The sequence below is a fragment of the Argiope bruennichi genome, chromosome 10 (genome assembly GCF_947563725.1).
Source record: "Argiope bruennichi chromosome 10, qqArgBrue1.1, whole genome shotgun sequence".
NCBI classification, from domain to species: domain Eukaryota; kingdom Metazoa; phylum Arthropoda; class Arachnida; order Araneae; family Araneidae; genus Argiope; species Argiope bruennichi.
This window is the reverse complement of record NC_079160.1, coordinates 13857239-13929327: the sequence shown is the minus strand read 5'-3', so window position 1 is coordinate 13929327 and position 72089 is coordinate 13857239. Positions and strand designations below refer to the sequence as shown.

Below are 72089 nucleotides of genomic sequence, written 5' to 3'. Positions count from 1 at the left end.
TTCGTTCAGGTGCCTTTTGATGAGTTACAAATAGTTGTTGAAATTTTTCTGGAGTTAGTTTAAAACGTTTCAGAAGTAAGTCTTTAACATGTTCGTAAGAGTTAGCTTTGTCATTAGGCTCTCTCGCTACGATGTGAGAAACTTCCGTCGGTAATAAACCTACCAGCCCGATTCTCTTGATTAATATTCAATCTCTGTGCTTGACGTTCAACTAATTTTAGATAAAGACTGTTGTCTTCTTTCAAGTCGAACGGATGTAGAAATTTGATACTTCTTTGATGAGAAATTTAGTATCACTTGCTTCGGATGTACCAGCACCTAATTTAGATTGCATTTGAATCTTTAACTTTTCCAACTCAAGTTCATCTTTGCGTTTGCGTTCAGCGAGTTCGTCCTGCCGTTTTTGTTCCTCTAACCTCAATTGTTCGAGGCGCAGTTTTTCTTCTCTTCCTTCTTTATTCAATTTTTCTTCTTGCTGTTTCTCCCTGGCTTTGCGATCTTCAACAATCGTTGCATGCAGGTTTTGGGTTAGGTTTTCGTCGCATTTTTCACTACCAGTAATTAGGTCTTTGAGTATGATGATGGTCATAGATTGATCGGTTTTTAAATTTAGTTCTGTGGCTAAGACGAATGAATCTTCACATCAACCTTTGCCGAGATAGGCCATTTTAAAATTGAAATTTAATTTTAGTTAATAACTAAGGGAATTAACGAAATTGTCACGCGTTCAGACAATAACAATGATGTCACTATAGTATGGCAAATTTCGTTTTCATTTACCGAAATTCTCAAGATAGAATCATATTGCACCAAAAATGCACTAAATATACAATGAAATACTCAAATTTTATTCATTTAGAAATATTTTTGACCAGTAACGTGTAAAGACAACGGTGCGAGCTAAAATACGTAATACTTAATTTGAAATACTCAATTATTAATTTCAACTGAAAAAAAAGCACTTATAAAAACATTTGATATATCAGTTGTCTCATTTCGTTGTAATAAATGCAAAAAGAATTTGAAAGAAAAAAAATAAACAATGTATAATCTTGTTTTAAACACTGATTAAATTTGTTAAAATAAGAAAAATAATTTAATCATTCAAAGTTCTGTATATAAAATCCCAAATAATTAGATTAATATAGAAGTTAATTATTTTGAGAAAGAACACATTTTTTTATTACACCATTAAAAGCAAGCACATGTAAAATCTTTGATCAGCAAATTCTAAAAATGAACACACGTTTGAATGGAAGGCATAATAATTCCGTCAAAACATATTCTCATAATATTGCCCCACAGCTGCAGGAAAAATGTAAAAACAGATCAGTGATCGAGAAATTATTTTGCGAAACCTTTTAAACTTAATCTAAATACTTTGAGCTTCGACCCACTTTTGTTTGGACTAAATCGCTTGAGAGCAACAAATAAATGAATTCTTAACTAGCTAAGAGGCGTCAGCGAAGGTCGGTGACGCAACAGAAACAAAACTGCAAAGCTTTGCAGATTTGGTGAGTGCCAACCGAGAAACATATAGAATATGATAAATCAATTCGTTTTTAAATGAAAATATACAAATAAAACAACTTGAATATTACGTTCGATTTCCTTAATATTTAAAAGATATACTTGCAGAGCATTTTGATAGTTGCGATTATCTATACACAAACAGAAAAATAGTATTTCGAAAAATATAAGCTCGCATGATACTTTCAAAATATGAATGCATGATGATTTAAAAATATGAATTATTTCTTTTACTCAGCTAAAAACAATTTTATAAACAACAAGACTGCGGCTCTGAAATTCTTCTGAAGTCTTTCTTCTAGATATTTCTTTTAATGAAAACAACAAAAACACAATACCTGATATAACGATCTCTCACTGGTGTTGTTGGAAACGTTTTAAGATGTTTTAGTTATTAATTCCCCTTGGAGATCGACGTTCCGACGGAGACACTGCTGATCGCCGCTGTTGAAAGAAGAACTTCTGAAGTATATTGGATATATAACACTGGAGACGAAACTAATGGACTCTCTGGAAGGATTGAACGACGAGATTCCACTTGAACAGGAATGCATAGTTATTGTTAGTATTGAGAGGCAAGCCGCGCGTTTGCATTTCAGTCAGCTTTTTTTTTATTTTAGGCATTAATCCAAAAAAAAGGGAGGGGGGGGGGGTAGGAATTTAAATTAATCAGACTAATTTTTAATTCCATAAATTTCAAAGAAGATTTTAAATGAATCCCGGGCGATCCCCCAATTATTTATATGGGAGTGATAAAGAAAAATAAAAATTCAAACAAACACACCGGAGATTCCTAAAAGCTCCACTTTTTCAACAAATTTCCCAATTATTTTTTAACCCTCCGATTGACTTCGCAAAAAGCTCACCATAATGTTTTATTCGGCGTATTTTTATTCGTCTGTACGAGGCTAAATTTACTTTTAATATGTAAACTAGTTGAAATTTCTATTCATTTTTTTCTTTCTCGTAAACGAAGTAGGTAAAGGCGAAGTATTGAAATATTGAAAAATGTTGACGTTGAGATTTTGATGAATCTGCGCACTCCAGACTTGCCTGAATCCGAAAATTATTACGTCTGTAACGAACAATAACTGGCGAAATTCCATGTGGAGCCTGTAAATCACGACTTCAGACTTCTCCCTAGGTTCCAACGAATTCCGTGAAATGGAAGTCTCTTTTCCTGGTCTCCTAAGCTACCATCATGCTAACTCAGAAACGGAACGAGCTGTAGAGATGAAATTTGTTTCATAATCAGAATTTTAAAATGGTGTCTGGGAAAAGTCATCGAACGCTTATTTTCCTAAGTCAATTCACGTGGATGTGAATTCGGTGGGTCAACACTCTGCCTGAACATGATTCGATGCTCAGTCTTGATTGTAAACTTGTCAAGGGAAGAATGCTCCCTCCAGTGAGAAGTCGCATATTTGTGTATAGAAAGAGTGAATCAACATTTAGATTGCACATCATAGGAAATGGAAATCATATTAAAAATCGGGTGTCTCTGTTTTCAAATCTTTCGAAACTCGGTGGCAGTCGTTGTATCGGAGACTCGAAATCCTACTGTATCAATCCTACTGCATGCTGAGCTGGTGCAGATAAGGGGACAGAGGACTTTGGAGTAAGCAAAAATGAAACAATCTTTTTTTATTGTTTCATCACCAAAACACATTTTATATTCAAACAAAATGGTATTGGGAAACGAATTATTCAATAAAATGAATGTTTGAATTAAAGAAAAAAGTACATTTTAATGATTCTTCTTAAAATATTACTTTAATTAGATTAAAATATCTTTGAAATATTCCAAGTGTCTTAATTTTTGAGGAAATTAAATAAATTGATAATAAATATTTCAGTTAAACATTAAAAGAAAATAGCGCATGCATTTTCATGTTTCCATTCATTCAGATACTTAATAATCAATTTCAGTTCAGAGAAACATACAATTCTTATGAAAATGTAATGCGCATGCATAAAAGTATTTCTGTAAAATTAACATTTTATTGTAATTACAAAATCATACATAGTTTTATCCCAAATAAATTTATATAGGATAAAAAGGAAAAAATAACCGACAAAATTACAAATGAAGTTGCCTGGAATATTTTGAAATTTTTAGAATAATATATATTTTTTAATTTTAAAAAATAATACATTTCATTTTAAAGAGTTTTTAAAAATATTTGACAAAGTTTATATTTTAATACATATGCATGAAAAATTCATTAACTCCAAAAGAAAAATTCTCCTTAAGAGTCCCCCATCCCTTTAAATTCGTTCCAGTCGGGTAATCTCCCGCTGTTTGCGAAAGCTTGAGGAAGTGTGAACAGATCAGTATTAAAAAAAAAGATCCTTGCTATGAAATAATCATCTTGCAATTGCGAAGTAGAATTTCAATTAGACTAAACAGATATGCTCGAGCGTAAACTTTGTTATCAACGAATTTCAATGAAGACATTAATAGTCATTAGGAAAAGGAATTATAATCTTTGTACTGAAAAAAAAAGTATGGAAGCAACAAAAATGAAATTAAAGTATCAATATTGGCGAATATTTCGATAACTTTTATTTCATAGCAAAGCTTGATAATTAGAATTTCGGCGCCAAATGATCGAAGGCAGACGATATGAGAAAAGCAGCTGCCTTTTTTTTAGACTAAAAAAACAACTTGTTTTGATAAACCCGCGTTACTGCAGATGGAATTTCTGTGTTTTTACATCTGGCGCTCTATGGAAACGATTGAAAAATAGAGAAATCGTGAGCACTCTTAATGATTAATACTTCTCTCTTTCTCGAAGTAAATTTGACAAAAAAGTGAAATAAATTTGTTAAAGAAGTGAAATTTCATTCTGGGTGTTAATTAATAAGAGAGTTTGGTAAATTTTTATTGCAGGCTTTCCAGTTGTTTTAATTCTATTTGCTTCACCTACACTTAACTGGTGACTGAATCAATTAAATCAAAAACGTCTAATAACAATCCTTATTTTTTGAATGTTTGATTCTGGACGTAGCAAGTTTAATATTACAATATGTCAGTAGCAGATTTCTGATTAGACAGACAGCTACTTAGGACTGCTGTGCTATAAGATATGTATTATACTATAAAAACATCTCTTTAATCAAAACGAACAGGCTGGTCGATTAAGATACGTTTTTAATCTAGTTGCCAATTAAAATTGTGAAGGATAAAAACTCTGTGAATTATAAAATATAAGGATATTAACACTTTTTCAAGTGCAATTCCTGTTTCACTAATATCACTTCATTATTTCATAAAAAATTTTTTATGCGTACTAAAAAATGTTGCTTACAAATGCAAAACAATAATCTCGTAATCATAAGTCTTAATAAATAAAATATGCATTTTCACCAATTTATTAAAATAAAAAAAATTAACCTAATATAAATAATGAGCATATTGTTAATTTAAATATGCGTGAAATATGAAACCAAATTAACCAATTTGTATAAAGTGGCCCTCATAATACATACTGTCTAGAATTCAAACATTTCTAAATGCGCCAATGTTATAATTGAAATGCGTCCAAAACAGGAGGTTCCCGAACTGTGCGACTCCAGTCAGTTTTTGAATGCATGCGTCTTTCCACAATTTACAGAAATGTGATGCAGGCTTAAAATCTTCATCAAGTCACATATTAGAGATATTTTTTTGTTCTTCCCTTCATAAAAATTTCTTTTTGATCAAATTCGGAATGAACATGTGCTATTTTTCTCAAGGAAAAATCTGATCATGGTTCAAAATTACGAGGTCCTCACCAAAATAGCTCTAGCGTTGCTTTAAAACGGGACGCTAATGTGAGTAAAACTAAAACTAAAATTCACGATGCAGAATATTTAGTAAAATCTCAAATTTAACTTTTGTGTAATGGTTATTAACGTTAAAGTGATGTTATATCAGTCTTTTGTATCGCTAATTTATTTCAATCAGTTTTGATTTTGAGTAGTTTTTTTTTTAAATTGAAACAAATGGATTATTTGTGATTATGCATTTTCACGAAAAAACAGACAGGCTGTTTGTGCCTCAAAAATCTTATACTCATTCTTTAAGTATGCTCTTGCAAATATATTTTCAATGTAAAACTATTTGTTATTCTGCATGGAATGTTCTGAAAATTTGCGCAGTTACTTTCGGACTGTTAAAATCATATTAACGCTTCAATGTCTCGTTCGCAATTCATTTGAAAGAAACAGTTGTAAGTTGTAAAATGTAAAGAATTCGAGCGAAAACATTTTGAATCAAAGCTAAAGACGACCATTTCAGATGTTTGAATCCTTATTTCTGATTCAAATAAAATGATCCGATTCATGACCTTTTCTTTAAAAAAATGAGCTTATATTGAGAAATTCTAAGAGAAATAACAAGCTAAATCAAAATTTGAAAAATTAACATCTGAAGAATTCTCATAGTCGACATGTGCATTTTTTTTATAAATGACTAACAGATTCTGATTATAAGGTTAAAGGTCATTTGGTAAAATGGTTTGTTGTATCCAAAGGTAACTGGTAAGGTAGCAACGGTAGCATCCAAAACTGGGTTCGAATTCTAGAAAAAGCTCGGGGTTTTATAAATTCTGCTGTCACCTCTCATGGTCTTTAGGTGAATGTAACGTGTAGTGATAGTCTCTTTGTATAAAGATTTCTTTTATTTTCTTTGTCTTTGTAAATTGATTTACTTCATCAGTTTTTACTTAGGAAAAACACAAGTATTTAACAACTAACCATAGTTTAGGTTTGCGTAAGAAACCTGTAAAAAAGGCTCAGGTTTTTGCTTAAACAGCTCGCAGTTCATAAAAATACTATTTTACTGTCGATTTTTCCATTCACTTCCAAATGTGCTAGATTTCTGAAATCTTGTGCTATTATTGCTTCCTGAAGACTACGGACTGCTTTAATAATTTTACAGCCCTTAACTCTCAAATATACTAATTTAATTAAAATTGCATCAGAATCATCGCCATATTAAAATTAATTTGAGAAATATTAATTTTTAGATTCCCTAATATTTCCAACAATGAATTATGAAATATATTGAATAATAAAAAATAGAAAATTATAACAGCAGAAAGATTTTATGCATCGAGCGATTTTATGCATTAATTTAATAAAAAGTGGGAAATATTGTTTCAGCAATATTGCAAAACGATTAAGACAGAATTTAATCATATGATATTCTTTGAAAATCAAGTTGAAATATATTACAAATACAATTAAAATTAAAATCTACTTTTAGGTTTTCTATCAAAATCTCACACTTTTATGGTTTTGTTTAAACATCTATTTAATTTATATTTTGATAAAAAAATGAAAAAATTAAGAATATTATTATGAGATGAGAATTAAAAAGAACTAATTCTTATAAATGGAATGTCATTAATTTAAATGGATATATCCATTATTCTAAAGTATTTTTTTCACGGTTATATAGAACAGGTATGTAAAGAAAGACGATATTGCAATTGTAACCTAATCTAGTTCGATTATCATTAGATAAAGTTTAGATCCCTTGCATCTTTTTTTATAGCTATAATAAAATTCCAAGCTTTTAATTATAATTAAAACACACTTTTAATACTAGTTGCAGTTTCGCCAATTTTCTTTCGGAAGAAATTATTAATGACCCAACGAATAAAAATGTATGATATTTTTACTGTTTTCGGAACTTGCTCTTTTTATTAGAAAGTTTATAAAATTTATAATTTTATTTCGAATATATTAATCTAAAAAATCTGTTTTAATGTTAATTGCTTTTTAAATATCTGAATTGTTTTAAATATATATAAAAATAACTTAGAGTGCAATCGCTTGAAACAGAGAAATTTTAAATATTTTTTTTATATAAAATATTTTTTTTTACAAATTTTTAAAAAATGGAATAGGGATTAAATCGTAAGACATTATTGTATTCTACAATGTAATATTTTATTGATTTTTAAATATTTACTAATTGCGTATGAATTTATAATCTTAAATTTTTCGAAGTAGATAATTTTTGACTTCAGACAGACGAATCAGTTTAACTTTGCAATCAATATTATCAGCAGTTATCCAGCTTAAACATGAATTCTGGGATAAGGGCTGGGACATCACTGGGAACACCTGGTAAAAGAAATAAAATATCTTGAATCAGGATAGAAAAGAAACAACCCGACTAATATTAAGTAATTCTCATAGGAAATATGAAATTTAGGATTGACCAATCCTGTTCCTTTTAACAAATCGAAATTCTGCAACTTGACAGAAAGAGTGGACTGCGAAATTATAACCCTTCAAAATACAGGCCTGAAAATCTAATTTTACGTTCTCATCGTATTTCGATGCAATATCCAGATTAAATTCTCTTACACTTTTTTAAGGACACTGAGGTACCGATTCCATTAAATGATACTGAATTGAAAATGATACTGAAAGCTCAAATCATAATTTTAGGGGAACAGTGCTTTAGAATAAGAAATTCTACAAAGGATAGGCTTGTGATTCTGAATTGCAAAAGGATTCAAATGTCGATATGGATCGAAATGACGGCTATAGAAAGCAGAAAATGCTGCAGTTATGGATTGAGGGATTCGAATCGTGGCACCCAGTAAAAAGGCTTCGTTTCTATGTAGTAGTAGCGATTTCTTTTGTCGTGTTTTTCATATTTTGGATGCAAATTTGCATATGAGTGAGAGAGAACGATGTCTGAAATTACAAAACGGAAGTTCTGCTTCAAATTGCTTGCTTGTCAAAAAAATGCTCAAAACAAAAATTTTTCTCTTCCGAAAAAAAAAAAATTCTTTTGAACACTTAAATACACTCACTTTAAAAGTCACAATTTATCTAGAAAATGTTGACCTTTACACGTTTAAACAATTTAGAATAAAATCACGAAAATTCTAAAGTATCACTTTATTTTCCTTTTAAAGTTATTGGCTTTAGCGGATTCAAATACTTTTTATTCAAGAACTCGATTTTTTCAAACGTTGGAGAATCATCATAAACAATTTTGTCGGCTCAACTATTTCAAGTTTCACGATCGACTTTTCGAAATAGTGCATAAATCAGCCAAAAATTCTGTTTTCTGCCCGAAATTGTTCAGCTCCTAACTTCTGACACATCAGTTGAAGAGCGAAGATTAATTTGGCTAGCATTTTGCTGTGATTGAAAAAAGTTGTAATCTTTTTATTAGCTAATTACTTCTTTTGATCGTATTCAAAACAAGGGGGTTTCACTAAACTACATTACGGCATTCTGGCATGGTTATAGCAGGGTTAGCACTCCGAGCTCTAAATCCATCGGTCCGAGTACAAATTTCGGCCGGTTCTCCAATGTTGAGTTGCACATCTATGGGCTGTACAGTTGACTTCGGGATGAGATTTAATATAAGGATGCCATTAGGATGTTCATTATAAAAATATTAAAGCGCAATAGTCAAACAATTTTTAAAAAATAAACTGCAAACTTTTGTCTTAGCTTACATACTATCAAATCGTAGCCAACGCTGAGCAGCAGATTAGTACGGTAGTCGCCAAGAGGTCTGGATCACCGATGAATTAAAAATAATTGTTTTTTTGCAAAATTATTTGTAATTCGTTAACTTCCCTTTTTATGCAAAAACAAATATTTATTCTCCCAAAATTTAAATTTTAGATTTTAAGTAGGAAAATAATAAATATGATTGTGTATTTTTCAAAATTATTTAAATTAACAATTCAGTGGCTAACCAGCATTGTAGTCGAAGTAATCGCTTAGAAATCGGGAAGTCAGGATTCGACCTCGGATATTTTTTAATTTCCATTTATTAATTTATAAATACATCTAATTTAAGTTACTCGTTTTTTGTACAAAAATAAATGTTCATTGAACTAATACTTTAATGATAAAAACAGTTTAATTTTTAACCGGTAAAACAATTATAAATGCAGTTTTAAAGCTGATAATTTAAATTACTGTAGCCATTTTAAAATCGTTAAAAGTTGTAATTGTTGGATTCTATGAGTCAGAAATTATTTACTGTTCAACCGTGCACTATGTCTACGAAATGAAAGAAAGCAGCTGAAAATGTATTAAATATTTATTTTAGCAAACGTTTTTTACTTTGATAATCGAAAGGAAGAGGTAAAAAGCAGTTGTTAAGCTATTGAATTGATTGACAGATGATCTCAAATGTTGATGATTGTGCAGTTCCATCTAAGACTATGAAAACAAAGCCTTTTCCAAACATATTCTTATCGCCATGTGATCATAGCCAAGGCGATAAAAATTAAATAAAGATGCCCCTACTTATTTTAGGTTTACTCTAACCGTACAAAAAGTTTATAGTGTGAATATTCTTTCAATTGCGAATCGGCGTTTGCTCGTTTCAGCTATTGCTATATTGCTTTGTGCTCTATTGTGCTTAATGCTATTTTTGAATCAATTTGAATTCAATCAGTTCTGAAAATTTGTAAAGGTAAGTGGACTTTAATCTCTCTTCATTCACAAAATAAGTTTTATCAAAATGTAAAATTAGCTATCCATGCTCAATATTTATAACTGAATGATAGTTTTGTAGATTTTTGTTACTTGTCTCTTCGTAATTCAGAACAAGTATGTTTAGCTAAAAGGTTTTTAACTGATTCGAACTTACAATTTTAAGTAGTTCATTTTTTTCATGTTAATGTAATATTTGAAATGTTGTATTCTGTCGATTTCCGGTTTTTATATGATGATGCATGTTGCCAGTTGATTAAAAGGATTTTTTGCATTTTTTAGCATAGTGCGGAATCGTAGATTTATAATTTTTGTGGATATAACAAACAGCACTTTGATTCATATTTATCGGTATTGCCGTTTAATCGGTTACGCGTTTCGATTTCAAACAGTAATTCCAGTCAAATCAATGCGGTACATCCCTCCGGTCAACATGCTCTCCGATTTCTTGTAAATTCGTGCCCTTTCTTGCAAAATAATTTCCCTTTGTTCATATCTAATGGCATATTAAAAAGCTCCTCTGACCTCTGTTTAATGCGAGATCGACACGCGTTTTTGAACTAAAAACAATAAAGCACCGAGAAACTGCACGAAATGAATATTGGTTACGATATATACGAATGTTAACTAATTTAGTATTTCTTGTATTGATGTTTTTAAAAAATGAATTGGGTTCTTGAGACTATTGCTATTTGCATATCCGTTTTAAATATTTGTTGATATTTGTGTCTTTTTGCTGATTAGAATCTTTTATTTTAAAAACAACAAGGTGTCTAGTATTAATTTTGCTTACGATTGTTTGAATTTTTCTCCTTAATGTATTAAAAAAAATCCATTTAGTATATAAGCATATATTAGTATATATTAGTATTTCAGTATTCTTAGTATTTTTTATTGTTCATTGTTTATTTCAGTGCTAATATATATTTAATATAGAAAAGCTTCCGATTATTTGAAAGTAATTTAAACTTCACTATGCCAAGAAATTTAGGGCATTTTATTTTATCTGTATCAGTCGATGAATAACATTTCCAAATGCGCGATTTGGTCCCCGAAAAGTAATTGTATATTTGCCACAATAATTCACTTTTAAATTATACCATCGAAAGAATTAAAATTCCAGTTTCTTCTTCCTAACTCTTCCTTATTTGTATTCAGCGTCAACTGTGACGCAACTTTGTTTATACTCTCAATGAGTCTCCACATTCAATATTTATTTTGTTGACTGTTTAAATGGAAGTTTACAGATAGCTCTTCCTCCAAGCTATTTGCTTATTCCATTCCTACTTTCATTAGATTAACATTTGCAGTAGATAGGGTAATTAAATGCAATAAGTTTTAGATTTATTGAATTTAGATTGAGGTATTCCTCAATTTAGATGTATTAAATTATTCATTGCTCATTTCATTACTTCAAATAATAATTAAATTGTAAAAGTGACAAAACATAATAAACAAGCCAGCGAGCTTAATTTAATTTCACATTAAATATAGATATATTTAATCGGGATTAATCCTAACTTATATAACTAGTTACGACATTTCAGTGGATTTATTTATATTTTGTGAAGATTTCCCTTTAAAATGAACTTTGGAGAACTTTTGTCTCTTTTATTTCCACGAGCATTTTTTGGTGGTAATTAATGTATGTCGTGCAATAAATCTCATTAAAATTACAGTTCTTTTGGCATCTAGTTTCCGTTTTACGTGAGCGCGAATAATTAGTCTTGCGAAGCTTGCATTTGATTCCAAAAAGTTTATGGATACCTGAAATCCTTATGTTTGCTCATATGGTTATCGCGCTTTATTCTTTCAACTATTTAGCATTTTTCTTTTGTTAACTATTTAGCATTTTTTCCCTTGTATTTGGCAATGCCTTTTTGTTGGTCACCATTTGCTTCAATTCGATTTTAATTGTAAGTCAGAAGTTACTGATTTTTTTTAAAATTTACCATTTGGAATCCATTCTAATCATTCTTGATATCTATTAATATTATTTTATGTAATGATTCTGCTGTATTTTTATTAACTCGTGTATTTTTTAGGGAAAATTTGCTCGTTTTATTGTTCATGCAGTCGTATTTGGTTTTACTTCTCGGTGTTTCGCAGCATCATTTGATGATGTTCAGCTTTTTTGGTTCCAAGTTTGTGCCGTGTCGGATTTATTTCCGTCAGAGGATCATTTAATTGTTCCCATTCGATTCTAATGATTAGTTTTCGTGAACATTAAGAAGAGAGAATATTCTATTGCAAAGAAAAATATTTATATATATATTTTTAATATGTTATTATATATTTATATTTAACGTATGCTACAATTTTTTAAAATTTTATTTTTAAGCAATTTGTCGATGTGCATGAAATTTTCTAATTTAATATTCATTAATTTATCCGTGACAATAAATTCTAACAGGATAATAAGCCACCTAGATGAGCATATATTCTATTAGTAAAATAATGATTTCTTTAATAGTTTTTGTTCACAGATAGTTGGATTAATCTTTAAAATCCATACAACATTACACAGATAAATGGAATTTATAGTATCCGGGCCGGTATAACTATACGAGATCTGTAACTACGTAACATCCTAAAATTATTTAAATCATTTGAAACTTGAGTAACAATTGCATATTGTGGATCGAATCATGTGAGGGTGAAGTTTGTGTTTGCTTACAAAAAAGTCGTATAATGGTTATTACAATATATTAAAATGTTTTCACTATTCAAAATATTCATACCTTTGGGAACATTTCAAAATTCATCGGGGGAACAAAGAGAAGGTGTGAATGAAAATCTTCAGACGAGAGAGCTTTTAAAATCGACTTGAGATCGGAACTGAGCCGGGTTCGAAGCCTAAGTTCAAAGTCTCCTTCCATCAAAGTTCCGCCAATGATAAGCTCATAATTATATTTATAATATTAATTCTTCACCAAGTGTTTTCCAGCGTATCATATGATATCGGAGTAGCTTTTAAATAATGTAATCTGTTTTCTATTGAAAATCGGAGAGGTGGTGGGGTCTGGTGGCAATGAAAACGGATTTATAACTCTATCCTAACTTATTTCTACATTTAAAAACGAATGAACCAGTCGCCCAGTCCCAACCACTGGTCTAATTTTGAAATTTTGTTCCATGCACATGATCTCTAGATACGTCTTTAAGTGTTGTTTGCCTTTTTCCACCCGTCTATTTTGAGAAAAACTTTTAAAAAAAACTCTATTCTGTAATACATATTCTATGAGGAAATCTTGCGACAGAGGTCGCCAGTCAAACCCACTGAAACGATTCCGATAATTTAAATTTCATGACTTCTAAATAAATATCAGTGGCGCTTGGCTTTCTCCACCTCGTTTCATAGGGAAATATATATTAAATTAAAAACTGCGGCAGAGTTTACCAGCTCCAATCATCAACTGATACGTACTCTCTATTTTGAGAAATGCAAAATTTTATTCTGATGAAATCCTAGAATCATAAAATGGGGACTAAATTTCATTGCTAACTTGACAGTTTCGGTACTATGAATATGGCTAACCAAACAGTATGTTTTTTCATTACTGTGCAATCTTGTATTATTGCACAAATATATTTGTGCATATAAGATGCGCTTCATTAAAGTTATTTAAAATCACTGAATAACTTTTAGTAATACTAGCCACCTTCAAGCAAATTTATGGTATTTATATAGTCATTCTGACCAATTTTGATAAGGTAATGCTATCAAAGCAAAAGAGAAACACCTATTTAAATTTGTATAATAATGATAAAGCATTTTAATTGCTTTGCTTATACGTTCGAAGTAGCAAAATTAGTTCGTAAAAAGTAAGAGAAAAAAAGCGAAATCCGACCAGTTGTTGCGTTTGGAACCTAAGTAGCCTAGTAAGGTATTTATTTTGTCATCGCTTTCAAAATTAAAGCTGTAGGAGCACCTAGAAAATTGTGATCCTGGATCTAGGAGACAAGAGTTTTCGTACGAGATCAAAAATGACGAAATTGGTAAATCGGATATTTTATTTAATGACTATGACTGGATACTCAGTCCTAGTTATTTCAATCCGCGTAAAAAAATGTACCGTGATGTTTTTAATATTTTCGTAAGAATAGAAGGTGTTTCAGAGCAGATTACACTGAAGACGTATTTACATGTCTAACTTCGGTAAGAAATAAAAATTGGTGAAATCTGTTTCAGTGATGATGCCTTGAGGAGTGTCTCTTTAATTTGCCTCATTGTTTTTATTATATAAATGGTGGCCGAATGGCAGATCCCTGAAGGAAAGCTAATATATATGAAAGTCTGTTAATTTGAACCTTATACCATTCCCCATCCCCCTACAAATTCGAATGAAATTTAGCACACTTGCTCCTTGGCACTTAAAAGTATTACCGATCTATTAAACATTTCTACAATTCTCTAAAGAAAATGGTAATTGAAAGATTATATACTTTTTCTCTTTGATTTCTGAACAAATCTCCAAACAAATATTTTCGCGCAATCCTAAAATTCAAAAAAATTACCTTACAATGACAAATTTCTTGTGGTGCTATAATTCTCTGAATTTTGATCATTTTTTTCTTTCTAAATTTTAAAATGATTTTTATCAATTCCATTTTTTTTCCGAAATATTTACCTATTTCACTATTTAATTACTATATCATTGGCATGCTTTCTTAATGGTAGTATTAAGTTGCTCTCTATTGATATTGTTACTTGTAATACATAAAGGTGAAACATTTAATTGTTGCAGTTTCTTTAATTATCCGACCTAATTTTGCCATATTGTTTTTTACTGTCCTGAGTTCACGAAATACAATTTTATTTTGCTTGATAATTTTTATTGCATTATATATTATGTGCAAAATGGCTAAATTATAATTATTATTTATCCCAAAATTATAATGCATTTAATTATTATTTATTAGATTAAGTGCTCTTAAATTCATAATAAACATTTTCTAGAAAATATGCACGTTGAAACATTTAATAAATATACAAGAATAAAAAAAAGTTATTTGCACAATTCATTATATTTTGATACAGATTTCAGAAATTAGACATGTATTGTTTTTTAAAAATATTTATCGAAAAATAGGAGTAGCTACCTGCATCCACATAAAAGAGAGAAAAAAAAAAAAAACGTTCAAAAATTACTATTAGGTTTTTAGATGTAAAGGTTATAAATTAACCTTTACATCTAAGAAACTTCGTCAATCGTTTGGGCAATGAATTTGTATATTTCTTCAGTAAAAGTTATTTCCACTTTATGATGATCATTCTTTTTAGCATGTCTTTCGGACATTGTCATTGCATTCCAGTAAGTTGACAAGTATTCAATAGAATTTAAAAAAGACAATTTTAGAGGTGAATGCGATTGATTTTATATGAAATATAGTAGCCAGAGCTTCAAATTGGGAGCAGTGTGTTTAGAATCACTGCCCTGCAAAATAAATAAATAAAAAAAAAACACCTCCAGATTTAAACGCTGTAATCTCTATTTTTAAATTCTTTTAAAATGTTATATGCGATTTAATGTGGAATCTATAAAAATGAAACAACCTACGCACTGGCTGGTCCTCTCGAAAACCGTTACTTTCCCCTTTAGATCCATGCATAAGATTCTGCCCCTCAAAAGCTGCACCCTTTTTTCTCCACATCAGCTTTTGCCCTTTGATGCCAGAACTTGCCTCCTGTCAGAAAAAAAGGAACTTTGCCCGTAAATGCGGAGTCGCAACAATATGCTAATTTGCAAAATCTAAACGCTTTTGTTTATTGACAGATGATGTATGTGGCTTTGCATGAGTTTCGCGGCCAGGATTAGAGATCTCTTTCGAATAATGTTTTCATAAGGAATTTTTCAAATCTTCTTATTCCTTGTAATTTGGGATGCAGTAATTATAGAGCTTAGACGTACGGACTTAATGATGTATACCGTTTCGAGGGCAGCCGGCTTAGATGAGTGTCCATGACGTGCATTTAAGATAGCAGATTTCTAATTATTATAATTTATAATTCTTTAGATACAAGAATAATCTCGCCGATTTTCCAAACAGTTTTCCTCTTATTATTTAGTTTTTTTAAATATTTATAAAATATTTCGTTCCTCAAGAGTTATGTATTTTACTTTATCCATTATTATTATCTATTTTCGGTTTTAATTCAATTTATTTTCCAGAATGCCCGAAATAACAATATATCACATTTACTAACTTATTTAATACTAGCCGTCTTTGGCGACCAGCCGGTTCGCCTAAAATTTTCTATTGAGTATTTTATGTTACTTGGTCTCTTAATAGCTTTATCTTCAAAGTATTTATAAACTTCAGGCTTTGATAGTTATATAATTCAGTCATACTATTGTGTAGGCTTTACTATTGTGTAGGTCATTAGCAAACTTCATGGCGTGAGTGACAGGTGTTGCTTATCGTAGACTTTTGATTTCTAAGAGCATTTTTCTTTCAGTGCTTAGGAAGAGATTGACAATAACATCGATTGAAAATGCGAAAATGTGATTGTTTTTTTTTTTTAGAGGTTTTTCGATTATTTTATAAAACACTACATGTTAGGAATAAGTAATTATCATGTTTATTTTGATACTAGTCTAGTTTTTATAAATTGAAAGTCCTCGTCTAATATTTTTTTCATTGCAATATGATTCGCAAATTATTTTATTCCGCGGTACTGTGAAATTATTTCTCCAAATTACGTACAAGTGATTTAATTTTTAAAAAAAAACTCTTTCAGTGCATTGCCAGTTTATTTTAATATTTTAAAATGCGTATTTAAAACATTAATTACGATAAGTAACACTACGTTTATAACTTTGTTTCTTCAGTATTCAAAAAAATTGTGTAATTAGGGAATTTTATGCGATGTTTCACTTTCAAATATATCGATTTTCAGCATTTATCTGCATGATTAAAATTTTATAATTAAATATATTTTACAATATTTAATTGGCAAAGCTAATTGGCCAGTTATTCAGTAATGCTGAAATAACTGGTCGATGCGCCTTACGACTGTAACAAATAAAAATAATTGTCAAAATATTTCTTTATAATATTCATGATACAAATTTGGCCTGGAAAATTGACTCAAATAATTCAGATTATTTAGACTCATAATTAACCTTTTGCAACTGGAATTTTTTGAATACCTTCAAATCAAGTTCCTACAGAATATTAAGTACTGTTTTAAAATAAATTACATTTTTCGAAAAATCTCAGTTTTAAGTTTTTCGGTTTAGAATCAAAGCTCTTACTATTTTGCAATCGGATAACGACAAACCGTGAGGTAAACGAATCATTAAAAAGAAAAATCTGAATTTAAAAGCTTTGCAAATACAGTTGCATTGATCTTTTTTACTTATTCCTTTTACATTATTTATTACTTTTGGTGATGAACACATGTGTTACGTCGAGGTTACTAGCCAATATAAAATTTTTAATTAAATGTTTTCTTCAGCAAAACATCTTGAAATTTCAAATTTTGATAGTCATATAATTCATACTATTGCAGACTCATTGTACCATTCTGTATTGCAGATTTTTTGAATTTTCTGTCAGCTCCTTGACAGTAAATCCTTAATTTAAAACGGGAGTGAATAAACTTCATTTAATGCAAAACCTGTTTTGTTGAAACCAATCAGGCTTATTAAATTTCTAAATACAGGGAATAGAATCATTCAGCAATAAAGTTTTATGTATATACTGAATATTTCTTTTTAATTTTTGAAATGACTCGGATGATTTCTCATATCTCTTATTCAATAAAAATTTAAAAAATTCCTTCTTATTCTGTAAAAATTTTGAAAGTTATGATATAATACACTTCAAAATCTCATTTTATTTTTAATTTAATTTTCAGAAGTTAAAAAAAAGAAATATTCTCTATAGTACACATTTTCATCTCTTCCACTAAGATATATATGGAAGCTCTAATAGACGTCCCGCACAAACATTCGTCTAAGTTAATAATAGAGATAGACGAGTGTGTGTGTCATTATTTGTCTGTTTGTATTGGTGCTCTTCAGACCAGATAATTTGAAATAGAATTACCAAAATCTGCACCTACATACTTTGGACAGTGGGAATCATTTCTTTAAAATTTTAATTAACCCTTTCAAGGGACAAGGGAAGTATGCTCATCACCAAATTCAACAATTTTTGAATAAAGTTATGTAAGTTGGCATAAATTCTTACGAATTTTTCAATAAGGCAGAAACGTAGAGGTTTCAATTGTTTATCTCAAATAAAATGAAGTGTCTTGATTTATTTCTTAGTTATTAATTGGCAAATTTAATTAATAAATCAGATTAAATTGATCTAATAAGTTGAATGAATTACTTTTCCTAGGCCAATCTTAATTTTAAAAACATTTTACTACAACATGACTAGGAAAAAAAGGCCCTTTAAAGGGTTAATAAAAATTATTAAAATTTTAAAGTTCATTCGAAAACATCACAGTAAAAAAATAATTTGTACATTAATTGTGAATTCGATTTTTTTTTATCAATGATGCAAAATTTTGTGTCATGTAATTTTCCCACTTTTAATTAAATTAAAAATATTTTAGCATATTTTAAATAATATATTTTATTTTTGAATTGAAACTAAACGTTTTCATTGTTATCCTTATATTTCATTCCGGCTTTTTACCCATAGATGATGATTTATTTAAAAGGTTAAAAAGATCTAAGCTAAAAGCAAAGGGGGTAAAAATTTCTTTACTGAAATACAAATAAACCATGTGGCTGAAGAGAATGCTCCATAATTAGCATTTCAATAAATAAGACACTAAAAGTTCAAGATCTTAATTTTACCTCAAAGAATGAATTTTCTTGGTGATACATTCAAATTTATATATGACACATTGTATAAATTTTATTGGAATAATTTCGGATTTTATCGCTGATAAATGGTAAGATTTTAAGTAATTTTTAATTAAGAGAAGTTCTAATTAAAATTTTGAAAATTTCATCTCGAGGTGCAAGCGACCTTCATGTCTGACACCCTTGTTCAAACTAGTTCGGTTTTTAAAAAATGAAAATGTGAGGCTAAAGGTTATTAAGAATAAAGAATTTCAAATTACTTGGAAGTGGGAGTTTCCGAATTTTTTTTACTCTCGTGATCAAAAATAAAATAAAACAAAGATCATATCCCGTCTTGTTTGTTAAAATCACCTCCAGTGAACTCGAACTGACCAAACAGGAGAAGAAAATAGTCTAAATGAAAGTTGTACGCATTAAAAATTTTTTAAATGCTAACATATAAGATAAAATTAGATCAAGGAGTTAAAATAACGACAACAACTTTAATTCTCACATTTAACGCACACATTCACTCACTTTCAAGCGGATTAAAATTCGTGGATTAAATTACTCAGCATTACAAGGAAAAATGTCAATATAAACCAGTTTCACATTAACAGAATCGTGCGATGTATATATAAGATTGTATAGTGAAATAAAATTAATATTTCGATACAAAAAATAGAACCTATAAAAACTGCGCTTATATTAACTTTGAAAATATCATTAAAAAAAAGAGGAAAATTATAAAAACAATGAAACTTATAATATCTCTATAATGCTTACATTTTTGTTCGAATTCGTCAAGGAGTGTGAAATTCTATAAGGTTTAAAGAATGAAACAAATATTCAATTTTCATATATAGATTATTACGTTATAAAATTAAGGATTTAATGTAACGAATGCTAATCTTTCCGAAAAATCGCACTTTAATATATTCGTTCTATATATCTCCCAGTTTTTAAATGCACTTATTAATGAATATTAAAAAAAAATTATTTCATTAAAAGTTAAAAAGTTTCGTTCGTTAAGTAAATTCTGTAAATAAGTTTAGTGTCTTATTTACAAAAATAAGTTGCATAAGCAATGTCAATTCTAAAATCCTTAAATGAAAGCACGCTATAAAAAAGAAACTTGACAAATTTTAATTTTATATTTTTTTATTTATTTTTTAGATTAACTATTTTCTTATACTAGAAAGCTTTAAAATCTTATGGATCAAATTATTAATAATAATACGTATATGCATTCATTAAAGGTATATATTTTCATACGTTCAATTTTATTCTCGTTATTTAGAACTCATTTTGGATACGTAATTATTATCAAAATCTCAAAAGTAACGGCTCAGAACGTAAGCGAGACTTTAAAATGCTTAAAAGGGCTCTAGCAGGAAGACGTCAATCATATCTTCCACTGAAAACGATTGACTTTTCCTTATCTCACATTCCCTTCTCATTATCTCACAGCTTGAGATTGGGGGAAGGAAAAAACTGGAACCCTTAAAAATACGGGCAGTGACAGTTTTAAGGGAGTTTTTGTTTCCGTCTATAGACGGGTCCGCCCTTTTCGGACATTCACCATCATGAGAGGTGCCTCATATGTGCCATACTTTTGTTTATCTCAAGTGTTAGACGGGTAGACAAAACTGAAAAATTTTGCATAATGCCTTGGACGGTCAACAAAAGGTTGGAAGTTTTGATTTGTGAACAAAATTTTCATTGAATCTGGCAAGAAAGTTCCAAGAATGGTGATAAAGACAGGTGAAATTGAAAAAAAAAAATTAATTTTGTTTTTAAAATAGACGCATTTTAGTAATTTCTATATCATTTTTTACTTAGTTCTTCTACTAAATTTCTTCAAGTGGTACTTTGGTAGGCATATCAAATAAAAGAAAACGAGACATTATGTTCTCTCATATTGCGTCCATTGTAACAGGTACATATATTTATGGCTCTTTCCAAGTTTAACTGTTTTGTAGCACAAACCGGATCTTGTGTCGTAGAAATCATTTGTCCAAGCCGGGTAAATTTTGTATTTGAAATACATGAGTGTCGGTTAATTTTTTCCTTAATATATTCTTGCAGTGGAAAAAGATTCATTTGGCAAATATTAAACTTAGCCTCAAGATTAGATATGATAATATTTCCTAGAATTATTTTTGACCGAATCTTAGAACAAGTTCGTTTGTGGGTTTAATACTTTTAAAATTTTTTAATAACTTGTGGATGCATGTTAAATTTATCAGTGACTGAATTTAATGAAAGTAAATCATAATCAAGATCCTTTACAGTTATAATTCTGTGGTTGAAAAAAAAGTTGATATATCTAAATTTGAAAAAAAAAAAAAAAAAGGATAGATCTTACATGTTTCTTTAAAAAATAAATAGGAAACAATCCAGAAGTAAAAAGAAAAACAGCAATAATACCTTTTGCAACATCACGTGAAATAATATTGATCAAAATTTCTTATTATAATTTGTCATTATGTTCTCTATAGAGAGTAGCAAGATGAATGATTCTGAATAAAATTATAATGTTTCGCAAAATAAAATTTTGTGATACACTAAACTCAAAAACCATTCATTCCACAATATTCTAAGATTATTTGAAGGATTACAAAAGAAAATTATCTTTTCAACAGTTTTATCTTTTGCACACCTTTTGTTTACATTTTGATTATAGGTGTTAAAAATAAAAATCTCAGCAATATTTTAAAAACTCCTTAAGACTTTCTTCAGATCTTGCTTTATCAATCAAAGTTTAAAGACAATTTTATTGAAAACTTTCAACAGCTTTTTTCTACTATTAAACAGCCAATAAGGTTTGATTTGGTTTTCTTTGTCTGTTTAATAGCAGAAATGAACTGTTGAAAGTTTTCAATAAAGGTGTCTTAAAAGTTTGATTTCGTTTTTCTTTGGCGTAAGCATCCAACTTGGCAAAATTACGCCACTACTACTGTATGGTGAGCATCATTTAAGCCTTTGCAATTCTCATATTCAAAATATTTTTCAATTTTAAGAAAATGCCATGAAAAAAAAATCAGATGGACTTTCTAACTTTAATTAACAAAACAATCCAACATAAGCGTTAAGAAATCGACGTGATTATTAGAAGTTAAAATAAGTTATAATTTTTAAATCATAAAAAGATGCGAAAAAGGCTCAAATGTGAAAGATGCGAAATAAAGATCGCTGTTGTGTCTTACGCTTAAGGTGGGTTCACACGAGGCCAGCAGTTGCGCGAAATTGTTGTCTCTCTGCTGTTGTCCCTGCATTGTTTCTGTGTGAACAGTTGAGACAACGTCGATGGGACAATGGCTAATTATTGTCCCAACGGGACAACCATTTGCCATTGTCCCATCGCAGTCACGTGATTTTCCTGAAGTAGGCGTGACCTTCTATTGCGCGCAATAGTTGGCTTCGTGTGAACCCACCTTTAGAATTTTGGCGTCAAATGATGAGAAAGTGGACGATATTAAATAGCCAGAATCACCTTTTTTTTTTAGGTTTACTTTAAATTTATAAAAGTAGCTTGTTTCCAAATATCTCGTCATTACATTCTGTGCGTTATTGCTTGAGAGTTTTATGCTTATGCTATTTAGGGATTTATTTTGATTACTATATAAAAATGTAAGTATTATTAAATATCTGTTTTCCCATAGATAATAAATAAATTCATTAAAGAAATACATTAGCTTTTCATGCTCGATTTTTTTTTTAATTAGTGAAAGACAATTTTGTAAAATTTATCGCATCTTCTTCGATTCTTTTAATTCTGTGGATTTTACTTAAATTGTATTGGTGATTTATTTCCTTTCTATAAATCTAATATAAACATTTAAAAAATTAGTCCTATTGTCGGATAAAAGTGATATTATTCTAAATGTTAATTTTTAACACACTCTCATGTATATCAAAAATTGCCTACATTTTTGCTTATGATTGCTAATTGCCTTTCAAATATCCCGAAATCATATGAATTGATAGCAACAACGTATGAAGTACAAATTCTGATTTTTCAGTAAAGTCGTAAATTTTTGATTAACACAATGATTACTTTCGTATGCCGTGAAAATCAATGCGATGCATATTATGGTAAATCTTTCTCCGTTCATTTTAAACCAGTTTTGATTTTATGGAGCGTTTTCTAATGTTTTATTATAATGTTGATTATTGTATTGTATTGTTTTGTTGCTTCTTGTATTTATTGTAATGTTTTATATCATATGTTTTGAAGTGAGAGCGGTGTAACATAATCGAAAGATTAAGTCACAAAAAACAAAACCTAAAACTTTCAAATTATCTTTGTTCATGTAAAATATTTACAATTCAAAGATTTCTGATATTCGTTATTCATTTTTTCAACGTCTCCTGCTCTGAAAATTTAACGCAGCTGTTGGGACAATTAAAATGTCTTAATATTTAAATTTTAATGTGTTTAAATTCAATTGTCTATGAAAGATTACAACAGGATTTAAACGAACCCATTTTTGAATTCAGCCTGTAGAAATCAATCTCGGAATTTCTATTCTTGGTTTCTGATTCAATGAAAGTGCTCCGGTTCTTTCCCGTTTATATTTATAAGACATCAATTCGGGTTAAGAAATTTCCTGCAAAAAGGATGAGATAATTTAAGCATAAATTAAATAGAAAATCCCTAGGTTCGACTTTACAATATGTAGCATAGGATAATCCTTTTAATGATTAATGCTGGATAATTTATGAGGATTCCTTCGAATAGCTTTGTGAATTTCGGATTTCATTACTGTGTAGGCGATGTATGCAGACTTGTGCTTATTGGATTACTTAACACAACCATTTGGAGAATACCGAACTGATTCCTCCTGGTTCAGTCCTATTTCAAAGGATTTAATTGTGTCTTTTGTAGAAAGTATATACAGTTGCTTCTTGATTATTAATTTTCTGAAAAGAGGGTAATTGTATGCGCATTGCAGCTGATCGAAAATCAAAATACTTAGTCTCAGCGCGCAGAAATTTGCACCCATGATAGCATTGAGACATTTGAAACCAGGGTTTTGAATCTAAGGATTATTTATGGTTAAGAGGGGAGAAAATCAGCAATTGATTGCAAAGACGACAAAGAAAAATAAGTTAAAAAAAATGGTTAATTCGAAATTTAATTAAGATTCTTTAATTCGATCATTTTTCTTTCTTTCAATTATTAATAACCATAATGCGAGTCGTTGTCAATAACTCAGATTAATGACTCGATTCCGGATCAAATTTTTATTAATTATTAATGTTAGTAAGTTAAAATATAGCAATTAAAATTTTAATAATAGTTATATTTTTTATTACTAGCTTATTAATTCTGTATCATTTATTAAAACTATCAAAAATTAAAGATATTTTTTCTGTTATTTTTACTTTAAAAATTATTTTCCACATTTTTAGATCTAGTTTTTCATAATTTGAATTTCTGAAAAACCGATAATTTTTTGTGGTTGTGTTAGCTTCGAATGAACCAAGTTCCTTTACATTTAACGAGCTCACTGCCTTGATGGATGTCTGATTCGGTAGTGATTAGATATTAGTTCTCCTGATCACTATCTAGTAAAATTCTTACTTATTTGCTTTTTTAATTGTAGCAGAGAAGAAAATAATTAGATATCATGTATGAATAGCTGGTAATTCACGTGCTGAGAAACGTGTTAAAACAAGGAGTTTTAAACAAAACATAGGTTTGTTCTACTCGAAGCACATTCTACATTAATTGAGAACTTTTGATGTCACGTGAATGGGAAACACGTAATCAACATGTTTAAACCAAAGTGAGAAAACGTTCTCATGTTGTTAAAGTGTCAATCTTTGTTTTGGATGAACCCTCTGCACTCTGAAAAGTAGTTAGTTACTGTGCACTTAATGCAAGAACCTGTTTATTGTTCCAAAAAGTAAATTATTATACAATTGTTTTAAGTTGAATTTCCCCGAAAAATGAATCTACGCCTTTTCACCATTCTGTAGGCATTTTTAACAATCAAAATAGAAAAAATAAAGCTTCAAAATGATATACCGTCTTGAATGGTGCCTGAAAGGAGTCATCAGAGTTCTAAGGGTTAATATATGAACATGCAGGCATTATGCAAGATTGGCCACTAAACTTTGAGCTTCCAAATATGTTGGGGGCTATGTGTGTCAAGTGGTAAAATTTTAGGTTCTGGCCAGAAGGTTCGAATTTTGAATACTGATTCTATAAAAGATTCATCACATAATATTATGGGTACGGTGTACGTTTATCTTGTATCATGGATCAAGTGCCCTCCCACTGGTATGGAGAGGATTCTCAGAAGGAGAGTCATGGTTCAAAATGACATGGTCTGTCCCCAAGCAATTCTTGTGTTGCTACTTTAACTTGACTAAACTCCAGAACTGTTGAAAGCTTTTTAATAACGGGTAAAAATTTTATTCCGATATTTAATAAAATTCTCGGTCAAAGCTGAAGAATAAATTTTACGTTAGGTCCTTTAAAAATTTTTTTTTAATTAAAAATATCTTTGATATGAAAAGCAATATTTACCTATATTGAAATATCAGATATTTAGTTCTGATGATGACTGCTCTTGTTTTGAATTAAAATCAGAGAAAATATACGTATTGTTACTGCTTGAGTCTTTACATTTTCTTCACGCAAAGAAATGATCAATGTGGAGGGCTTCCACTATCTACAAGGACACGGTGGTCTGATGGTAATATCGCAGCTTCGGAACCGGAGGGCTTCAACCTCGAGACACGATTCCACAGAAGAACTGTCGTGCAAGCGGGTCTGGTGCACGTTAAATCCTTCGGGACCAAACGTCCTCCCGCTGGTGCGATGTGGAAATTTAGAGAGGGAAGGTGCCAGCTTGGACGTCGATCTCGTCATCTGACCGAGGTTCGAATATCTAGGTCCGTCCTAAAATAGCTCTAGCTTTGCTTTAAAAACGTGATACAACTAAACTGTACTTATTGCTTTGGCCGAGATCCGATTGGGGGAAGTTCAAACTCGATTGGAATGAGCGTTTTCGAAAGTGCCTTCAATTTTTTAACTAAGCAAGATGAAAAATTTTACTCGGTTTTTAATCAAAAAATGAATTTTTTTTTCTTCTGACAATTTATCATTAGTCTGAATGCAGGTACTTCTGCATCTAACTGCAGTAATGCATAAAATTGATTATCCTTTTAATGCTTTCAAATATCATATTTCTTAACAAATTTATACTGGAAACTAGATTAAAAATATTTTTATTAAATCAAATTGTTTCAGTGCTAATTTCTACTTGACGTTAGGAATATTTAAAATTGATTCAAAGGAAAATCTATAAAACTGAATGTTTACATTGCTTTAAAATCGCAGTGCGAAGGAATTTTCCCAAACAAATAATTGCAAGATTTGAAATAATGGATTAGAGATCAAAAAGTCAGTTCTGTAGCCCTCCTGTAATGATGTTTATTTTTGTTGCTTACTAATCGCATACGTGTTTATCGTTTGCGCGTAAATTCATCAAAGTAAAAGTTCTCCTTTCATTAAACATCAATGATGCTAACTTTGTTTGAAATTAGATTTTTGGAATCATTTTCTTAATGTACTAAAACATATACGCTAGAATAATTTTAATGCAACACCTTTTGTGAAATCGATGTTCAGCAGTTCTGATTTCTTCTTCCCTCTTGAATTCCTTTTTTTTTGGAATATAATTAAAAAATTAATTTCTTTTTAACCAAATTGTTACAGAAGCAAAGCCAGAAACTAATCAAGTCGCCTTTTGTAATAAAATCTGTCATGCCGCAAATTTTGAATTAGGAGGTTGATAGTAATAATGTTCTATGATTTGGATGGGAACAGTTGACTACCGATGAGTTTGTGGAATGACGTAAGAAATTAGACTGAATTAGGCCGTCTTTTTGGTTTTTTAAAGTGCTGAAAATCTTAGTGCCGAAACCTAATTTTATGTGTATTCGTTGAAATACCGTAACAATCGTTTGGATACTATTTGATTTATTATAGTTTTGTTTCCTACCTTTCATTTGCTGCTTTGAAATAAATATTGCATTATAGGAAAAGGTCAAATAAAAAATACTCTTCTGAATATTACCAATGAAGGAAATGCCTTAAGAACTTGATATGTCGACACTTGCTAATATCTAATGTGTATATTTGACTGTACGGAAAATTTGAACAATACATTCTTTTGGAACTTTTTCGAATGTTTAATAGAGAATAAGAACATGAATGTTTTTTTTTTGAGCTAAAATATAAAGAAAAAAAATCCTGTTTTTTAATTTTTAATTTAATTTTAATTTCTATTAGACCCCTTCACTGAGCATATATAATATATAAAATCCTCAAAATAAAATGGGAAAACCAATAACGCTACCCTCCCCAGCTTTTGTATCTATTTTGCCAATTTTAATTTAATATGAAATTAAGAATGAATGAATAAACTTTTGTGAATAAGAAGTAATCAAGATTCTTATAAAGGTCGTGCGAAATCATATGAAATGAATTATGGCTTTCTCTCAACCATCGTTAGATTCCGAATTTCAAAGACATTCTTTCAATATTCATTCTCTACGCTGCAGAAATCTAGAGAGCTCTACAGTCATAACGACTCAATAAAATATCTAATGCCTGGATTTCAATTTTCATTTGATATGAAATTTCTTGATTCCTACGTAAGGGATCAAAAGTCATTTGGGCTCTCCATTCCCATTTTCGAAAGATATTTCAAATACAACTTACAGTTCCCCGATTTCAACTATCGGGCGATTTCGACGGTTTTACTTCACACATCCATTTTCAATTTTGCCACTTTTCTCTTCCATTTTCGTCGCCAATTGTTTCGATTGCTCTCAAAACTAGGAAGTGGTGGAAGGCAGATCTTGATAACATGTCTAAGAGGCATGAGCTGTCATACAAAATAAAATTTGAAACAGGCCATAGTGGCTGGCAAATTCAGGCGCATTATTTCACCATAGAACATGTGTAGTTAAGTTATCGTTTTTTTCCTCGATTGTTTCCAGAATTGACGGGTGATGGAAAATAAAGGACGTTTGACATCTAGATTTCATGAACTATTGTATGGAACAAAAATTGCCAAAAAGAATTAGTGGTTGTGTCTGTGTGTTCGGTTCAATTGTTTTCCATATTTTAAATATAGATTTTTTTTTAACTCAATTTTTCTAAAATTACCTAGGAGATGGAATTTCACTTATGGAATAAAAATTTCATTAAATTATTCGGTTTAGAGTTTAGAAAATTCTCTGGAAATACAATGTATTGTCATGAAAATAAATGGAAATACTGAATGTTAAAACTCTAGCACAGCAGGGATCAGAAATATCGGTTACACAATTTCGCTTTTGCAAATCATCCAAGTTAAACAATTGTATCACTTCATTTTAATATAAATTTTCTACCAATATGAGTGAATCCCCAAATAAAATTATTTTTAAAATTTAAAAGTTCCCGAAATTTTCAGTAAAAACAAAACTCTTAAAAAAATTGAATTACAGCTGTTATTTATAATGTTTAATGCTTTCTTTCCCTTTTTAGATGGACCCAAACACTCCTTCAGGATCTTCGAAAAGTAAGTAATTGGTTCATATTTGTTAATTTTTGTGCAAGTTTTGGGAATTTGTCATTTATTAGAACTATTCACTACGGCTCACTTTAATGACTTCTAAAATAAACGTTTGCATTCCGCCGTGGTTGTGACGAGTTTGACTGACCAGATTCTTTGGTCCGGATCTTGATTATAATCGAGATGAATTATTTGCGAATGAGAACAGAGCGGAAGTTTGATGACGGGGTGAAGTAATTATCATGCGGCATTACTCATTCATTAAATAAATTTTATAAGCATCATCTAACTTCTTCGCTAAACGATATCCCAATGCAGCGGCTGCCAACCTTTTTTTGGCTGTGTAGAGCGCTGGTATACAATAAATAAATAAATTAAGGACCACTAACTAAAGATACAAGAAAAATACTTCAAACGCATACGTAAATATGCCATTTCATTTTTTCTGGCCTTTTAAAATGTTTTAACCACTAGTTTCACATGCGAATTGCGCGCTCTTATTTTCCCCTGCTCTCCACGTACTAACACCGAAAATACTTTCTGTGTAAAATTTCATTGTATAGTTATATAATTTTAGAAAACTTTCACATGCATTTTGAATGCTTTTTATCTCCTGTTGGGTTGGAAACACGTACATAATACGATTCTGAATGGATGTGTGCCAACGATTGCGGAACTTTTTAATTAAAATCATTGTTAGGCGCTAATCGTTGCGACATTTCGTATGTTGCCCATTTTCTGTTGCTAAGTTTCTTTGTTTTTCTATTGTTATGATTTCTCTTTCTTTCTTTTATACAATCTTTTCATCAAGATTATTTAAAATGTTTCTCAAGCATACCTTACTTGTAAAACCCTTTGGATTTGTGACGGAGGGGTGGGGAGGTCATAACTTACAACGTCAAGTTGATTTTAAGTATGGTAATTGGTTTTCATTAGGAATTGCTTAAAAATTATTATAAAGACGATTATTTCTACTTTATGTTATAATTTTATATTTCTTAATATATATATATTTTTTAATTTATAGATGGAAATGGAGGAAAAAAATCTCCCAGGAAGGAAAAAACTAAAAAGGTATGACGATCTGCTATTGTTTCTGCTTTCTAAGAAGCGATGTATTAAAACTGCCCCATTTTTCTGTATCCTTTATTTTGCTTGGAGTAGATTTGAATGAAGAATGAGGGCAGGTTGTTTTAGCATTAAGCTCCCCTCCTCAATCTTGTTTGCATAATAATAAAAAAAAAGGCACTAAAAAAGAGTAATAGCAATTTGTTTGGTTGCTTATGGCTACCGTGTCATTTTTGAAGTGGACGTCATTAAAAAGGAGATCTCACAATTTGTATATCCTGTTCCATTAGCCAGGTGAACTCGGAGAAGGTCACACTCCTCTGTCTGGGCGAATTTCGATGTATATGTTGAATTTTGACTTTCTTCTATAAGAAGTATAGAGACGCATCGTAATCATGGAAAAGATTCGTTATCCTGATTTGAATTCAACCATGAAAAATAAAGAAGACTCATTAAATCTGTTATTTTACTCCTGGCTTCTTTATTACTTTCTCATACAAAATATTGTGATTGTCAAAAAATTCGCGCTGGAATTTTTGACAGATCTCCGTTTTTTGAACCTCTTTGAATTCGAAGTATATATTTTTGGAAAATGTCTATGATGAAAATAAAAAAACATCTTGAGCACGGCGATCGAAATTTCGTGTATGGTCTTTGCACCAAATTTGTAGATTTATATTAACTTTTGAGCAAACTCTATTCTAAGTAAATCTGTTTACCTGTCTATCCGAATATAAGTTAAAGTAACTGCAGAATGAAGAGACCTAGATGGATAAAATTCAGTAAAAAGGTTTAACATGTATAATGTAAACACCTATTAAATCTCGAGCCAAATTCAGCAAGGATTTGAACAACTGTTGATATGTACTTTCAGAAGTATTTAAAAGCGATATCTCAAGAACGCAATCAATTAAATATATCAAATTTTGTATTTGATATATTTAATTGGGGATTTTGATAATATATTGGTGAATATATATATTGTGAGTGTATTGGGGATTTTTGCGACTGCAATGGTGGTTCAGAGTCAAATTTCGATTTCAATAGGTTGGGAGAAAAAAAAAGCGCACCACAAACACAAATTCGTATTTACCTATATTCAGTGATTAATATGTACAAAAGTCTACCGCTCCCCCTGGTAGACTTTTGTATATATTGATCTCCGCATATAGCTGAAGTGAAATATATAATTTTAAAGTTATTTCGCTTTTTTAAAAACAGACATCTTTGATCCTTTAATTGCGATTTTGATTCCAAAGAAGGACAAAGCCGGCTTTCAATTCTTTGGAAGAAACCATGCCTTCCTTTTCTAGATGTTGATTTAAGCGGTTTCTTACCAAGCCTTCAAGGAATGAAGTCGGTCATATCCCAGGCGTAAGGTCTCAGGCCGGAGAGCTTCAGGTACGAGACCCGATTTCCGAATAACCGTCGTGTAAGTGGATTTGATGCACGTTAAATCCATGCTGGCCAAACATCTCCCCCCCCCGCTGGAAAAAAATTATCTTTTTTTATATTACTACACTGTGGGAAAATTCCTATTTGGCGAGATATACAGGGGAGAAAAATTAATATAATTGGTTTATATCTTTAGCTTTCGCATGAGAAGTCACAAGAAATGACAAAGAAGGAATACAGTACGCTCACGAGTATCCGGTTCGCGTTGTCCAGCTTCCTTACAATCCGGCCAAGTTTTCTTCTATCGTAATTAAAGGAGACAGGCCTTGGCAATGATGACAAGGCATTGGTTTTCTGCTCCGAGTGAGTAGTATCGAGTCTGTGAGCATCTGTTACGATCCTCCTACATGTTCCTGATTATAACTGTATAGTATGTACAGTATTCGTAAATTGTCCTTGGGATATATTGAATGTTTCTTAAGTGTTTCACAGTGAAGATCACAGAATTTAGGTTAAAATGTGTACAATTTATTTTTTAATTTACTTTTTCTGCAATAAATTTTTGAAGCATGCTGTGCTTTATATAAACATATATAAACTACCAGTACAGAACCTTATATTGAAATTTGAAATGTTACCTCCAACTGCTTCTATGATTCACCAGGCAACGTTCAAATTTTACGTGACTTGAGACAAATGGAGTGCTTAATGAGAAAATGGTTCGTAACAGTGAATTTTGGTATAAAAACTTTGTCTTCAGGGATTCGTGGGCAAAGAACTATCCGCCTTTTTTGTTATCCGATCGACCCTTCAGCCACATTAAGTCGGATACTCGAGTCTACTGTATTTTTCATTTATACGATTTTTAAATTTCTCTCGTCTGTTTGATATTTTACTATTATGTTATTAGCTATTAAGTACTTGGCTTGAATCAAAAAGTATTCTCTTAAAATCTGACTATAACCTGCAATTCCACATTTCTCTGCAAATCACACAATAAAAAATACCCGAAATTATTTGAAAAAGGAATTTTTACTTCCTAATCATTTACCTAATTTTCCTGAAATGTCAGGTTGATAATTTGCAATAACTTGATGCACATGCAAAAAAGATTAGGTTTTCAAAAAATGTCTATTTTTTTTAACAAGTTATGAATCTGAGCTCTGAAACTAAAATATCATTTAACAGAGAATAGAAGAAATACAGAAACTAATAAATTATCTTTAAAAAACGCTTCTATCGGTGAAACTTTCTTTTGTGTTCAAATTTCTTTCACGGCATTTTGCAATTTCAAAACACCAGATGGTAGTCCGAATGCTTTAGGGATTACCGAGTCATTAAAGATTGAACCGTGTGTGCCGTCAAAAACACGCAGCAAGAATGAAATGCATCTTCTCACGATTTTAGTTATCATTAAGTAGCTAAAAGGTATTGAATTGAAGAATTGGTTATTCGGGTTCCGGCCAAATGGTCACATTTTGAGTTGTTAAAAATAGCAAGCTAAATACTCGGCACTAAAAAGAAATAAAACTTCTTTAAAATTGGCCGAAATATTTTTAAATATTTAAAATCCTGTAATATTTCAGAGACAAAGGCTTGTGTTTAAGGACAATGAAACAAATCCTTACCTTTCTAAAAATTTACAAAAAAAAAAAAAAAAAAAAAAAAATGTAAATAAATACAATGCATCATTTGCCTATGCTGGGAATATCCCAATACTGGACAACAAAGAAACGCATTTCAGAAAATGTGACGCATGTCTAACTTGGCACCAAATAGATTTGAAAGTGAACAATTAGAAGATTCAGATTGAATCACTTGGAATATTCCGATTAAAAGAAATGCTGAACTATTTTAATCTTTCAGTAGGATTTTATTTTTGGTTCTCCAAGTAAATATAAAATATAATTTTATCTAAATTGTTGTTCGATCCGTAAATTTGTGTTCTGGCATCAAATTATTGCAATTCGTCAAATGGATCATGTGTGAAAATTATGATTAAGAAATAAAAATTCCTTATTTAAGTAATTTACTCATTTTGTTATATACTTTGCAGAGAATTGGAAATGGCATATTTGAAAAATAAACATTATTTCTTTAATGAATTGGAGTTTTTAACAACCAATGCTACAGTGAAAAATAATTTTAAAAATCAAACAACAACAGTGGGTATTTGCGACATTTAAGGCAATTTCCTTTTTTTCTCGTTGCATTTTTGAATAATTAGCGACTTAAAAAAATAATTCTTTTAGGGGAAAGAGGCAACCTGATGCGTGTGCATTTTCATTCTGTATACGCATGTACATTAATTTTGTATATAATATGGCAGCCAGGAATGAAGGAAGTATTCTTGTATGGAGCTTCCCGACTCGCTTCGTTTGGTTTGCTTTCACAATGCGCGAACTTCATATAAGAGTCTGTAACAGGTGCAAAAACTCGCGGGATATTTCATGGTATCTTTGTATTAACTGGAAACGAAATATCAAAGACAATTTAGTACATATTGCAGCACGAAGCGAAGCGTTAAAATACAGTCTTTAAAATATGCTTTTGCATAAAATGCACACTTGATATTTAGTTAGCAAATAACTTTCTCCATCCTCTTAATAAAGGATTTTTTTATTTATAATCTGTATCTACAGTAGGATGGGACGAAAATGGCCTTAATTTTTAGATTTTAGTTTAATAGCGCGAAAAAGTTGCCTTTTCTGTTCAAAAACAATTTTTTTTTAAAATTCCGTTGCAATATTCCATTATCTTGAGGTGCCCCTAAGAGCTTGAAATTTGAAAAGAAATTGAAAAATGGTACTTTTTAAAAAGAATCTTTAAATTTCTTTTCTTATATTTTAGTTTGATAATAGTGGAGGAAAGTTAGTTTTTAGGTTCCAAAGAATTTAAAAATATTCTGGGTAGAATTCAACAATAACTTAAGGTGCCGCAAAGAGCTTTAAATTTGTAAAAATTTTGAGAAAATATTTTTTTTGAACTTTTCGTACGTATGTTACAAAAGATGGTTTTAAATACATATATAAACATTACAATTAAAAATTATTAATTACAAAATACAAAATTAATAAAAACCACACAATTTTAATTATGTATTCATAATGATTACAAATGTTATAGCTGCAAATGTTTGTTTCTGCTTCATTTCCACATTAAATTGTTTTTTAAATTAATTTTCGGCATATTCTTCATGGTCAACTTTCGCTCATACGCACCCTTCCCTTAAGATTGAACCACAGATATTCTGAGCCAAATCGGCCATCAGTTTTGCAGCTCTTTCCATTGCTTGCATGTGACAAGGAAGCCGAGGAAAGTCGAAAACCCGAGTCCCTTGTATTATTTGATCCAGCCTCAGATGTCTTCTTTATAAAGTCTTTGAGAGAGTCATGGGAAACCTCTTTTAGCAAGGGTGGTTCAGTTACGTCATGTTCAAGCCATGAGTACAAGTCGATGTATTCTCTTTCAACGGGAATAGAAGTTCTCTACCATATGTTTTATCATTGGAACTAAAGTGTCACATAATTCGCTTACAGAAAGATCCTTCTCTGAAGCAATTTTGAGGTTATGTCTAATATAGCAGTAGCACTACATTTGTAAGTACTGAGTTCTACTTCAGGCAAATCACTAAATTTTCTAAAATCGGAACACTCCCATATTTGTTTTGTCTTCACCAATTTAGACTGAGCCATTTTTACTGGCAGCAAAACACACAAGCGCGTAACAAATCATTACCTTAATCAGCAACGCAGTAGACGGAGCGGAGATGCCAAATCAACTAAACTCGGCAAAGTTACTGATTTGAAACCAGCTCTCTCCTTGTAATTGGACAAAGACAAATCTCGCGTATTAACTCAATAACATCCGTTACAGCGACGACTTAGTGCTTTGCCAGTGCAATAGTAAAAGTGTTTTTATACATTTATTCATAATCAAGGCACACAGAAATCCTTAAAAAGTTGCACAAAGTGTGTTTTTATGAAATTATAACGTCCTAGTGGCACCTCAAGATGTACTCCAATATTTTTTATAATTTTCATTTATTTTATCTATGCCAAAAGACAACTTTTTCGGTCTATTAAAAATCAAAAACTGATTTTTTTTATTGCACCTAATTTACATTACTCTATAACACGAGTTCTTAAAATGGATTTAGTTTTTGCCATGAAGCTCAGATGTCGTTCTCGTCATCTGTCTGCGGTTCAAAATTACGAGGTTCGTCCCAAAATAGCCCCAGTGTTTCTTTACAACGGGATGTTAATATAACCAAAAAACCAAAAAAAAAAAAAAAAGCACCTCTTTTCCCAGCAGTATTCAGCTCGTTGTGGCACAGGAAAAATATTGAAAGAGTAGTTTAGTATAAAGAGCTCTATATTGTTATCATGGCCAGGAAACAGTCCTGATCTCAGTCCTTTATTGAGAACTTATGGCACAGTTTGAAAACTCTTGTACGAATCCATCCATCAAATAAAAGAGAACTAATTGCATCTATATTTGTTTCCTGGCATCATGTAATAACAAAGGAAAAGCTTAGGTCTCGTCAGCTCAAAGAAGCATCAGTGTGAAGCTGTAATAAAAATTAAGGATACCCTACTAAGTACTGATAACTCACTGCATTCATCAGCGACTAGTGTATCTCGATAATTATTGCCATTCCACTTTTTTCTATTGCAAATATTTGAATTCTATTTTTGTATTGAAATCAGTGTTAAATTGTCTTTAAAATTATATACAAAACTTTGCATTTTGTGAAACGCAACATTTTATATAAGCATAAAAAAAAATTAAAAAAACATAAACATTTTTAATTGTGTCAACAATTTTGGCCACCACTGTATTTGTATTCCCCTCTTTTCCCCACCTTCATTATAAGGTTTGGAGGAAATATCTCAGATTCGAGGACAGAGGATTGATTGGAGAAATGGTTCTATCGAGATCCACTATTTATATGAGCATGGTGAGTGCTAAATTTTACTCTTTAGTATGGAGCGGGCGTCTGGTTTGCCGCCTCAAGTGTTACCCTCATTATCTGCCCATGATTTCAACTGGTCAAGTTCGCCCTGAATCAGCCCTCATTTTGCTTCAAATGGGAATGCTCATACAGATGATTCATGAAAAAAAGTTTCTTAATAACTAAATATTTTTCAATGTAATTTTTTAGGGAAAACTTTTGTTAAGTATTTGACCAATAAAATTAATTTGAGGGTATGGGGTGTCCTATTTTTCTAAAATATTAACTCTAAAATACATTAATATGAGGAAATTTAGTATTATCGGAATAGAAAACGGTGGGATATGTACATTCTACGCGTATAAAACGATTACCAAAGGTGTTTTACTAAGCTTCTCGGATCTGATCCTTTATATAACAATTAAGATAAACCAATTTGCTATTGCCAGAAATGCATTTAATTTTACAGTTAGACTAATATTTTCTTAAATTTCATTGCAAACGCACGATATTCTTCAATCTATTTATTTTTAATAGATATTCGATTTCATTCTTCGCTTCTTATAAATGGTTTTTTTAGGTTTGTGTGAATCTGTTGTTAGGCTAATGTAGACTGTTGCAATCATATCCTAAATAACTCTGTTAAACATTCCGTTTCAGTTCCTTAAAAAGGGTACAGGCAAACTGGCCTACAAAGCCAGTGGAGCAACAAGACCATCTGCTCCACCTATTAGTTTCGAGCCACATCGAACAACTGCCAGACCTGTGGAGGAGCTTCCACCAGTTATGGAAGGTACGTTATTGTCCATATTCTCAAATTTTGTTGAAATTCACCATAAATCATGTTTCAAAATGGAGTAATTCAATATGTTTCTCCATCTAGGTCCTTCCTTGAAGGCTATATTCCATTTTGAAGAAGGTAGGTTCTATTAGTCTATTACTTGAAAGTCAGATTATAATGCCTCTTCGATCTTTAAAATGTATAGTGAAACAGTACAATACAATTTCCTATAATAGGATTCTTATTGACAGGAATACGAAAGTAATTTCCTACTTGAAACTAAAATCTCAAAATATTAAATCCATAGAAAAACTATTAATAAGGAATTCTTCAATATCCTTTTGTGAAACGACCTTCAAAGTTAAGGGACGGCTACGATGGCCTGGTGGTAAGGTTTGGGCTTCGGAACCTCAGTTTTTTTCGGGTTTGAGACCGAAAACCAAGATTCCACCGAAGAACCGTCGAATAAGCAGGTCTGGTGCATATTAAATCTGTCGGTCCTGAACGACTTCTTACTGGTGTGACGTGAATTTCGGAGAGGGGTCTGCCAGTTAAGGTGGCATCCTCGTCATCTTACTGCTGTTCAAAATTACAAGGTCCATCCCAAAATAGCCTTAGTGTTGCATTAAAATGGGATGTTGATATAATTAAACTAAATTGTGAAATTACATTCAAATACCACCATATCTGCATCAAGAATGTTCGCTTATTCATTCCAGCTTCCCAGGTTAGCCATAATTCCATTTCCAACCCCAAAGTAGTCAGTAGAAATTAACGATTTAGGAACGAACTCCAAGCTCTTTCTGCGTCATTCGTTGTTAACTATTATACATTGAATCGTTAAAAAAAAATGCTTCATATATTACTGTATCCAAGAATAGTTTATGGGCCCATTAATTTTTTATTCAGGGCAAAATATTTTGCTGCCTTCGACATATTATTGGTATGTCCTTTTCCTACAGGTGCATCTACATACATTTCGTCTACAAACAGAATCAACCTCAATAGCGAGATTTTGAAATGTCCTAACCGTTCGCTCCATGTCGTGGTATCTCTTATATGATTGTATGCACATCGTGGAGACCCTTCTCCTAATTAGTTATTTAATAGATTGGAGTTGGTCCCATTAATAAGAAACAAAGAGTATTAAATGATTTCGGCCTTGATATTATTAGTTTTTAGGTCTGCCAGTCACTGAATTGCACGCCTCAAAATATTCCAAACATAAAATTTTGAGGATATTCAATTTGTCAGATGTTATGTTCTTCCTTTAACCCTCTCCTGGGCCCTCTTCCTGGGCCCTCTTGTAAGTCTAATTATTACTGTAATTTTCCTTTGCTAAACTATTAAATAAATGACAGTAAAATAATTCTTTTTCTCATTACAGACTCACAACCTGGTCCCTCAAACGTGGTAAGTACTTTTAATCACTTTATATGTTTTGAAACCATTGCAGACTTTTTTTTTCCAAACTTTAGGGCATTCGTGTTTGGTTGATTACAGTGTATGGTAGTGACTTATTTGTTCATTTAATTTTAACCCATTAACCGCTGGTGTTGTGTTGACGCAGCGGTCAATATAAATAAATATAAAAAAATAACGATTAAACAAACTTTTGAATGCATTAGTTTTATGTTAAAGAATAGTTCTACTAATAAATCAGTGAAAAAATTGACTTAAATAAATTATTTTACACCTAATATCGATGTTTGACTTTAAGCAATTTTTTTGTTCAAATTTCCAAACTCCTTTTTTCTTAGAAAAAATAAAAATTAAAAACAAATTGGGGTTTGGTTATGAAATACATTGGCCAAGGACACTTCTTGGCAGTACATTCCACAAAGCAGGTGTTTTTGTGGCTCAGGAGGGGACAGTAAAAACAGGTATTGCGTTCGCGCAACGTCAGCGGAAAGGGGGTAGACTGTTATTCTTCTTGAAATATTTCATTTCAGTACTGTGCGTCTTATTGGTAGCAACTTTTTTATCCTCTGTAGTTTAAAATACGTAGAACCAGATATCTTACGGTAGATGAAGCTTTGGAAAAAATTTTCAAACGAAATTCCGATGACGAAGATGCAGATGAGACCTATATTATTGTAATACCTCCAGAAACAGCAGATGCTAGTGATGAAGAAGGCAATGAAAATATTTTAAATAACGATAATGAAATTTTACCTAGAGATACTGAAGGGGAAGTTGAAGTTCATGTAAAGAAGTTAGATCCTCCCAAAAGTTCTGCTAAAAAACAAAACCGGAAAAAGGAAGAATTACGATGGACAAGAAAGGAACCAATTGATTGGCCTCAACCAAAAGAAATGAAGAAAAACTGCAATTAATCATATCAAACAAATCACAGAAGATAAAACTAGTGCAGATATTTTCTATCTTTTTTTTTTCAGTATGAAGAAAACAAAAAGATACTTGTTGTTCGGTGGAACGGCAACTGTTGTGACAACAGGGTCAACGTTTGGAAAAATTGAACGACTAAAAAATGTTTCTCGATACTCTAAAAATCAGAAGAAAATATTAGTAGCCCAACTTCACTGCATTTAGCAATATAATCAGAAAATAGATGATGTAGATTTGTGACAATTTTGTTTCCAATTACAGAATTAGGGTCTGTGGCAAAAGTTGGGGTCCCATCCAGACACTTTTTATTTTAAGATTGAATACTTGAATCTTTGCTATCAATATTTTTGTGGATAGTCTTGACTACTTTCCCAACTCTTCCAGTTCTTGGCTTCTTTTAATGAAGAAAAAATTATTTAAATGTCAGGCAGAAGTTAAAAGAATACGAAAGTCATTTTTTCGTCCTTCTACTGTAACTCTTTATGTCGAAGTATTTTCTTCGTAAACCGCAACATTTCTTGAATTTTTTCAAACACCATTTTATCACATTGCTGGTTTAATAATTTGTCTTCTGCAAGCAAATTTATGTGTATATAGTGAAATGACAATCTATTTAAACCTAGAAATTTTTCTCTTTCAGCCGGCATCTCCCGAATTCAGACCTCCCACACCAGAACAAAGACAATCTCCACAAATAATTGACTCTCCACCCCAGGAACCCTCTGCAAGCTGTAAGTGAGAAATTTGGTTTTCTTTTTCACATTTTTTAAGACAAGCTTGATCTGCCAAGTAATTGGAGATCTAATAATATGTAGGCTACCGAAGACATTTTTATTGCAATGTTGACTTATTTTTTTACTTTTTTTCCCCAAGTACTGTTAGGGAAAGTGTAGCATCTGTTTAATACAATACAGAATGCTGAAATCTTTGCAGGGCATTGTTTTCCTTCGGAAATTAGAAATAACGATTGAAAGTTTAAATTCAATAGTTATAAATGTTCGTTGTAAGCCCCTTCAAAAATGCAAACGATATCAAGATGCGGTGTAGAGGAGGCAAACATTGTTGGGGTTCAGTTCCCATAAAATAGTATAATAATTTCATATTATCATTATATATATCACAAACATTTCATATAATCAAATACATACCTTTGCTCCATACTAGACATGGGACCGCGGTGGCCTGGTGGTTAGGTCTCGGCTTCTAAATTAGAATGTTTCAGGTTCCGAACCCGATCCCACTAAAGAACCGTCGTGTAAGCTTGTCTGGTGCATGCTAAATCAGTCGGGGTTAAACGTCCTCCCAGTGATGTGGTGTGGGAGTTTGGAGAGAGGGGTAACGGCTCGGATGTCCTCGTCATCTGATTGCAGTTCAAAATTGACACTGCCGTCACAAAATAGCCTTAGTGTGATTTGAAAAGTGGGACGTTAATATTAATAACTCACACTAGACATTGAGAAAAAACCGTGGGATGAGTTACCGCACCGCTCCGATATCCTTCGCATTTCTGAGGGAAGGGGGGAGATCACATTGAACACTTTTGACTTGGTTGAATTTAAACTATCAACCGTTAGTTTTAATTACCGATGAACAGCGAAGCTGTACTTTATATTCTTTTAATAGACCGGCAGAATTGGGATATTAATTTATAAACACCCTGCAGTATTGTTTCCGAAGTCTTCCGAAGAATCAAAATCTTGTACAAAATTTTTTTAAGGGAATCGAAATGGAATATTGAGTAAATATTTACGCAGCTGTTATTCTGGTTTGTCTGAAAGAAGAAATATGACTAAATCAAATAATGCATTTCTTGCAAATTCTTAAGATATCTTGAAACTTTTTCGCAACGATTTAATCAAAATTCTAAAGAATAAAACGAGAATGTTACTTTTATCTGAAGACAATTTAGCCACGGCACATAAAACGGAACTTTTTGAAACCATTATTTTACTCATGGCTTGTTTATTACTTTCTCGTATACGAAGTGTGACGCGAATGTATATAAACGTCAAAGATATTCAAACTCAAGATTTTTACGAATCTCCAAGTTTTAACCCCCCCCCCCCGTCCGCCTGTAGATTTGTCTGTGACAAAGATAACTTAGAAAATGCGTTGAGATAAATTGATGAATTTGTACGGAATTTACACCAAATTTATTGAATTTGTATGAAATTTTGTTGGAAGTGCGCTTAGAGGATTTCTGTCTCCCATTTGTTCGAATGCAAGTTAACACGATATACGCAAAGCGGAGACAGCTAGATAGTTAAAATTAGGTACATATATTGACCATCTATAGTTCAGCAACCTATCAAATTTTCAGCCAAATCCAAGGAGTTGACTGTTCGTCTCGGAACTTGGCTGTAAATGCGAAGACTCAACCACATCGAATTTGGTACGGGATTCTGTGACTACAAGTGCAGTGTTGGGAAATTTTTAATTTCATTCGGTTTGGACAAACGCGTCGAAAACACAAATTCGAATTTCGGATTCTATAGAGCGCATGGCAGGAATTAATTGCCAAAAAAACTCTTCGAGGATTACACGATAGATTCAGTAAAAATACTAAATGTAAGCCAAATTTTAATCTTTCGTAATTATTGTACACTATTTCTATGCAAAGTGTTATCTGGGATAACACCTGTATTGGAGAGTATGCGAGAAAGTTTTCTTGATCCCACTCTCACCAGCTATACTGTTATGAAAGTTTTAACTTGTGTATCAAGCAGTAAGTGTCTATGCAATTGCATGTACGTTACGGTAAAATGCCCTTTGGTCTGTACACCATGAATACACTGTGTAATATATACGATACAGCTTCGCCCTTTAGATAACGATTTGGTTTGGCATCACCCTAGTGGGCGAAAACAATTATTAGCATATTTCTTGCGAAAGTACCACTGGATGGCAATCTTGCTTTCAGCATTCCGACTGCATTGACTCAAAACTAATTTTATATAAAATGAATCGCATACCGATGAGATTAGTATGTTAATCTCGGCTTAAGCCATACTCAATTTTATTGTTCCATTCTGTAGTATTGAAAGCTGTTTGGGAATATTTCATGGTTATTTTTCAAGGGATTTCTACTGCTATTTATGGAAGTTGCGAGGCATTAAACACAATTTATTGGGTGCCGACTGATATTTTTGAATAACGATTTTGTTCACATTGATTTAAATTTCTCATTTGAAAATTTTAAGAGTTCTAAAAAATTTATTTCTTCTTTCCACAGGGGCGACCATTGCTTCCTTGCGAGAGGTATGTAGCAGTTTCATATACTTCCTTTAATAAAACTTGAAGCATTTTCTGAAAGCCTGTCTTTGCTTTTCGGCATACCACAATATAAACAATAATATTACGTAAATAATAAGCAAAGTTTCATTTATTTGAATTCAGAAAAAAAAAAGCTTATTACTCTACTCATTGAAATGAAAGTAATTCGAAAGAAATGTTTAACTGATACTTGTAATTGACATCTCTACTATAAAATCATTATTTAGCGTCATTTAACGGACGTTTATAGTAATTTAAAACGGTATTGATTCGTTTAGTTCATTTTGAAGTATCCAAAAATTTATCTGAACTGTTAAGTCAGTTCAGTTAAATCGAAATTCATATATGTAATAATATTTCAAAATCTAATTTCAATTCTTATTGTCAACATTTTATCTTAATTTAGCTCGCATTAAATTCTAAAATGTTCTTATTCCCTGATCCAATTCCACCTTTATTTATTTAATTCAACACGAGTTCTAAAATTGCTAAAGTCAACAAGTTCGCATACTCTGAATCAAGGGATAAAAAAACTGTCAAGCCAAGCGAATTCTTTTTAAAAGACACCTGTATTTCCTTATCCTAAATCAACACGTGTAAAGAAATCCCTATCAGAATCTCATAGTATAAATATCGGGGAAAATATTTTCTTTCTCTCTTTACGCTCATCTGCTCTTGCATCGCTTGTGAAGGGACGCCATTCCGTTAGTGCTTCTTGTATTTAAATTATGCCTCCGGGTATGGAATATTGCGAAGTTTAAAAAGTGAAAGTATCTTTGTCTTTACGGCCTCTGCTTAAAAAATTATGCGCGCGCTCACACACACACACACACACACACACACACACACACACACACACACACACACACACACACACACACACACACACACACACACACACACACACACACACACACACACACACACACACACACACACACACACACACACACACACACACACACACACACACACACGGTGGGAGTAGGGTGTATATGTTCGACTTTCACGAAAATGCAAATATCTTATCCCCAACGTTAAAGCACTATAGGGACAAGAAGTACCATCCATTATCGAGTATTCAGTGCCATTAGCATCTTTCATATAACTTTGTTCCAGGTTCCATAAATCTCTGAATAGATATAAATAGTCAGATTTCTTTCAAATTTGTTGTCATCATGCAAAGAATTATAAACAAAACAGGCTGCAGCTAACCAAACACAAATAGTTTGATAAATAACAGATAGCAGGGAAATATCTGCAATTTATGAAATTATGGCACGATTTAGACATTTTATATCTAAGCTGCGTCTTAATGGTGGCTTAAAAATTTTCTGTAGACCTTTCAATTCAACTAAAAAAAACGTTTTTTTCTATTTTAGGAGATTACAATGTATCGCCAAGAAATAAAATTCTGGCGAGAGAAATATGAAGAGTCACAAAACCACATAACTCGACTAAAGGTATGACATTTTATTTGGCGTTTTATCATTACTTTTCATTAAAAAATTGTTTGCAGTTATTTTTTGTGGCCTCAAATATTTTTATTTTATCTCTGTGAAAAGCTTATAATGATTAAAATAGCAAATAATTAAGATGAATTGAATGATTAACACAGCAAATTCCTGAATTGTGGATGGAATTTATTATACGATGTTATGTGCACTTGTATAACTGATGTCGGGAATGTTAATCATGAGACCTTATTTTTTTTGTTTTGATAGATGCCTATAGCATGAAAACGTGTTATCCATGTTTTAAAACAACTTAATTTCTATTTCAGGGTAACGTTTTCATGAGGGAAAAGCGCCAAATTTTCTGAGCTTAATGAATATTTGATTTGCAGAATAACGGGAATTTCTTAAACATAATACCAATTAAATCATTTCTTAAGAGTTTAGCACATTAGTGAAATTTCCTCCTGACAACAAATAAGATCAAGCCTTTTCTTTTCGCAACCGCATTTTTTCCGGCTGAAATGGGTAAAGAGAATTTTTCCACTTATCAGAATGTTCACTCTTTGAAGCTGAACTTGGATAAGACAGGAGTGGAAGATGAGGTACCACTTCACCTGATTTAAAGATCCGCAATAGACACGAAACGATTCGTATGGAGTAGGAATTCTCAATTTACAAAGATTTTGTGGCAGATTTTTTGCGAAAGTTAAAGATCTTTTAGTTTTAAAATGTGTGAAGATATATAGCTACAATATATGTACATAATATACTTAAATTTGATTTGAAATAAGTTTTTTGCATTGTTTATCTGTAAGCTAATGACGTACTATGCTACGGATTTTTTACTCATTTTTATGCCAGGTTTATATTCGGCCAGTTATAAGACGGCCAGTAGGCAGTGCATGTGTAAAAATTGACCGATTTATATTTGCCACAATTTCATAAGATAAGTTTTTGCATTTCGTTCTTGACTATAAATTGCATTGTTGGTGTCTTTGAAATTTTCTCTTTCACTGTGTATCGTATGAAAATGATGGATATTTACACAAAGAAACATAGTTAAATTTAAAAAAAAATGATCAACATTCCTAAATTTGGAAAAACTACAGAAAAAAATGGCAAATTAAATGAAGAAAATACAATCTCGCATCAGAAAGAACAAAAAGCAAAAAAATGTCGGAATTAATCGGTGATAAGTGATCAATTTATTCACGCCAAAAACACCACCAAATTCTACAAACGCATGTGCAGTAAGCGAAAAAAAAATACAGGCATGTTACTTCAGGGCAATTAATTCCCACGGACCTATTGATTCCTGTATTTTTTGCAATAAAAAACTATTAACAGCATAAAATTAAAAAAAATTACCTGTTTTCATAATAACAAACATTTTTTTAAGTATTTTAGGCTGATTTTATACTATCATATTTCACTGCTGAAATGAAACTTTGCATTGTTGTTATAAATATGTCATCCTGCCTTTTCCCCCCATCGTTCTCATTACGATACGAAGATTCTGTTTATTTTTGTGTGTTGAGTAGTTTCGGTATAAGATATGCTTTTATAAATGAAAGATTTTGCGTCCTTGCAATGAAGTTTTCACCTCAGAATCAAGCAATAGCGGAAAATTTTAAAGTGTCTCCACTTTAAAATATTGCTTTCTCTTGTAATGTAATTGTATGTATATACATGTAGAAAAAAAAAAAACTTAGACAAATGCAAAGTATAAAAAACAGAACTGATGAAAGACTTTTGAAATAATATAAATTATTTGTCTATCAAAATTTGAACTGCAAAAAACTGAGAAAACAGTTGAAATTTTCAGTAATCATTAATCCTGGTGAATCAAATGATCACCAAAGGTGGCTAATTAGAAATTTTTCTTAGAATAATATTCCAAAATTTAACGAAACTTGATCTTAATTTCAATAGGTTCAATTACTCGGTAATTCTTAGTAATTTAAAGGAAAACTTAAAATTAAATTATCTTGAAGTTGCTTAAAAAATATAAAGGCCTATAGACAGACACCTACTTTACCAATTGATAATATAGCTTGAAAAGAAAAAACAAATATAAAAGTAACGTGAAAATATGCTTAAAATAACTCTTCATAAACAACATTTCATATTTTGCGTTTATCGCAATCAATTTCCGTCAATTATAACTGCAAATAAAAAGTTATTTTTTTTCATGTAAATCGCATTTCCCTTTATCAGTAACCTTCGTAATAGTGAGAAGGCATTTCTTTTCATTTTCATTGGAAGTTTGGAGAGGGGTGTGTGTGTCATCCTCGTCATTTAACCGCAGATCAAAATTATGAGATCGGTTCCAAAATAGCCCTAGTGTTGCTTTAAAACGGAACATTAATATAAATATAAATAAAACTAAATAAAAAAAATCCGATACGAGCTGAAACGAAATTGGGAAAGCACATTGTTCACGATTGAATCTCAAATGGATCTTTATCGAAATTCCATCTGTTGATAGTTTTGTTGTAAACCCTATACTGCAGTTGACAGGGAAATATATTTTTATTTCAGCAACATTATTAAAAATACATTAATAATATTGTAGAAATAAAATACGGATTCTCTGCGTAATCAAGTCGAATATTTAGGCAATCACAATATTTTGCATTTCGGATTCGAGGAAGCGAAAAAAAAACACCGTATTGATTAATGATATAATACATTTATTTATTATGTTTTTAATAATAAATAGAAAGGGAAAATCCCTCAATTTATTTATGTGCAATTTATTTACGTATTGAGGGAAAAAAATGATTAATGATTAGCTAGAAACAATCTCAGTGAGATAAAATATTTTTCCTCCCCGCACAAAAAAAATGAAAGTAAAACAACTTAAGATGCTTCTTACGATTATTTGCGATTTGTAGCATACAGAAAAAAATCTAAATATATATTTTGAAGGCTTTTTATCAGCAAATTGAAACCACAATTCGATCTCGAGATACAATAACAAGATCACAATCCAAATTTCATTCATTTAAATCATTGAGTTTTGGACTTAATACGCGAAAAGATAAACAGACTGTCGATAATAGATTCAAAATTTGATAAGGAATTGTACTTTAGATGCTAAAATTATATACCAAATTTTATCCAACTAGCTTCTCGTTTGACAGTTAATATGTCCACTTATACTGACATACAGGCAAACTTTCTGAGAATGGATGTCGTTCAGAATTTGAGGAGTCCTGCAAATTCAATGTAAATATCACCTATCAAATTTCATCTGTTCAAAACATTTGAATCGTTGTCTACAAATAAGCAAAACACCCAAAAAGTGCTTTTTGAACAGTTCTACTTATATGGAAAAATTAAGACAAAATCTGTAATCCCAATGGACGATTGAGTGTTGCTCGTAAGGGTAATAATGACAGCATTTAGTAAAACAATTTATAATTCGTTATCTTGAAAAACAAACACACTAAAAAAAAACGCCATCCCACCGAATTCTTCGACATTTTTCTGATTATATTATTGGTTGTTATGAAATATGCATTTTAATCATTAACTGCTTCCTGCCTAACATTTGTGCTGTTGAGTGAATCGTTTCATTTTGAGTTGCGATTTAATTGGTGAAATATAAATGCGAAGTATCTAGATTGTGAAAACGTATTTTTGATATCAAATATGAATATCTTTTAACATTTCTAGAGAGCAGTTGAAGTGGCTGCAACGAGGAGCCCCCAACATATCCCAACCACTCCTTCTCGCAAACGGAGAAGCGAGTTCGGAGAAACAGATCAGCCAGCTAAAAGAATGGCTGGAGAACTAAATGGAAACCAGCCATCAACAAGTCGCATTGTGAGTATAGTTTCTGATGCAATTTCATATGTTTACCTAGTTGATTTTTTTTCAAAAGGTAGAATGTTTACACTTATTAGTATGTAATAAATCTTAAATGGTGCCGATTGAGAGCGAAATTGATATTTAAACAGCATAAAACTTAAATTGATAGTTAAAATAAAATTTGTCTGTGCAACTTGTAGATGTTAAATCTGTATGCTAAATTTTACCACTCTAGCTCTTGCCGTTTCGTTGTTATTATTTGCCAGCTCGGTTGTCCAAATATAGGATTTGAACTAAAATTGATTTTATTCAAATTTCGATAAGTATTTATAAATTCTGTGTGAAGGTCATACACAAAATTCAAAAAACTAAATCATCTTTTGAATTCTTTTTGTCAAGACATAACGCCAAAAATCTTTTTCGAACTAAAACATGGATATTCATCAATCTCTAATGTTTAAAGGTTTTGAAGATTGCAATATTTTTCTGTATATCGCATATCAGAAAGTTAAAAAGAAAAAGAAAACAAGAATAAATACGTGCATTGATTCAGGCAGAGTGCGTTTTAACGAATAAAAAGATAGTAAACGAGCCGTTTTTGCATTTCATTTCTTTAATGCTGTATTCCTCTACGCATTATTTGAAAGGGTCAGACAATGGTGGAGTCCACTTTAAAATTTCTTCTAATAAAAAAATGTAAAAAAAAGGCCTTTAATCTGTGTAGTAAAATAACATATTGCTTCAACGGCCAAAGTTTAAAACAGGGAAGAGTAGTACAGCGGGAAAAAACGGGAATATATTTTACATTTGGAAAATACTGCTTTCATTGCGATAAAGGAAATCCAAGATAGACTGAGCTTTTACAATCGATTTGTTTCTGATAAAAAAATTGAGGAATATTTTATTGATGTTGAATAATTTTTATCAAATGATGGCGAAAAGGTAGTATATCCTTCAAACTGGAAATGTACTTTTCTTAAATTCTATATAAATTACATTCACTGTATACATTTAATTTGTAAAATATTTCAAATTTTTCATTTATAATTCGCAATATTCAAAAATTAACGGATATAAAAATTCAGATAAATCTGTGCAATATTAACAGAAATGCAAAAGGTTTTAGTCGCTGTTTCAGTGCATGCAAAGTTAACCAGTGCCACATTAATTTCCTTCAATTTCTTATTTCAGGCATAAACTCGGTAAATTTCCCATGAGAAAGTTAATTTTTTAATGAATCTTAAGATTGAAGAAATTCGGGAAAATAAAAATTCACACTTCATTACGAAGTAGCCAACTTTGAATACGAGATACTTCGCTGGGAGTAATGATCGTTAAATTTTTAAATTATTTTCTGCAACTTGGTATTTATGGTTTCTTTAGCAAATTATTAAATTCAAATTTTCATATTCATACAACTCATATTAGCCTTGCAACGTTCCTGTCATTGTTCTATGCATATCCTACTTTCTTTTCCGGCTTCCTAAAATTTGAATTTGAAACAGAAGTGATAAAACTTCAATCAATAAAAAAAAAATGCTTTAACTGAAATTAAACATGTTTGTAAAAACGGCGAATGCAGAAAATAGAATTGTTCAAAAATGATGGCTTGTGTGTACTACAGAATAATTTTTTTTTTTTAAATATGCAATTTCTCAAAGGATTATTCAAAGAAAATTTTTGATTAATCATACAATTCATTTTAATTTTCTAACCAATTTTAAATAATTATTGTTTCAGCTTGTATATTTAATCTTTATTTATATGTATAATAGTTGATTTATTTAATTTGCACCTACGGTATACCAGACTTTGTCGCTATATTCCTCACTGTTTATATTCAAGTTCAAATTTTTAATTCGAACTTATGTTAATACGATGACAACACGTTGATGAAAACTAATTTTTTCACATTGACGCGCTCGTGCAGATTAAATTTTCTTTTTTATTTTTTGAGAATTTTATTGTTGAAAAAATGGTTAAAATTTATTTTTAAAAATTCGTAAAAAATCGAAATTTAATGTTGAGGTTAATGCATTGCTATCAATAAAAAGACGATTATTTGAGCTTTAACTTGCGTCAAAAATTAAAGTTCCGCTGTAATATTTTCGGAAATTATAGCCTAGAAAGGCCGAAATTTTGCTTAATTTGTAATTAAAATTCCATTAAAAAATTGTAAAAAAAATCGCACCGAGATGCACATCACCGGCCTCCAAGTCATACGCGTGCTACACTTGGTAGCTGTAGGTAAAACGTTCTGACCTGTAGAGCGTTTAGAAGTCTTATGTGCACTACAGAATAATTTTCATTATTTATAAAGTCTTACAGAATTATTGAAAATAAATTTCACGGATTCAGTGAAAAAATCAGATTTCAGTTTTATTTTTAAAAGGATATAAACGCAATAATATTTTATTGTTTTTCTGTTCATAAATATATTTAAAAATGTAGAAGTTTTATGAAGTTTGAATTTTAAACAATCCTTTGGTCCTAAGGAATCATATTCTGCAAGATATTCTTGCCACTCCAATTTTTTAAAAAATAAACGTTTTTATTTTCTGCGTTCAAATCTGACCGATTTATTAAGTTTTAAATATTGCAATATTAGAACAATCAATATTTTCATATTTTAGGGCCAATCACCCTTGAGAAACTCTGGGAGATGATTGGCTTCTTTGAGACGGTCAATGATATGTTTGATAATCAACTCTTTTTATAAAATAATGATGTTGAAATTTTCAAAAATCGGTCATCTTTAATGATTGATTTAGTTGATTGGAGTGCAACTTTTTTTTGATTGAAAAGATTATATTTTGAGCTTCAACTTGATGCAAAAAATCAATTTGAACTATAATATTTTCGGAAATTATAACGAAAAAAACGTCCATTTCGCTTAATTTTTAATTATAATTCAATTTTTTTAATGATGTCAATGCTTTAATCTATTAAATTTCGATCTTTAACAAATTTTTAAAGAAATATTTTAATTATATTTTTCAACAATATAATTCGCACAAAATAAAAATAAAATTTAATCGGCCCGAGCATGTAAGTGAGAAAAAAATAGCTTTAATCAACACGTTGCCATCACACTAACAGAAGTTTCAATTAAAAAATAAATTAAATATTACTGCAAATTAAATATATAAATGTAATTTTTAGCATATGTCTGTATGAAGTGAAAAGAAATTCGAAATATAATACGTTCTAAGTAGTAAATGTAGGAAATGTTTTCTATGATCATTTACAATGTCTATATTATTAATTCAATAAAAGAGTTAAAGGCAAACGTGGTTTAATATACGTAGCATAATCACTCTAACCAGCATCCATCAGCTAATTTGGGGCATATATCTGCTGACAAAATGTTCTAAATGAGCAGAATAATTGTATTTTTATAACTTGAGTCAATAAATGCTCCGCTGAATTACGAATTTTAAATTTTCATAGTTCCTCTGCTTTTTGAATCATATTTAACAAAATATTCCTCAAAAAACATTTAAAACAAATTATTGAACTTAAATCAATCACTAAAACTGACTAATTTATATAATTTGAATATTACTCATCAATAAAAACTGGCAATTTTAAATCCCTTCATCGACCGCCTCAAAGAAGATACGAAAATCTTCTGTCAGAGTTTCTCGACAGTAAATAGCCTATGATTATGAGAATGCTGATTGTTCAAATATTCTTGAATAAAAACTTATAAAATGGGCCAGATTTAATCGCAGAAAAAAGAAATGTTTATTCTTTTAAAGTAGATATTTCAAGAGAATTTCGCCGAATGATTACTCAGGACAAAAGGACTGTATGAAATTTAAACTTTTTCTTAAGTATAATTACCGACTGAAAACAAATAAAATATTTTATTTATGATTTAAATATTTGAAAAGAAATTAAAAACTGAAGTTTAGGATGAAACAGAAATTTTTGTTAAATCATTTTTAAGATATTATATAAATTACGAAAATTATTCTGCAGCGCACGTACTACTTCAAAGCTGAACGACTATGCTTTCAATTTTTTTAATAAAAAAACATGGTTGGTTTCAGTAAAAAAAATGTTTTCATGTTAATTGCAGTTTAACATTTCCACTCTGTTTTAAAGTTTAAAATGTTTGGCACTGGCAGAAATAGAGACAAGTAGTACAATGAACAGAACTGTTTGAACAGCCAAAATAATATTATGATTGAACTATATAATTTTCAAAATCTAAAGCAGAAAATATTTCGCAAAAAAAAAAAAAAAAAAAAGAAAATCTATTCTGAAGCCTTGTTTCCTAAAATATTACGTAAGCATTTTAGCGAGCATTAATACCAGCCAACCGGCTGGTCCCCAAAGGTGGCTAGTAATTAGTTTTTAAATATAATCATTTAAAATAACAAAATATTTTTGAATAAGATTAACAATAAATATTATTAAAATAAGCTGGAATATAATTTTTTTTGAAACTGTATAGAAATGAAATGAATTGCAGATGCTTATTTCCTGCAACATTCCTTTAACTGCGAACATCTAACAGTAAAAAAAAAGAAAGAAAAAAAAAAAAAACGCGATTTATTGCCAATATTTTTTTAACAAAATTTGGGTATCAGGAATAAATTTAGTTTAAAACGTAATTAGATATTGCTATTTCAACATTTTGAAGCTCAGTTGACGCATGCAAACTGACTAAGAAAGAAGCAGATATTTAAAGTCGAGGCAAAAAGGATTCACAACATGCATATCTTGGAGAGGATTTTGCACCTAAAGAACTTACCTTTAGAAGCGATTTCTTTAGGAGATGTCATTTAATTTTTCTTGAATGAATTAAAATTTTTAATTTTGAAATTTCTTTTTGAAGGAATTGGCAAGATCTCAAATTATTCCATGGATTCCTTACAGTTTATTAGATTAGAGGTTTATAAATGGTTTCAATTACATTAGTCATTTTGGTGTCATCCTGCTCTAAAAATGTTTCTAATGAATGTTAATTATCAATTGCATAGAACACTTCACATTCTTTCATATTTCATTCAATTGAATGTGTATAATATTTCCTTATTATATTATAAGATATTTTTTTTTTGTAATTGATGAAGTATTCATTTTTTTAGGATGATGTTTCAATGATCGAACCTACTCCACCGCCACAACCTACTCCACCGCCACAACCTACTCCACCGCCACAACCTACTCCACCGCCACAACCTACTCCACCGCCACAACCTACTCCACCGCCACAACCTACTCCACCGCCACAACCTACTCCACCGCCACAACCTACTCCACCGCCACAACCTACTCCACCGCCACAACCTACTCCACCGCCACAACCTACTCCACCAACCGCACAACCTAGTCCTAGACCACGACCAGCAAGAGCTCCACGAAGGAGAGTTCGACAATTTCCACTTGTGCCAACTGCAACATATGATGGACCGGTGAGTTTACTGTTTGTTGAATTCGTATTTCATAGTATCACTGCCGAAATGAAGACAAGTCATTCACCTTTTATTCACAAAAACTTAACTAGAGAAAAATCAAGAAAATTCGTTAGAATTTTAAGAATATTTGTTCTATATAAAGCAGATTATCTGTATGAGTGAGTGAATCTGCAGTTTTTGTCCAACCTAGACGAAATTTGGCTCATGTTATCTTTAGCAATTGTCAAGTTCAAAAATTAAAATTTGAGTTAGTTAAAAATTGCAGTTCGATTTTACTTTCTTATGTGATTTCTGACAAAAATACTTCAAATATTTGTTAACAAATATTATAAAATTTATATTTTGGGTTAATCACCTTAGACGATCAGCTGTTTTCCAGACATATTGGTTATGTTTAAATTCAGTTCAATCGTTTGGATATAGCTTCATGTCCCTGATTTTGTCAAATTCAGATATTAAAACCATACCTTGTCGTTTTAACGTTTTGTGTTCATAGTGTTTATTTTTTAATGGAGCCAAATACCATGATATTATAATGCTATTTGAGGATTCCATATTCGCATGTTTCTCTTGTAAATTTCTGGATTTATAACTTCACTCTTTTTAATCAGTCTTGTATAGTTTTCTAAAATTCTTTCTTTAGTTTTCAGTAAAAGAAAATTCCCACTATTATATTTGATAAAATGATAAATACTCTTTGATTTTTAAGACAGTAATGTAAGCTATGTTGGAAATCAAATAAAAAATGCATTTTAAAATATCGAAATTTCAGAGAATTTTCATGACTAGCAAATTTGCATCAATTAAGGAAAAGTTTTATTAAATTTTGAAATTGTGTAGAATTTATTTTTGTGCAATAATATTATTGAAAGTGGTTTCGAAGAAACGGCAAAGTTTAGTTTAATTTCTAATGAATAAGATTTATAATTTTTTGAAGAAAATCACTCTAAATTGCAAATTTTCACCTACAAAAGATTTGCGTGGTACACTTTGTCTCCGAGGACAAATGGTTAGTTCACTTACTCTCTCTCACTCCATATTTTTTTAATGGACATTTCCTTTTGCTTCCGAATTTAACTACAGAATTCAGCATTATTTTAACTTTGGAATACGTCGAATGTAGGCAACATTTTTCTGTTAACAGTTACAGTGAAACGCTAAGAACATTTTTATTCTTTCATATTGTGTTCAATCATTTAATTTTGCAAAGTCTTTTTTTAAAAATATGGTTTTAAGTTTTTGTAGATATTTAACTTTGAATTAATTGCTTTTACTATTGAATTTCATATGTACGAAATGAGATATATAAATTTTCATTGCTTTATTACATTGTTTGCTGTTTTATTATTTGAATTGCATCTGCAAAGAAGTCCGTAACTAATTTTCTAAAAAGTTCTTATAAAAGCATTACGAAATTTTGTGTATAAGTACTTTTCAATCGAAGAAAAAAAGGTTTGGTTCTTGTATTAAAATACAAATTTTGGGACAAATGTAATGAAGGGATATAATATCACTAGGAAGTGAATAGATACATAGTTAAAATTATATGGATGCAAATGATTAAAAGAAAATTTGAAATTTCATCTCCTTTTTTTCAAATAATTTTAAGTGCATAGGAACGGTCACTCACTCAAAACTGAAAAAAAAAGTTTAAACCAAATCGTATAAATCTGAATTTAGAGCACGAGTTTAGAAGAATTCACAGTTTCTGAGAAAGTGATCCACCCTGCATTATTCTGGTGTCGTTCATTTTACAATACAAAAAAAAAGTATCATTCGAAATGGATTAACATACAGAGGTTGGACAAAATAAGGGAAACATCTTGAAAAATTGACAAAATATATTTTAATATGGTGTAGGACCACCTTTTTGAGGCAATTACAGCCTCCATTCTCCGAGGTAATGATTGTGAATGGTTTCCAAAAGAATTTTAGCCTATTCTTCAGTTAAAACACCTAATTCTTTTAGAGACGATGGCGGAGGAAATCCACTTATTGCTTGACTCTCTAAAATCGACCATACGACCATAAATGCTCTCTGTTGAGATCTGGGGGTTGTGGTTGCCACATGAGATGCTCAACTTTATTAGAATGTTCCTCGTGCCATTGTTTAACAATTCTAGCTGTATGGATTGGTGCATTATCATCTTGAAAGATGGCGTTCCCTTCCAGAAACAGTTCTTGAACCATGGGATGAACTTGGTCACCCTAAATTCCTAGGTCTCGGCTGTTAATTCTTCCATGAAGGGAAATCATTGGCCCATAGGATTTCCAAGAAATGGCATTCCAGATCATCAAAGAACCTCCGCCATGTTTAACAGTTGGGAAAAGGCAGTCTGAATGAAATGCTTCTTTCGGCTGTCCCCAAATGTACATTCGGCCGGAGGTTGGAAATAGAGTAAACGATGATTCGTCAGAAAATTACATTTTCCCACTGCTCGAGGGACCAGTTCTAGAGGCTTCTACATCACTCTAAACGCTTTGAAGCATTTGTCTTTGAGAGTAGGGGCTTTCTAATTGCAGATCTTCCGTCGAATCCAGATTTTTGTAGCTTCCGACGAACAGTTTTCGTGGAAACTGGGTTCTTGCAGGTGTTCATTGAGCTCTGCAGTAATTTTAGGTGCCGTGGTCTTGCGATCCTCTCTAGCAATTCGATTTAGAGACCGACGGTCACTCGGAGACAACTTCGATTTTTGGCCAGACCTGTGCATTGCTCAGGACGTTTTTCCTTCTTTTTCAACAGCAGTCATTACTTTTGAGGCAGTACTTCTTGAAACGCCAAGCATTCGGGAAGTTTGTTACACTAGCGTCTGCCATACGAGCACCAACAATTTGACCTTTTTGAAGTCCGAGAGGTCTGCCATTTTTATAAGTTTATAACCTCTTTTCAAAAATTTCTGTAAAAAAACAGTTATCTTAAATAAACATATCAAATAACGAAAATAATAAAACTAAAAAACATTGAAATATGTCAAGTTTTGATTGTTTATAACATGTTCAAAGATTATGATGCCAAAATGTTAGGTAATTCCATTATTTTGCCCAACCCTTGTGTAACATTAAAATACAGATAAAAAATATATTATATCGTGAAAAAAATAAAATCGAATTTCCTGCAACACTAATAATAGAATGCAACATATCGCAAGTAAATGACTTCAACCTTATGAACTTTGCTTTTTTTCCCCCATGAAATCGTTGCGTCTACAAAAAACCTTTTTAAAAATGTTAAAAATTGGAATAAAAATTATACTTTAATAAATTAATCATGGATATTTGTTATCAGTGAATGGTGTATAAATAGTTCTGAAATTTGGAAAAATATAGTGCAAATAATATACTTAATTTACTAGTGAAGCTGTAATTGTTTTTTGGCATTAAAAAAATCCTCTTTTTTTTTCTCTTACTATAAAAAACATGCAGACACCTTCGAATAGCAATATTTTTTCAAAATTTCATTACATACAATAAAATTACAAACTTTGAAATTTTCTAATGTTTCATTTGTTACAGTGATCAAAATTCCGCAGTTGCTTTCGAAGTTCCTGCGAGACTCAATGAATGAATGAATAAAATTTTGATCATTTCATTGTATCGATTGTTTTAAGTAAATGGAAGTAAACCCTGAGTTATGACGGCCGGGTCGCTGGATTCGTAGGAGAACGCCTTGTTAAAATTTGTTGATTGCTGCCAAGTATTTTAATAGATCTCGTAGACCGCTCAGTAAAAATTCCGCATAGAAATGAGCTGATGGAATTTAAATTTGGTTGTATATACAACCTTCCACTGCACGATAAAGCAAATATTGATTTTTTAACGATATATTATTGCATTTTTTTTAGTTATCGTTTCCCAAAGTGACGTCCTTGATTTTGGGATCAAAGAAACGGTTACTCCTTGCATTTCCCTAAGAATGAATTTAAATATTGATTTTTATTGTAGAAAATTAGATAAAAGTTGAATGCAAATTAGAAAATATAAATTTATTATCCCCAATTCAAGCACTAAAAAGTCCCATTTAGATTAGATCTACATCATTTCGTTGGTTGTAATATATTTTGTATGATTTTTTTTTTAAAAAAAATCTGTGCTAAACTTATGATTGTTTTTCAGCCCAATAACGATGCGGCGATCGAAGAAAGGATCCAGGAACGTCTCCGGCGTTTGGCGGCCAAGGACCGCCTCGACGACCTCTTCGAGAGGATCCGAGACGCCAACCCGGAGGTAAGAGTCACCAGGGCTTTATTCGATAGAAGAATCAAGGACCTGGTAGGCGATCAGAGCCGTGCCGAGCTCGGCATCAATTTAGATGCAATTCCGGCAGCGGATTCCCCCGAAGAGTATTTGGTGCTCTGCCGATATGCCTTGGCCCGTGATGTGGCTCTCTGTGCAAAACGGAGGCAAATCGCGGACCGGGACATATCGGTAGCCATCGAACACCTTTGGGTGGCTTAGATCATTAACAACAACTTTCTGCCTGTCGGAATGAGCACTAGTTCCTCTGAATTTTAAATTCATTTATTTACATTATAAGCAAAAACTTTTAATTTGGCTTAATTTATTAAATATCTTTTTACTTAATTTTATATTAACTTGATTTGGCTTATTTTTTCTCAATTTCTTTCATTATTCTTTATTTTTTTTATATCAAAATTGTTTGGCATTTTATTCGAAATTCTTGTCAATTTTGTTTTCTATTTCGGAGGGCTAGCGGCCGGCTCTCGCGCTTGTTTTGGTTGCGGAGAGATAATGCGGTTATTGCGGAGAGATTACTCTGCGAATCGGATTGTCCTTTGGTTCTTCTATTGGAGACGGCTCTGGTGACTTATTTTATGTTTTTATATTTTTAGAAATTTCCTCTGTATTAGTACCATTGCTCAATTTACATGTATGGATCCCAAAATTGCTTCACCGCATTTTTATAAAAATCATCTAGAAAGATGCATGCCCGAAACGGATCATCTTAATAGTAGCCATCGCAGCAACTTGCAATTTCATTATAAACTGGGGGTGGTTCAGAAGAGCACGAAAAAACATCGTTCATTTTGTTTGTCATGTTCATGAAAATAATAACCTCTCTAAACTCTGAGAAAATTACGAGAGTGAACGATTTAAAAGTACAAACGTCTTATAAGACAAGATTCTGTTCGGAAAGTTTCTGCAGGAGGAAGAGTGCAGGTTGACGCTTCATGTCGGGTGTTATACGAAGGGTTGGAAGCGAATCCCTCGTCTCTATTGCCAATATTTGATGAAATTTATTTCCTGATATCTTTCATACACCAAACATATTAATTAAAAAAATTCTGTAATGTTCATTTCTCCCGTATCATTCAATAAAAATACGATTTGAATACCGTCTTATTGATATAGAATGATTGAAAGAATTTTCTAGGCTTCTTTATCCAGCTTACTTGAAGTCAGTAATTACATTTTCTAATCGGCGATTAAAAAAAAATGTATCGTGAGAAAATGTCAGGAGAAAATATTTAATCAACGTATTTCTATTGATGTAACTTTCGGCATTTTATCCTTTATTAAAAGTAGAAATATTTAATCATCGAAAAATGGCAAAATCTATTGCAGATGTTCCTAAACTATTCTAGATTTTCAGAGCAACAATTGGGCCTGTGCGAGGTTGGTAATTTCCAAGTATTACAGTTTACTTTTTTTTGCTATTTAAAACATGATGAATATCATTCAACTTCCCCTCATTTGAATTTTGATCTTTATTTCAACAAATAATACGAATATCGACTTTTCTCAAAATTTCTTAATTGGCATATTCATTTTCTTCCGATTCGCACCACATGCTAATACATTCTGTGAAATGTTCCAAAGTAAAGTGATATTGATTTGACAATTACATTTATTTCATTATTATAATGAAAATACTCTAAAAATTGGAATCAAATTTAAATCATTACCTCAAAGGTACCATGTTTGCATGAAATCGCAAAAGATACAGAAAATAGTAAAGCGTTTAATAAATTTATTTAAAATATAATTTAAGGCCTAAGATCTGAATCAGTTGAATACCAATTTCATTTGGAACGAAAAAAGATAACACCAGTAAAACTGTTAAATCTGCTGTTACTTGTTCGCTTGTTAAATTTCCTAACTATTTGAAATAATAAAGTTCCAATGTATTCAATAAGAAAATGGGTAACGTTGATCTGTTCGTCATTAATAAATCATTCCCAGAATAAACTGCTTCAAAGAGATTAAATTTACAATCTCTGAAAGGTTTACAGATGTGTATACCATAGCATTGTTTTCATTCAAATCAATTGTTATCAAGCCATTAAAAGGTATTTGTGATGAAGGATATTTAGAAGCTGATGATAAGTTTCTAACTCTTCAATATTCGAATAAGCATGGTATTTAATGTTTAAAAATATTGTTGCGAATTTTTAAAACGAGTGTTTAAGCAGACATTATGCGCCTGGAATCTGAGGAGCATAACCGAATAGTATGGGGTATTGAGATAAAAGTAAAAAATTCGAAACATTATCGAATTGAAATTTAAATTTTACTTTCTATGGCAGGATTTTTTTGTAGGAAAATATTTTTCTTTAAGATGTAGATTTTTCAGTTCTTTGTAGTCCCTCTAATTTTGTCCCTAATATCAAAATAAAAATGCATTTTGAATTTTTAGAACGAATGATTTCATAGATTTGAGATAAAACTAATTTTAGCATACCGAATTTGCTTTTAAATGTTTAAAGTTTGTGACCACATAATTTGAGAAATTATTCAAATATTTGAGTTTACACTGGAATATTAAATTATACAATTTGTGAAGTGTTTCTTTGGAAAGTGGAAAATGAATCCTCTATAAATTTTTTTTTCAAGTGTTCAATGCTTAGTGAAATTCTGCTGTATATTTTATGCATGTGTTTTTTAACCCCTTGCCAACGAACTTCTTGTCATATTCAGGGATACAAATTTCGCAATTTGTCACAAATTCGTATTTACTTGAAACGTCTTTAAATATTAATTTTTATTTCAAACTTCTTTCAAATTTTTAAATAAGATATATAAATCATTGTTTTCTAAATTTCGGTTTCTGCCCATGGATGCAATATGAAAATTTACTAAAAAATGGCTTCTTTCTCGTTTTTTTAAGCTTAGAGGGCTTTAAATTTGTATTGAAGTTGGAGTAGGTGGCAAGGGGTTTAAAGGATGGCAAATATTCTATTCAGAAGGAAAATGAAAATGTAATTTGAGACTTCCAAAGTATTTTTCGAACAAAACGTAATTTTTTTTTAAATCCTTAATAAATCTCAAAATTAAAATTTAAATCCTAATTTTTTAAAAAAAATCTATTTTATCTAATGAAATAAAGGACGTCCCGTGATTGAATGATTAATTTGCATTGGACTCTAATTTCTTACTGATTTAAATGCGTTTGAACACACTTGAAATTAGAAGTTGAACATAGGTATGCTTATAAACTTAATTGTTCAAAACGATTTATATTCGAAAGTCTTTTCCAAAATTAAACAACAGCAAAAAAAAAAAAAAAAAAAAAAAACGTTGTTAAAAATTTGAAATGATTAAAATTTTATTTCCATCCGATAATACTTAAAATATATTTAAAAAAAAACATAACTTGGAGTCTCAAATTATTTGGTCAAAGAATTCGTTTATTATAAAATCATGAATATTGAATATTTTTAGTTAAGTACCATTTTATTCTTAAAATGTAAATCTGATTTATCATTTGTTTGTTGCATCATCAAGAAAGTGGTGATTTATATGTAATGCAAATACACTTGTGCGCAAATTTGAGAACGTAATGGGTAATTTATCTTAATGTAAGTGGAAGGTATAAAGAATTAATATTGCTCTGCTAATCAAGTGACGTTACTCGTATCTAGCAATCAATGAGAAAAATAAAGATGCAGCTCTCTTCTGTCATATATGCCAAAATAACCAGAACAAATAAGTCTTTTGAAAGAAAGCCTTAACATTGAATGTTATATAGAACAGAAATGCAAACAATGCTTTTCCAAGAAAATAATTGGACTCAAACGCGCCTCTCGCACAAATTAAAAAAAAATCAAGATGAATCCGGAGGTCAAATCTTATTTGAAGAACAGACTGCTCACAATCACAAGCACTTGCCTTAATTTTAAACAAAGGCAAATTAAGCACTTGCCTTAAGTTTCATGCTAGTAACATCATTTCTCGTCTGGCAAGGAAAGGAGGGTGTCGAGGTTTGGAATGAGAAATAAAAATCTCATGCTGTCTTTCATGTAGCTAAAAGGACTTTGGTTGAGCATTTCCGCTTCCGTGAACGGACCTACAAATACGGAATTATTGTTGTTTTTATGTTCCCCTCTATGACTATCGGTATTGGAAGATAGGCATGGGGCAATAACAAATCTTCATGTCACTCAGTATTGGTCATCATCAAACAGAAGGTTGTTCTGCCGGAAGAATGGACTTTTCAGCCGAGCGCAGGATTGGAAACGTATCTACCAGTCCGTGCTCTTTCCTCTCTGACTATCAAATTTCCAAAATATGCATGAGGAAAAAACAAATCTTCACACGTCATTTCACAGCATTGCTCATCATCAAACGGAAGGTTGTTCTTCCGGAAGAATGGACTTTTCAGCCGAGCGCAGGATTGGAAACGTATCTACCAGTCCGTGCTCTTTCCTCTTTGACTATCAAATTTCCAAAATATGCATGAGGAAAAAACAAATCTTCACACGTCCTTTCACAGCATTGCTCATCATCAAACAGAAGGTTGTTCTTCCGAAAGAATGGACTGCTCAGCCGAGCTCAGGATTGGAAACGTATCTACCAGTCAGTGCTCTTTCCTCTTTGACTATCAAATTTCCAAAATATGCATGAGAAAAAAAACAAATCTTCAGACGTCCTTTCACAGCATTGCTCATCATCAAACAGAAGGTTGTTCTTCCGAAAGAATGGACTGCTCAGCCGAGCTCAGGATTGGAAACGTATCTACCAGTCAGTGCTCTTTCCTTTTTGACTATCAAATTTCCAAAATATGCACGAGAAGAAAAACAAATCTTCACACGTCCTTTCACAGCATTGCTCATCATCAAACAGAAGGTTGTTCTTCCGGAAGAATGGACTTTTCAGCCGAGCGCAGGATTGGAAACGTATCTACCAGTCCGTGCTCTTTCCTCTTTGACTATCAAATTTCCAAAATATGTATGAGGAAAAAGCAAATCTTCACACGTCCTTTCACAGCATAGCTCATCATCAAACAGAAGGTTGTTCTTCCGGAAGAATGGACTGCTCAGCCGAGCGCAGGATTGGAAACGTATCTACCAGTCCGTGCTCTTTCCTCTTTGACTATCAAATTTCAAAATATGCATGAGGAAAAAACAAATCTTCACACGTCCTTTCACAGCATTGCTCATCATCAAACAGAAGGTTGTTCTTCCGAAAGAATGGACTGCTCAACTGAGCGCAGGATTGGAAACGTATCTACCACTCCGTGCTATTTCCTCTTTGACTATCATATTTCCAAGATAGGCATGAGGGAATACACCACCGATGTTTAAATAAAGTACACATTTGGTAAAAGGATAAAAGGTTGAAAGGAGAGAAGCGATTGCCTCGCATCATGGACTTGAAAACTTCGAAAATTGCGGACGTTAAAAAAAAAACAACCTTGTGGTGGAAAACTGTAGAAATATTATGGATTGTGAAAGAAACTTTTTGTCCATGCCTTTAAGTTCCAGTCTCTTCCATGCGTCTCCAAGAACTTTGAAAATGAATCCTGGTGCTGTAGCGAACGAACATTCACTTGCCACCCTTATTGTTATTCCTCATCTTCATGCTCACGGATGTTTATTTTCTATAAAAGAACTGTTGTAAACAAGAACGCTGTTGGAAATGTTTCTAATTTGTATTTGTCCATTTAGAGGCTTGATCATTGAGAAACTTTTTTCATAGAGTACTTCGTCCATTTACTACCATGGAAAAAAAAATATTCAACCTTGGTAGTAGTAAATTTTTTTCAGAAAATTAAAAAAAAAAAATGTTTTCTTGTGATTACGTCGAATTTCTTACTGCCATATTTTGGGTACATGAAGACTGCGATAATTTGTATAATGAACGAAATCTTCATGTTATGGATCAACAATTCAGTTCGCATTAATATACGATCATACAAGGTGAAATTCATCAAAGAATGCTTCGTGTCATGTATAATCTGTACTCAATGAGCAAAGAAAATTTATTAAAAATTTAAATTTTGAAGAATTTGAAAAAATTTCAAATTTATTAAAAATTTGAAAAAGTAATCATGAAAAAAGTAAATATTCACTTTTTTTAAACGAAAGATTCACCACTTTATCGCTAATCTTGTAGAACTGAGAAGAATTTCATTAAAAATTATAATAATAAAAAAAACAATAAAAAAAAACAGGATTTTAAAGCAGTGTTGTTTTTTTTATACAACCATGGCTGAAGTGCTTAATATTTCTAATTATGGGACGTGTTTCACTAAATCGCGAACGCATAGGATACTTTTAAGAGAAAAAATTATTTTAATGGTACCATACATCGTTCTTAAATCTTTGCGCACAAGTGTATTTCGTAAGTACATAATTAATAAATGTGTCTAAACTTCATGAATGTTTAATTTTATATGAAATATATATAAATTGTTCATTTATTTTTTGTCGACTGTAACTTTGAAAAATGATAAAAAAAAAAATGTCGAAAAAATAAATGTGGAATGGAGAAAAAAAAGTTGAATTTTGGAAAAAAAAATTATAATAAATAAAAAAAAAATGAAAAATTAAAGAAAAATATTTAAAAAAATGCGAAAAATTAAAGGAAAAAAAAATGAAAAAAATATGAAAAAAAAAATGTAAAAAAAATGAAAAAAAAAAAAAAAATAGGAAAAAAAAATGTAAAAAAAAAAGGAAAAAAAAATGTAAAAAAAGAAGGGAAAAAAATATGAAAAAAAAAAAATGTAAAAAAAAAGGAAAAAAAAAATGTAAAAAAAGAAGGGAAAAAAATATGAAAAAAAAAATGTAAAAAAAAAAGGAAAAAAATATGAAAAAAAAAATGTAAAAAAAAAGGAAAAAAATATGAAAAAAAATGTAAAAAAAAGGAAAAAAAATTTAAAAAAAATAAAGAAAAAAAAATGAAAATGAAAAAAAACTAAAAGAAAAGAAAAAAAAATAAAGGAAAAAAAAAGAATTTAAAAAAAAAAACTGCTTTTTTATTTGTTTTGTATCTTTAAATATGTATTTAATTATGTGTTAAATATGTATTTTTCTTTGCGGATGTTTATGTGATTCATGGAAAAAAATGTAGTAAATATAGACTATTTAACGTCCTTCTATCAGAATAATTGCCATTCCTTTTTTACTTAATTTTTGCTATTTACAATGAAATATTTTTGTTATATTCGGTGAAGATAATTAAATTTCTTCTAATTTAATCTTTGAGAGAGTGTGAACAGCCATCTGACCTTATTTCAAACGAATTCTTGTTTAGCACGTTTTGTTGAAATTGTAACACTTGCCTCAACTGTTAAAATTATTTTTTAATTCAAAAATACTTGAAACACGGCTAATATTATTACAATTTTATATGCTCATTGTACTATAAAAGTAAATTCTTCATAAAATCCTTCGTTCATAGTAAACTGAACTAAAAGTGTATAAATTTGGAACATTCGAAATCATATTAGCCGATTAAAATATTAGTTTTTAATTTAAACTTCTTTACTATAAATTTTCTCTTCCAATGAAAAACGTTCTCTCTTCAATACCTAATTACTTAATTTTGACTAATTTAACATTGTAAAAATGGCAAAAATATAAATATCGGGTATTCAGCAGTGTATAGGGTTTAAGAATTCTTTACTCTTAGCAAATAAGATATACTCCTGATTGTAACTTATTTTCTATAATATACGAATGACTCTCATCGTATTGAAAACGAAAGAAAAGTTCTTCTTGGAATAGTAATCGAATCGAAAGAATTCTGAAAGCGTAAAAATTATTCTTTGTTGATATCAGAATTTTCGGTTCTCCTGGTGAACATTAAAAACCCAAGATTCTATACTGTTTCAAAACTGTGCAAAGATTGTATCTAGTCGCTGATGTTTTGAATTGAATGTGTAAAAATTCTGTATGGAGAACTTTCACCAGTTATCATTTGTACAACTTTTAAATGTGATGGTCTTGAATATATTATGCAAAAATATTATTAAATCTTTATTATAAATATTTTTTTGACTGAGTTGCAGAAAGTCATGATATTCCAGTGTAAATGTGGTTATAAAATATAGGTTTTTACGATGCGATTAATAACGGAAAGCAATATAGTTTATCAACTATAGATATTTACAGGCTTGGTAAATTTAATATTTATATATATAATTTAATGATAATTGTCGATACGAATTTTCATCTTTTTATCTCAATACTCCAACCTTCTTCGTGGAAAGGAAGTTGGTTTCGGTGGAGGCCATAATAACAATGTGGAAGCGAATTGCTTCCATTCTGTGACAGGTTGAATAACTTAAATGAAAAGTGGGCAGGTGAACAAAGCTGCAATATGGATTATTTTGTTGTGTCAGTGTCCAATTTGTTGCAGAGTAGTGTCATTTTGATTACTCTGAATGCTAATACATGATGCATTTGTTCATTTTTATGGTTTTTTAAAAAAATCTAAAATTATTGAAACGAATAATTCAATTACTAGGCTTCATTTTGCTCTCATCGGTCTACAGTTAGTAGCAATTGGATTTGTATATTAACGTTGATATTTTATACCAACCTTTTATAAAAGTTCAATATAAGATGAATGAAAACAATGCTGGTTGTCTGGAAATATTGGGAGTTAACTGCTTCAATATATAACTGCAAGAATCGATTATTCATTGGAATTAAAATGCCATGAAGATAATAGGCTTGTTCTTTTAGATTTACCCAGTATTTGATTTGTATGAGGAGTAAAACAAACCTTTTCTCTTAAAATTAAGACATTAATGATTGAAAAATTTAGCTCCCTATTATAAGTGACTTATTATAATAATTATTTCAAATTTATATTTGGAATAGTAACCAATTCGTGTATAGTCAAAAAATGTATTTATATTATCTTGAATAACATGAGGAATACAAATGTTTGACAATCTGGCTTTCTACTAAAATACATAAAAAAAAACAACAAGAAATGAAATGACACATATTTAAAATTCTTGAGTTTTAAGACGGTTTTCATCTGTCCATGTTAATTATACTTCATTTAGGTTTCGGACAAATAAATGCATTGAGAAAGTATTAGCATTTTATTAACTTGGTGTATGACAATATTAAATCCATTCTTTTCTAATTTCTAATACCTTGGAGGCAAATAAATTATCGTCAGAACTTTTAATTGATAGAATATAGCTTAAGAGGCCAATCTCATTTGAATTAAAAATTAAAACAAATAAACTGTTAAATCCTGTTAATGCTTTACAAAATGCATATTTCCTCATCTTGGGGAAGTAGATACACATTCCTTAAATCATATTATGATATCAAATGCTAATTTATTTAAAATTTGTAAATTTTTCATTGTGAATAAAGGAACGTTTCAACTTTAATCCTCTTTCCGTAATTTTATGATGCGGATAATTCTGTAGGCCTTTTCGAAGTTCAGAATATGATTTAAAACATCAAAGTTTGATTCTGACTAATTAAGAAGTTTCTTTTAATATATTCCAACAGTCTTTCAGTCACTGTAGTTACTCGCCTAAAATCAACTTGGCAATATATTCAATTTTGAGAATTCATGTTGTTGAAACATGACCATGGTTCTATAATTCTGACTATTATTTCCCATGATTATAAAATCATTAACCCTTCAAAAGTTCAATAAATAGATTGTTTTTTCTATAAAGTAATGTTAATAAGATAGACTTCAATTGAACTTCCAGGAATACATACGAGTCACAATTATGCATAAGTTAATTGGCATTAGAGACAAAATGAGGGGGTCTGATGCTTCATTTAAGGAAATAATTTACATTTTCTTTCCACTAGAATTTTCCTTTTTCTACGTGAAGGACATTCATTTGTGCTGACGTCATTCAACTTGTAATAAGAAAAAAAAATTATGTATAATTCTACAGCCATTTGGTGCTGATAAATCTTTCCATGATTGTTCATACCCTTTCAGCGTAAAAATACTCTTCTTTTTAGAAGAATACTAACATAGATGATTTCCCTGTTCGAGTTCGCTTTTAAGAAAGATTTCTCCAAAATGTTTCCGTTTTAGCAAGCGGAATAAGGCATTGTGCATGGTCTTTGCTTCTCCCAACTGAAAGTTTCTCAAAATGCAAGATGGCTAAACTAATACTTTATGCGAAAAAAATTTATCTGTAAAGAACCTAGTAACTTTACGTATTTGTTGCTGCATGGCTACTGATGAGGTGAAACTTGAGTATCCCTTTTACATCCTAAATTAGGATTCTTAAATTGTTTTCCACGAAGGCAGAATGAATTTCAAACGAATCTTTAAACAATGCGATGCATGATCAACGAATGAATATCCTTTGATAGATTTTTGAGGTGATAAACAAAGACAATATAAATCATCCAGCTTTCTGCAAATTCCATTCTCTGCAGTCTTCATTTGAAACGCCTAGAAATGCAGCCTTATCCATCGCATTGAGAAATACTTTTTGCTATTGAAAATTATAAAGAGAATTATCTTTTCTCCATCATGAAATTCTCGAGGCTTTTTATAAAGATCATTATTTAAAATTAGTAAATTAGATCTCTGGCATTATTTTGTTTATTTTGAAAGCTATAAAACAATATTTATAGAAAGATACATACTTCTATAAGTACAACTGCGTTTAGATGCATTTGAGTGCGTATATTAGTTTTCAAGAATTGAACTTGTAAAATTTGTTCATTGAAAAATCTAACGACGAGCTTGACCCTGAATTGTTCAAAAGAAATATCAGATGTTGCTGCAGTGTAGTTGCTTATAGGTCGATTAATTGGAAGTCTCTAATAAAATAATTTTAAAAAATCTTGAGCATGAAGCTCCTATTCATCTTGGAGGGAAAAAAAACTATCATTAATGCAACTTTTGATAGCTTATTAAGCATCGAATTTAAATTTGAATGTTTTATTTTGAATGGTTCTTGTATTTCAAGAAATCAAACTTTTTAACAGCTTTCCGAGATGTTGATATCAGAACTTGAGGATAAACGGGCATTGTGGTATGTTGCAAAGGCAGGTGACAATCTTATTTGGAATAACTGAAATGCCTCAGAATATATTTCTTCCGATTAAGAGCGCTACTACAGTAATATTTAAACTGACTCATCGATTTAAAATTCAATTTTGGGATCCAATACATGTATTAAAAGAGCATTTATCACTTTTAAACGAATTCTTTCAAAGAAATATTTCAAAATAAGATTATCAAAGTACCAAACTGATAAGTTTAAAGTTTTAAAAATATCATGCATTTTTCACATAAATCACAAATTTTTTATCTCAAATTTTCGGATGTCGAATATCAAAGCTGGGGCTTAGTGAAGAAGTTCAAAAAAGGATTCAAAAGCTTCAGTTGAAAGCATTGCATATTGCAGCTTAAAATTTTGAGCTATCCCCTCAACTGGTGGCTGACTGAACTATCGTCTCAAATGGTGGCTGACTGAACTATCGTCTCAAATGGTGGCTGACTGAACTATCGTCTCAAATGGTGGCTGACTGAACTATCGTCTCAAATGGTGGCTGACTGAACTATCGTCTCAAATGGTGGCTGACTGAACTATCGTCTCAAATGGTGGCTGACTGAACTATCGTCTCAAAGGTGGCTGACTGAACTATCGTCTCAAATGGTGGCTGACTGAACTATCGTCTCAAATGGTGGCTGACTGAACTATCGTCTCAAATGGTGGCTGACTGAACTATCGTCTCAAATGGTGGCTGACTGAACTATCGTCTCAAATGGTGGCTGACTGAACTATCGTCTCAAATGGTGGCTGACTGAACTATCGTCTCAAATGGTGGCTGACTGAACTATCGTCTCAAATGGTGGCTGACTGAACTATCGTCTCAAATGGTGGCTGACTGAACTATCGTCTCAAATGGTGGCTGACTGAACTATCGTCTCAAATGGTGGCTGACTGAACTATCGTCTCAAATGGTGGCTGACTGAACTATCGTCTCAAATGGTGGCTGACTGAACTATCGTCTCAAATGGTGGCTGACTGAACTATCGTCTCAAATGGTGGCTGACTGAACTATCGTCTCAAATGGTGGCTGACTGAACTATATTCTCGACTCTTGGCGGAGTGAACTGTATTCTCGACTCTTGGCTGAGTGAACTGTATTCTCGACTCTTGGCTGAGTGAACTGTATTCTCGACTCTTGGCTGAGTGAACTGTATTCTCGACTCTTGGCTGAGTGAACTGTATTCTCGACTCTTGGCTGAGTGAACTGTATTCTCGACTCTTGGCTGAGTGAACTGTATTCTCGACTCTTGGCTGAGTGAACTGTATTCTCGACTCTTGGCTGAGTGAACTGTATTCTCGACTCTTGGCTGACTGAACTGTATTCTCGACTCTTGGCTGAGTGAACTGTATTCTCGACTCTTGGCTGAGTGAACTGTATTCTCGACTCTTGGCTGAGTGAACTGTATTCTCGACTCTTGGCTGAGTGAACTGTATTCTCGACTCTTGGCTGAGTGAACTGTATTCTCGACTCTTGGCTGAGTGAACTGTATTCTCGACTCTTGGCTGAGTGAACTGTATTCTCGACTCTTGGCTGAGTGAACTGTATTCTCGACTCTTGGCTGAGTGAACTGTATTCTCGACTCTTGGCTGAGTGAACTGTATTCTCGACTCTTGGCGGAGTGAACTGTATTCTCGACTCTTGGCGGAGTGAACTGTATTCTCGACTCTTGGCGGAGTGAACTGTATTCTCGACTCTTGGCGGAGTGAACTGTATTCTCGACTCTTGGCGGAGTGAACTGTATTCTCGACTCTTGGCGGAGTGAACTGTATTCTCGACTCTTGGCGGAGTGAACTGTATTCTCGACTCTTGGCGGAGTGAACTGTATTCTCGACTCTTGGCGGAGTGAACTGTATTCTCGACTCTTGGCGGAGTGAACTGTATTCTCGACTCTTGGCGGAGTGAACTGTATTCTCGACTCTTGGCGGAGTGAACTGTATTCTCGACTCTTGGCGGAGTGAACTGTATTCTCGACTCTTGGCGGAGTGAACTGTATTCTCGACTCTTGGCGGAGTGAACTGTATTCTCGACTCTTGGCGGAGTGAACTGTATTCTCGACTCTTGGCGGAGTGAACTGTATTCTCGACTCTTGGCGGAGTGAACTGTATTCTCGACTCTTGGCGGAGTGAACTGTATTCTCGACTCTTGGCGGAGTGAACTGTATTCTCGACTCTTGGCGGAGTGAACTGTATTCTCGACTCTTGGCGGAGTGAACTGTATTCTCGACTCTTGGCGGAGTGAACTGTATTCTCGACTCTTGGCGGAGTGAACTGTATTCTCGACTCTTGGCGGAGTGAACTGTATTCTCGACTCTTGGCGGAGTGAACTGTATTCTCGACTCTTGGCGGAGTGAACTGTATTCTCGACTCTTGGCGGAGTGAACTGTATTCTCGACTCTTGGCGGAGTGAACTGTATTCTCGACTCTTGGCGGAGTGAACTGTATTCTCGACTCTTGGCGGAGTGAACTGTATTCTCGACTCTTGGCGGAGTGAACTGTATTCTCGACTCTTGGCGGAGTGAACTGTATTCTCGACTCTTGGCGGAGTGAACTGTATTCTCGACTCTTGGCGGAGTGAACTGTATTCTCGACTCTTGGCGGAGTGAACTGTATTCTCGACTCTTGGCGGAGTGAACTGTATTCTCGACTCTTGGCGGAGTGAACTGTATTCTCGACTCTTGGCGGAGTGAACTGTATTCTCGACTCTTGGCGGAGTGAACTGTATTCTCGACTCTTGGCGGAGTGAACTGTATTCTCGACTCTTGGCGGAGTGAACTGTATTCTCGACTCTTGGCGGAGTGAACTGTATTCTCGACTCTTGGCTGAGTGAACTGTATTCTCGACTCTTGGCTGACTGAACTGTATTCTCGACTCTTGGCTGAGTGAACTGTATTCTCGACTCTTGGCTGAGTGAACTGTATTCTCGACTCTTGGCTGAGTGAACTGTATTCTCGACTCTTGGCTGAGTGAACTGTATTCTCGACTCTTGGCTGAGTGAACTGTATTCTCGACTCTTGGCTGAGTGAACTGTATTCTCGACTCTTGGCTGAGTGAACTGTATTCTCGACTCTTGGCTGAGTGAACTGTATTCTCGACTCTTGGCTGAGTGAACTGTATTCTCGACTCTTGGCTGAGTGAACTGTATTCTCGACTCTTGGCGGAGTGAACTGTATTCTCGACTCTTGGCGGAGTGAACTGTATTCTCGACTCTTGGCGGAGTGAACTGTATTCTCGACTCTTGGCGGAGTGAACTGTATTCTCGACTCTTGGCGGAGTGAACTGTATTCTCGACTCTTGGCGGAGTGAACTGTATTCTCGACTCTTGGCGGAGTGAACTGTATTCTCGACTCTTGGCGGAGTGAACTGTATTCTCGACTCTTGGCGGAGTGAACTGTATTCTCGACTCTTGGCGGAGTGAACTGTATTCTCGACTCTTGGCGGAGTGAACTGTATTCTCGACTCTTGGCGGAGTGAACTGTATTCTCGACTCTTGGCGGAGTGAACTGTATTCTCGACTCTTGGCGGAGTGAACTGTATTCTCGACTCTTGGCGGAGTGAACTGTATTCTCGACTCTTGGCGGAGTGAACTGTATTCTCGACTCTTGGCGGAGTGAACTGTATTCTCGACTCTTGGCGGAGTGAACTGTATTCTCGACTCTTGGCGGAGTGAACTGTATTCTCGACTCTTGGCGGAGTGAACTGTATTCTCGACTCTTGGCGGAGTGAACTGTATTCTCGACTCTTGGCGGAGTGAACTGTATTCTCGACTCTTGGCGGAGTGAACTGTATTCTCGACTCTTGGCGGAGTGAACTGTATTCTCGACTCTTGGCGGAGTGAACTGTATTCTCGACTCTTGGCGGAGTGAACTGTATTCTCGACTCTTGGCGGAGTGAACTGTATTCTCGACTCTTGGCGGAGTGAACTGTATT

At 31.7% G+C, this 72089-nt stretch overlaps 1 protein-coding gene across 1 annotated transcript; it reads left to right on the top strand.

Moving 5' to 3' along the window:
* Positions 1 to 35777: 35777 nt before the first annotated feature.
* LOC129987444 (uncharacterized) lies at positions 35778 to 57367 on the top strand. Its single transcript, XM_056095427.1, has 9 exons — positions 35778 to 35813; positions 36468 to 36600; positions 36691 to 36726; positions 37976 to 38001; positions 39578 to 39668; positions 42170 to 42195; positions 47349 to 47498; positions 52583 to 52909; positions 57026 to 57367. The coding sequence occupies exons 1-9, from the start codon at positions 35778 to 35780 to the stop codon at positions 57365 to 57367; spliced, it is 1167 nt and encodes a 388-aa protein (XP_055951402.1).
* Positions 57368 to 72089: the final 14722 nt, after the last annotated feature.

Excerpts from the sequence above, each read along its gene's own strand:
- LOC129987444 (XM_056095427.1), top strand. The coding sequence starts at position 35,778 with ATGGTTCTATCGAGATCCACTATTTATATGAGCATG. Across the intron at positions 36,601-36,690 it reads GCTTCCACCAGTTATGGAAG|GTCCTTCCTTGAAGGCTATA; the intron begins GTACGTTATTGT and ends TTCTCCATCTAG. Across the intron at positions 52,910-57,025 it reads CTGCAACATATGATGGACCG|CCCAATAACGATGCGGCGAT; the intron begins GTGAGTTTACTG and ends ATTGTTTTTCAG.